At 34.4% G+C, this 67,959-nt stretch overlaps 1 protein-coding gene and 1 long non-coding RNA gene across 6 annotated transcripts; one reads left to right on the top strand and one right to left on the bottom strand.

Annotated features, from left to right (window-relative positions):
• Positions 1-23,377: 23,377 nt before the first annotated feature.
• LOC143252105 (uncharacterized) lies at positions 23,378-61,294 on the bottom strand. 5 transcript variants are annotated; one of them, XM_076503755.1, is made up of 5 exons: positions 61,151-61,294; positions 57,157-57,242; positions 51,806-52,546; positions 31,874-32,091; positions 23,378-27,573 (listed from the first exon to the last, which is right to left on the bottom strand). In XM_076503755.1, exons 3-5 carry the CDS (start codon positions 52,536-52,538, stop codon positions 27,433-27,435), a joined length of 1,092 nt encoding a protein of 363 aa, XP_076359870.1. In that variant the 5' UTR covers positions 52,539-52,546; positions 57,157-57,242; positions 61,151-61,294; the 3' UTR covers positions 23,378-27,432. The 5 variants fall into 5 exon arrangements, with proteins under 5 accessions (XP_076359870.1, XP_076359880.1, XP_076359859.1 ...); XM_076503765.1 differs by lacking the exon at positions 61,151-61,294 and adding an exon at positions 60,441-61,119; XM_076503744.1 differs by lacking the exon at positions 57,157-57,242.
• Positions 46,356-58,582, top strand: LOC143252119 (uncharacterized). The gene is made up of 2 exons (XR_013028840.1): positions 46,356-46,754; positions 57,758-58,582. It is a non-coding gene; the product is annotated as an uncharacterized LOC143252119 (long non-coding RNA).
• Positions 61,295-67,959: the final 6,665 nt, after the last annotated feature.

Genomic DNA, 67,959 nt, shown 5'->3' with positions numbered 1-67,959 from the left:
TTAGCTCAATTTTTTTTTGTTGAGTCTGAATAGCTAATAAATTTGATTTAATAATTAAATCCGTTTTGGTTATTTTCTTATATCTAATGTTAGATTACGTTGGAGTTCATCGTTTTCAGTCAAGCTCCTGCTCTTATACTTGAATGGTAAAGAAAATCTGAAATGGATACTTAAACATCCATACAATCTGTAAAAATTTAGTTTTATTCAGTGTTTATTATAAAACAAATCAGTCGCGTTAACTAACGTTATTATCCATTGGGATGCCGTCCAACAGGGTTAAACACCAGACATTAAAATCCGTTATCAAGAAAGTTTTGGCACTTCATTTGTGTTAAAGGAACTAATTGTGAAGTTGATTACATATAAAAATGTTATCTCCTCGCATTTAAAATACATCTATTAAATTTTACCAGTTTTCTGTTTATCATGTGGAAGTTGTATATAAACAATAAAAAGTAAAATTTCAGAAAAAATGAATGAATCACCAATGAAAAATGTTTTCATCTTTTATAATATAACAAGTTAATGTTTTAAAATTAATTACTATAAACGAGTTTTGTAAACATTAAACACAGTACTTACTGTTCAACGTATATTAAGTGAAACATAGTTTTCCCTTGGTTATTATATATAGTTTGAGCCATTCTTTGATCCTCAGTTCAAAGAAACCTGGTGAAAACACATATAACGGTTCACCAAGAAAAGAAAGTTGGTTCATTTCATACATGTTTTAAAAGATCATTCAGTAAATATTATTTAGGGGACCAGCTACAAAAAATAAACTAGGTTTACAGCATAATCATTAAAAGAAAATCGCCCTAAGCTTGTTGCAATGAATGGTGTGAGTTAGATTTACCATTTTAAAAACATCTGATGCAGACCGAGGGAGGACTGGCGACACTATTGATATGTAGCTATAGTGACAAAGGTCAACTTTGGATTTAAGGGCAGTCAGCAACGCCATTCCCTTTCACGATCTAGTCGGAAGTTTTAAATTCAGATTGAAGTTCGTCTAACTTATAGAATGTTTGTGTCGGTCTTCATTAAACTGCTGATTCAAGCCTTTATTTTCAGCCACTCGGAGTTTCTTTTCATGGCGACATTCTTGAGGGTGGTTGTTGGCACGTGACAAAGAAACGGATCACAGTAAGCTCCTCCTGTCGGACGTGAGCAGGGGATAGATAAGGAACAACGTACGTGACCAGAAGGATTTGAGATTCTTAGCGAACTACATGGACTGAAGGTCAGTTGAATATCACTCTCACCTTTATGCATAAATAAATGACGCATTGTTATATACATGAGTGAATGAATGGATGTATGGATGTGTGCTTGTACATATATAACATAAGTAGAAATAAGAAAGAACAATGAATTCAGAATGGATTAAAGATAATTCTTTTTTTGAGATATTTTAACATCTTTTTTGCTTTTAAATGATGTAATGTAATAGAACTAACAGTCAGTGTTCTATATGATTCATTCTAGAGCAGCGACAGCTAAATCAGTGGCTATCACGAAAAGTAAAAAGAGCGGGGAAATTTTTCCCTCCACTTTAACCGAAAAAGTAATTATTGGAATCTCACTTGTTATAAAACGCATCATAAAGAGAATCAGAAAACTACAAAGTAGTACAATGTTATATATATATATATATATATATATATATATATATATTAGATAGTCTGGTGTTACATCTGTGCTCTTTCTTACATTTTTTAAAACCAAATACTACTGCGAAAGAATTACATTAGGGTTATTTCTGCTTCAAACGTAGATTATTATGAGCCAAATCTGGATGAACTAGTATAGTAGAATTCGGTTCTGCACTCTATCTTATGCCGTCAGATTTCAAAACAAACTAAAATTTCGTGTATTACAAATAGCAAAAGTTTTGTACAATGGATAACAGCTGGGTCAGAATAAAGACCGTCAACAACAACAAGAAAGTCTTACTCCTAAGAGTAATATATTACAAATATTCTATTTATTCCTTTAAAAGAGTGTTTTGTTTATTTGTTATTTGCGCTGGTAATGTAAGACTAGAGAGAAGACAGCTAGTTATCACCCCCAACCCCAAGTACTGGGCTACCCTTTTACCATCGAATTGTGAGATTGACTGAAGCATTATAACGCCCACACGGATGAAAGGGCGAGCATACTTAGTGTGATAGGGATTAGAATCCGCGGCTCTTAGATTACGAGTCAAGAGCCCTAACCACTTGGTCATGTCGAGCAATGAAAATAGTGTAAAATGTGAACATTGAATTCTCGTGTCATTCGTATCCCAAAAGAAGATATATACTCAAAGTTTCAATGAGCGGCCCGGCATAGCCAGGTGGGTTAAAACGTTTGAGTCGTAATCTTATGGTTGCAGGTTCGAATCCCCGTCGCACTAAATATGTTCGCCCTATCAACTGTGGGAGAGTTATAATGTGACGGTCAATCCCACTATTCGTTGGTAAAAGAGTAGCCCAAGAGTTGGCGGTGGGTGGTGATGACTGGCTGCTTTCCCTCTAGTCTTACACTGCTAAATTAGGGACGGCTAGCGTAGATATCCTTCGAGTAGCTTTGCGCGAAATGAAAAAAAAAAGTTTCAAAGAAAAATAAATATACTATGTATATTCACCCGAACACGTCAACTTATCTGATAATTTACGTGCTATAACTTCGTGAAATTATATCAATTGATATCATAACGTACCAACTGTAACTTCATCAAATTATATCAGTTTATGTAATAACTTACTAACTATAATTCCCTGCAAATTTATAATTTGCTATCTATAACTTTGTTGGCTTACACCCGTTTATATGACACTTACTAACTTTCTTCCAGTGCTACTAGTATTATGAATAATACTGTTTATAATTATAATAGCACTGATCTGTATTCAGTTCTAAACAAAGTTTGTAGACTTCTAACGCTAGAAACCGGGTTTCGATACCCCTGGTAGGTGTAGCACAGATAACCCATTGTGTAGCTTTCTGCTTGACTTCAAACAAATAAATAAACGTACTAACTAACATTATATCTGACTGAATCAATTTTCGTTGTAATTTAGTAACTATACTTCGTTCATCTGTGCAAAGCTACGTGAGTCAGTTTAACATCATGTTAACACAATAATAAGTTAGAAAACACAACTTATAAGTTGTTTACCGAATTATTATTATATAAACTTACGTGATAACGTAATAACGATAATTTTATAAAACTATGTCATCTTGGTAACTTACTAACCATAGTCTGGTCCAATTAGCTCAACTACATGAAAAGAACTAATGATAATCTGGTCCAACTAGATTGAGTAACATGGTGATTTGTAAACTATAACCTTGTTCAAATAATAGATTTACATGGTAACTTACTAATTACAGCCTGTCCAGCAATATTAAATTATATGATAACTAATACACACATAATTACCTACTTGTAACCTCGTTCAACTACTTAAACTTATAGTTATTGATAAGAAGGCGTATGTCTAATTATTTTTTCTCTTTCAATGTGAGTTCTCATTAGGACCCAGTTTTCATTGCTTCAGTATAGAACTAATAATTAGTCAGTGAAGCTAACCGGGTCCTGTTCACCTTAACGTCTTAAAGTTGGCCAATATCCAGTGTTTTTTCTGTAGGCCTAACAATCAATATAAATTATATAATAAGATCCACACACGAAAAACACAAAGGAGTTTCAAACACGTTCATACATTTACTTTAGATTTTTGTGTTTGCAAAGTGACACAAACGCTTCAAGTAATACACCAAGTACACTCGTTCATGTTTCTACGAGCCAAACGTTTAGGCTGAGTTTTTTTATCTTATAGATCTCAGCAATAAAATTATGGCATCATTAAAGACTAAAGTAAAATGCCTAATTAAAATACGTTCGTTATTTCTGCAAATGCAGTCTGTTTGGTTTTTTAATTTCGCGCAAAGCTACACGAGGAATATCTGCACTAGCTGTCCCGAATTTTGCAGTGTAAGACTAAAGGGAAGGCAGCTAGACATCACCAACCACCGCCAACTCTTGGGCTACTCTTTTACCAACGAATAGTGGAATTGACCGCCACATTATAATGTCTCCACGACTTAAAGGACGAGCATGTTTGGTGTGACGGGGATTCAAACCCGCGCCCCTCTGAGTGCGAGTCGAGTGCCTTAACCACCTGGCCATGCCGGGCCCGAATGCTATCACCATCTAAGTTATTATTATTATTTATTATTTTTATTCTACGATATAATTCGAAAAATAAATACAATTAGGCCATTCAAATTAGCATATACATTTATTTTTAAAATTTATATCATAAGTTGTTGGTGTTGTTTGTTATTAAGCACAAAGGATTATTTATATCCTGCCCACCACGGGTATCGAAACCCAGTTTCTAACACTATAAATTTGCAGATATACCGCTCTGTCACTGGGTAACTACATCATGATAGAAGAGAGTAAGTTTCTAAGAGGTCAAAGAGTCAGGGTCACAAGGTTACAGACCTTTCTTGACATGTTTTTGAATGTGGCATCTATTTATGTGAGCATTAAATATGTTAAAGACGTTACGATTAAAAAAAAAAAACACCAAGCACTAAGATATTTCTTCAAGTTCCTGTTAACTTTAGTAAAATTCCCAATTTATTTGATGATCATCAAATGAAAGCTAAAATTTAAATTAATACAACAGTCAAGGCTATGTTTTGAAAAGTTGTCGTATTGCCAATACACCTTTCATATACACGTTGGCAGAATTAATATTAACCTTTATCTTAACGACTAAAGAAGCTAACACTGCAATATATACTATTTCGAAATTAGTTTAATCTTAGAATCTTAAGAGAACATTTAGGCAAAATGCCAAAAAATATTTATGTAGGTTATAACTTAACAACCACAATAATCTTGGATTAAAGCCATATTACATATACATTTATATTCTGTATGTAGTAACTTTAGCAAAATGCTCAGTTTAGTGCTCCAATGTTTTCATACAAAGTTTGTAAACCAAGAAGCAGTGTTTTCTTTAAAAAAATCATATTTATCCAACTGAAACATTACCAAGAGTAAAGTAATTTGCTTAAAAAATGTAACTGATGTTCCAAAAGAGGAAAGGCCCGGCATGGTCAAAGGGGTTAAAGCGTTCGACTCGTAATCTGAGGGTCGCGGGTTCGAAAATCTGTCACATCAAACATGCTCGCCCTTTCAGCTGTGGGGGTGTTATGATGTTACAGTCAATCCCACTATTCATTGGTAAAAGACTAGCTCAAGAGTTTGCAGTGGGTGGTGATGACTAGCTGCCTTCTCTCTAGTCTTACACTGCTAAATTAGAAACGGCTAGCGCAGATAGCCCTCATGTAGCTTTGCGCGAAATTAAAAAAACAAAGAAACAACAAAAAGAGGAAAAATTATATTATATATTACTGATTCTTTTGTAGATTATACGAGTATGAAAAAGAAAACAATATTTGTATTGTACATCGTATTATTATTAAAAATTAAAGATGATTAAAGGTTTCAAAATTTATTTTTAGAAAGTAGTAAAACTGAAAGTTCTATATATTTACAGTACAAATTTTACAACGGGTTGGTTATGAAACCTTTTTCTAATCATATTAATGTTTATACAATAGAGTAATTCTAAATGTTTAGCATATTCATTGTATGGTTTCTACAATGTAGTAGTAACAAATGTTCAACGTATTTACTGTACTGTTTGAACAGTGTAGTAATATTGAATGTTCAGTATGTTATATGACAGAGCAGTGTTTGTAAAAAAAATAACAATGCTATGTGATCAGTATGTTCATAGTATCGTTTTTGAAATATAGCAAAGCTAAAAGTTTAGTATATTCATAGCTCTTTCTATAATATACAATAGTGCTAAATTTACGGTATATTCATAGTAGTGTTTATAATACACAACACTGCTAAATGTTCAGTATATTAAAATACTGTACATGAAAGATAACAGTGTTAAATGTTCAGTATATTTATAGCAGTGTTCACAACATATAGCAGTGCTAAATGCTTAATATATTCACAGTACTATTTATAAGATATTGTTTGTTTGTTTTTTAATTTCGCGAAAAGCTGCACGAGGGCTATCTGTGCTATCCGTCCCTAATTTAGCAGTGTAAGACTAGAGGAAAGGCAGCTAGTCATCAACACCCACCACCAACTCTCTTACCACCAAATAGTGGGATTGACCATCATATTATAACGCTCCCACGGCTGAAAGGGCGAGCATGCTTGATACGGCGGGGATTCGAACCTGTGACACTCAGATTACCAGTGGACCGTTATAAAATATAACAGTGGTAAGTGTTCACTATATATTAATAGTATATCAGTGCTAAATGTTCGCCGTCAGTGGCTCAGCGGTATGACTGCGGACTTAAGCGCTAAAAACCGGGTTTCGGTACCCGTGGTGAGCAGAGCACAGATAACCCATTGTGTAGTTTTGTGCTTAAATCAAAACAACAATAACAACAGCTAAATGTTCGGGACATTTATAGTACTGTTTATAATAGATGACGGTGTTAAATGACAGTATAGTCATAGCACTGTTTATAATATATAATGGTGTTAATTATTCACTGTATTATTAGTACATTTTATAAAATATAGTAATGCTAGCTGCTCTATATACAGATCGTGAAGTTTATAAAAATAATGTTTAATACATTCATAGTATTATATATAGAATATAATAGTTCTACATGTTCAGTGTATTCTAAGAACTGTTCACGAAACAAGTACAAAATGTTGAATATGTTCATAGTAGTTTTTATAATATATAGCAGTGCTAAATGTTCGGTGGTATGATCAAAGTGATGTTATTATAATTTAACAATGCAAGATGTTCAGAATACTGTTCATAGACTATAGCAGCGATAAATGTTCAGTTTGTTTGTTTGTTTTTGAATTTCGCACAAAGCTACTCGAGGGCTATCTGTGCCTAATTTTGCAGGGTAAGACTAGAGGGAAGGCAGCTAGGCATCACCACCCACCGCCAACTGTTAGGTCAATCTTTTACCAACGAATAAGGGGATTGACCGTCACATTATAACGCCCCCACGGCTGGGAGGGGTGAGCATGTTTGGCGCGACGCGGGCGCGAACCCGCGACCCTCGGATTACGAGTCGCACGCCTTACGCGCTTGGCCATGCCGGGCCTAAATGTTCAGACTATCTGTTGTACCATTTAAAAAATATAACACTGCTCAAAGTGGAATATATTATAAAACAAAGCAGTATTATCGGGCTATATGCTGTGTTCATCGAAGAGAATCGAACCTCTCATTTTATCAGGGCAAATCCGAAGACCTCTTGCTGTTTCATTGGGGAATGTTATAAAATATAAGAGTGCTAAATATTCAAAATACATGAACAAAATACAAGTTCTACAGTGCTACATGTTCCAAAAATTCGTAGTACTGTTTAAAATATACAACAATGGTAGATATTCAGCATATTCCTAGTACTTAATAGCAATGTTTAATTTTTATTTACATATTACTGATTTAAAATAAAACATTGTCAGTTATGCAGAGTATTTAAACTTATATTCAAATAATATAGTTATGGTAAATATGCAATATATTCATAGCACTGTTTATAAAATATAACAGTGCTAATTCTTCAGTATATTCATAGTAATGTTTATATTACATAGCAGTGCTTAGTGTTTAGTGTGTACATAGTATTGTTTATAAAATATAACAATGCTAAATTTTGCAATGTTGATAGTATTGTTAATACTATATAACAATGATAACTGTTCAGTGTATTGATAGTACTGTTTATGTAGCAGTGATAAATTTCTAGTATTTACATATAACTGTTTCTGAAATATAAGTGTATTCAAACTTGTGTTTAAAGAATATAGCATGGATAATTGTTCAGTGTACTCAAAGCACAATTTTAAAAATATAACAGTATCACATGTGCAATATATTCAAAGATCTATTTAAAACTAGTAGTGCTAAGCATTCATAATCTTCATGTACTGTTTATATTTTATAGCACTTCTAAATGCTCGAAATATTCATAATACCATTTATCAAAGACAGATTTGCTAAATGTTCAGTATGTTCGTAGTGCTGTCTTTAGTACATAATAGTGCCAAATGGTGAGTAGAATGATAGTATTGTTCATAAAATATGTAAGTTCTAAATATTTAGTTTATTCATAGTACTGTTTATAAAGCATGGGACTGGTAAATGTTCAGAACGTATTTAAAGTAGTTTGTTAAATATAGCAGTGCTAGGTGCTCAGACTTTTCATAATACTGTTTACAATACATAAAATCGCTAAAATCGCAAAATTCAGTATTTTGATATCAGTGTTTATAATATACAGCAGTGCTAATTACCCAGTATATTCATCGTACCATTTAATAAGTATAACAGTTCCAAACGTTCACTACATATTCATAGTGCGCTTCATGTAATATAGCAATGCAAAAAGTGAAATATATTCATGGTACTGTTTACAATACGTAACACATTTATATGAGCAGTATATCCCTAGTACTGTTTATAATACATAATAGAGCTCATTGTTGAGTATACTACTAGTATTGTTCATAGCATATAGCAGTGTTAAATGTTTAGTATATTCATAGTACTGTTTAAAAATATATAGTGTTACTAAATGTTCAATATATCATAAAACATATCAACGTTTGTGAAACATAAAGTTAAATTTTCAGTATATTTATAATATAGTACCATTTCTGTTATATATCAGTGCTAAGTGTTCAGTACACTTGTATTACTATTTATCAAATATAAAAGTGCTAAATATTCAGAATATTCGTTGTGCTGTTTATGAAATATAGCAGAGGTAAAAGTGCACTGTTTTCATATTTCTCTATATAAAATATAACAGTGCTAAATCTTTGGAATGTTCATAGTATTTTTGTAATAAATAAGACTGTTAAATGTTCAGTATTTTGATAGCAGTGTTTATTATGTATAGCAGTGCTAAGTGTCCAGTATATTCATCGTACCATTTAATAAGTACAACAGGTGTAAATGTTCACTGTATATTCATAGTAGTGTTTACAAAGTATTACACTGCTAAGTGCTCAGTCTCTTCATAGTAAAGTTTGAACAATATAAGAGGACTAAACGTTCGGTGTATTCAGAGTATGGTTGATAATATACAGAAGTGCTAATTGATCGATATTTTTCACAGTATTGTGGTTCTTAAGTTGAGAATTTTAAAGTTTTCTAGAATATGGATGTTATTGTTACTGTACACTTGGATACAAGATTCGGGTGGAATAGTTAGCTTATATTCACGTTTAACTGAAATGTCTATGTGCTCATGTGCACCTGTTTGTAGGTGAAGTTTAGTTTTACCAGTATTGTGTAGCTTTACAGCTACCACAAGTGTATTTATACACGAACCCCGAGCACACACGAATGGGTAAGGCATCCCTGGTTTTAAGGATATTTTAATTCTTAATGTTGGAGTAAGTACTAAACGGAGCTTATATTATGGGTAGTACACTTTGATTAATTTTTGAATTTGATATTTGAATTTAAAACTTTGTTTGTCAACGAAAGAAGTGATAAGAACTAGTGGATAGTTTGAGACAATTTGTGACTTTTTTTTGATAGGTTCTTTTTAATTTGTTAAAGATTTTTCGTGTGATAAACTGTAAAAAATTAAGCAGTTATTTGTTTGTTTTTGAATCTTGCGCAAAGCTAGCCGTCCCTAATTTAGCAGCGTAAGACTAGAGGGAAGGCAGCTAGTCATCACAACCCACTGGTTGGGCTACTCTTTTACCAACGGATAGTGGGGTTGATCGTCACATTATAATGCTCCCCACGGCTGAAAGGGAGAGCATATTTGATGTGAAGGGTATTCGAACCTGCGACCCTCATTCAGATCACGAGTTGAGCGCCTTAACCACCTGGCCATGCCGGACGTGAAATTAAAGGGAAATCGTTACTTTTGTAATGTTATGAATATTTGAAATTTCTGAGTGAAAACATAAATAGTGTATGTGTGTGTTTTTCTTATAGCAAAGCCACATCGGGCTTTCTGCTGAGTCCACCGAGGGGAAGAGAATCCCTGATTTTAGGGTTGGAAATCCGTAGACTTACCGCTGTACCAGCGGGGGACCGTAAGTAGTCAGAACTAATCTTATACATTCTATACTGAACATTTAACACTGCTATATTTTATAAATAGTTTTATGAATACGCATTAATGTAATGAATTCCTAGTTCTCTATTTTTATATGATATTTACTATTATTTTATATATTTTGTTTCATAGTTATGTTTAAGCTTTTCTCTGTAGTAGTTTGTCTTAACAATATTATTTATCAAGCGTGCGCATGCCGCGCGTAAATTCCGTTATATTGTTGCTGTTTCAATGCGTTCATTCTAAACTTCCGATAGAATTCGAAAAATACACTCTATGATAAATACTGTTTAATGCAGCTTGAATGTTATTAACTAACGTTTTTTTTTAGTTATTAACGCTGATGACGAAATTTAAGGTAAATCAAAAACATTTGTGTTAATGATGTTGTTGATATGGCCATGTTTTTAGTATTTGTTATAAAACTTTTTTGTTTTTCACTTGATGAATCAGTTGTAAATATTTATGTTAGACAGGTGACTAACAGGCAGTGTTTCGTACGTGACCAATGAATCGATATTAGTTCACGGAAGAGTAACTCTCTGAAGATGAAAATCCAAGACTTTGTGTAAGTCAATTATTTAGGTCATTGACAATCACGAGTGTAGAACGAACAAGCTCTGTAAGAACACGAGACAAGTGGCTCCGCACAACGTACCTGTGGGGTGAGCAAGAAAGATTGAAATTCTCAAAAGCGAAGTTGGGCTCTAAAAATAAAGTTAAGAAAAAACATAAGGCTCTGAGAAAGAGAGAGTGAATACTTTTAGCAAATCAAACTACTAGACAGCACCCAAGAGAGAAACAAAGAACATAACTGGTAAAAGAAAAAAGAAACCTCTATTGTTGAAGAGACAACGAGTGGCTAAGGTATATATGTTGTTGTCAGTAGTGTAGCTAGGTTTTTCCACTCGGGGGGGGGGGGCAGAAAATTTTCAGGAGGATGAATAAATTAAAACGCTGAAATTGATCTAAATTTTTAATAAAATGGTGATTTTAAAGAAATTAATAAATGTACATTTATCGGGGGGACAGGCTCCCTTGGCTACGCCTCTGGTTGTTGTCGGTGTTGACTTTCGTGTAACGTTACACGAGAACTATCGGTGTTATCCGTCCATAATTTTGAAGTGTTAGACGAGATTTAAAACAGCTATTCGGCATCATCCACCGACAATCTATGGGCTTCTCGTGTCAGAACGAATATAGATTTGACAGTTATTCTCATAATGAAGCCACAGCTATACAGGTTTGCTAGAACAAATGTACAAATCTCCCTATATATACACGCGAGCACATTTGTGTGTGTATATATATATATACATATATAAAACTTATTGAACAGCTAATGAAATAAATAACATTATTTATGCCCTTCCTTTCTTTCCTTAGTGCGCCTGCATGGCCAGGTGGGTTAAGGAGTTCGACTTGTAATCTTAGGGTCGCGGGTTCGAATTTCCGTTGTACCAAACATGCTCGCCCTTTCAACCGTGGGGGTGTTATAACGTTACAGTCAATCCCACTATTCGTTGGTAAAAGAGTAGCCCAAGCGTTGGCGGTGGGTGGTGATGACTAGCTACCTTTCATCTAGTCTTATACTACTAAATTAGTGACGGCTAGCGCAGATAGCCCTCGAATAGCTTTGTGCGAAATTCAAAACAAACAAACTTTTTCTTAGTAAGCAGGTGATCGGCTTGTTGAGCGAGATTATATTAGTTGAAACAAGGTTTCGTGTAACACACGCTGTTACATCTTTTGCAGATTCTGATCTAACACCACAATATATTGTCATTCAAAATATCACGATTCTTTTAAAGAAGTCAGATCTATTTTTAACTGACGCAGGTTGTTGAATGTCTGACGCTCCTGTTCTGCCTCGTGTTTCGCACGTAATGGTTATTTCTCCAAGTAACTTTTCTGCAGAGGTATCACGATAAAAGCTGAAAACAGCGTTTGTTTATTCCCTTCTATATTCGTTTATCCGTAACTGTGCTTCTGCCATCGGAAGTTTAACTGATATGTCGAATTTTTACTTTCAACATTTTATTACTCATGGTTCCTGATGAATACACTACTTTACTTACATTTGTTTATTCGCAGCTTTATCATTTTTCACGTTATGGAAAACAATAACAACAATCAAACTTGAAGTATAATACGCGAGAAAATTCAACATACAATTTTTATATATTTTTTTTCAGGCATATGAATGTAACGTAACAAACAGTTCGGTGAGATTAAGCTGGGGGAGGGAAGAGAAATTCATCTATTTTATATTTCTCTACTCTTACCCAGGATTTAAGTACCTTTCCCTCTTTCACGTTACAGCCCCATTCATCCTAAGTCCCAGGTGAACGAGCTGAATAGGGTTGCCACTGAAGTACCTTGTCCAGACCCACATCCATTACTCCATGTCATTGGTCTGCGAGGATTTATTCACTACGAGAAAGGGACCGTATCATAAGTTTAAAATATTTCTTACAACTAGCGAAGTACTTAGATTAGTTGAAACTAATCACGTTTCAACCTAAAAATAAAAATGTGAGTTCGTAAGCTCTGCATTGTTATATGAAAGTTGAGTTTTAAAAACATTGTTCAGAGCCACGTTATTATTGTTGTGTCAAGTTCTCGCTCTTAAATTACTTATTTTACTTTTACGTGTCACTGTTGTATACAAAGGTAGAATGTTAGAACATTTAGCTCATATCACTGCTTTCGCATTAGATGAAATGCCAAATGTTTTTCGTTCTCGAGCTTTCTTTTTATCTCCAGATGTCACTAGTGTGTGAAAAGTTATTAAGTTAGTCTAACTAGAAAGTGTCACAAATTTCACTCTTAGCTCACATACCTTCCAGGATTAATAGAGGCAAAACCTAATGGGTAATACACAACACAAAACACACTGAAAGAAAAATGAAACAGATACAAACACAATGAAATGCCCGAGAGCGTCAAAGAACATTAACCTAATTAGTCTAGAACCTAAATAGTGTAATTGCTTAATAAATGCAAAACGTCAGTGATGAAAAGATTACGTTGCGAATATTAATTGTTAGTGATTTCACGCTAGACATAGCTGAACGTTTCTACACAATTACTAAGTATGAAAAATATCATAAATATATAGATAATTCAGAAATGAACAAATGCAGCAACCAAAACGTTTTCGGAAGATATTTTTTCTTTCCCCTAGGGTGATAGAAGAGATGGGTCTTTTCAGTTACCCTTACTTTATATCTCAGTATAATAAGTATGTATCTTCAAGGATATTTTCTTCAATTAAAACAATACATCATTGATACAAACTAAAAATTGTTTGAAACAAGTACTAACCTAGCTTTCTTAGTTTATGTAGGGTAAATAGCCAGGTCAGACGTCCCTGGGATTCGGTTGAACTACTAGCGAAACGGATTATGCTTAACCAGTAATACCTTCTTCCACAGAAAAAAAAACAAAAAACAGGCTCTTTAAAGCGAATAACGAGAATGACTGTCACTTTTACAACGCGCCTATAACTGAAAGTGCAGAGCGTGTTCTGCGGAATAATGTCTCGAACTTTGGACTATTCGACACTTAGCCAGGTAGGCTAACTACTCGGTTTCGTCCAGCCCAGAAATAGAACACATCCTAAACAATGATATTTGTTTTTTAAACAATACATAAATATATCATAACAAACAAGCCAAAATGCACAGTAATATTTATTACACTACGTACATGTTCGTTACATCAGACAAAGTATTATTTTAATATAAAAACTTGAAGGACCAATGCATTGCTGTAGGATATAGCCGTGCAACGTCTTAACACATAAATATTATTATTCGTTAGATTAGTGCAATAAATCGAGGTGTACAACAATGGAAAGCATTGTTACAATACGGTAATATTTGCCACTTCTATCAATGTACTGTATTTATAAGAGAAATTTTACTGTGTTAATAAATTAAAATTAATACAAGTAAATTGTTATATCAAGGTAACGTTTACTACATCGGTCAGTTTATTGTCTTAATAACTAAAGCACTTTTACCACATTACTTGGTAGAATGTGGTAATAAATTATTATTTGCGACAACGAAAAATGCAGTGTATTGTTAAATAGCAAAGATTACTACACCGGCTGGAGTAATACGTAAATAAGACAACGTTCACTGTGTAGTATATGCTTTGTATTTCTTCAAAGAATAGTAAAACGATTCAAACCCTGATGCTGTTTCACTCTTATACGTAAAGTGTATAGATCCATGTTTACCTTTCACACGTCAACGGTTTGAAACCTATTATACAGGTGAGTTAACGCGTCTAATTTTAAATTTAACTCTATTCTGACGTTGAAATATACATCTCTCTCCTTCTTCAACGTTACCTATACTTTTCTGTTGATCTAATTTCTTATGTTCCTTAGTTTAACAAATCTTAGGTTTTCCTTTTTGAAAACACTGACAGTATCTACTTTCATCTAGGTTCCTTTCACCTGCTTTCTTCTTTACATAAGCAGGAGACGTCATTAGACTTAAGTCTTCTGTAAACTTACCGCTGTCACTTAAGGATTAGAAAGTAGAATTAAATCGTGCATAATAACTTTTCCTAGCTTTGAATCTTTTCGTTATCGTATACGACAACCGAGCTTGTTAAGGTGAACTTGGTAGTTTCTTTTATGAACAAAGTCAACATTTACCTCTGGAGTTTAGTTACAGGTACGTTAGGTGGGAACCAACAGTTTAAAACATTCCCTGTCTAACCTGTAATACAAGCATTTTTCAAAGCTTTGTTTAGTGTCTTTCAGGACTTTTACAGAAAATAATGACAATGAATAGATGACTTACTGACTAAACAGTGAACTTTTATCGTGCCTTTATCTCGTCCTCTGTCAACTTCTTTATCCAAAAATTAAATATAATATCGAACTTATCTTAGTTCTCATAATTTATAATTCAGGCTTACTCAAAATCAGCCACATTTGTCGCTTTGAAACGATGTACGACTTAACACATGAAAAAGTTTGAAATTTACGAAAATCGCAATAACAATGGAACTGATTCGAAATTCATAATTACATCAAAATAGTCGCAAAAGTTTGTTTGTTTTCGAAATTTCGCGCAAAGCTACTCGAGGGCTATCTGCGTTAGCCGTCTATAATTTAGCAGTGTAAAGCTAGGGGGAAGGCAACTAGTCATAACCACCCACCGCCAACTCTTGGGCTACAGTTTTAGCTGATGCGATTACCATGCAAAAACCTTAGAAATGAATCTATATGTTGGAAGTAATATTGTGATATAAATGAATCTATATGTTGGAAGTAATATTGTGATATAAATGCATCTTATCGTATTGTTACGAATAAAACCATAGTTCGGACGAGTCTCTGATTTATTATGTTACGTGCGTTACCAATTACGGTTTCAAATAGCCTGAAATTTTAATTTAAAAGTTAATTAAATGTTGATAGGTATTAAATTTATTATATTCACCAACAAGACTGATAGACGCGATTTTGCCCTCCCCCAGTGGCACAGCGGTATGTCTGCGGACTAACAACGCTTAAAACCAGGTTTTGGTATACCCACGGTGGACAGAGCACAGACAGCCTATTGTGTAACTTTGTGCTTAATTACAAACAAACACACACTCTTCTTTCTTAACATAAATATATTTAATATATAAATAATAATACAGTTTATAATAACTGCTATTACAAATATTGGTTTATATACAAGGGTTTTATAAACTTTCAAAAAATACTGAGTCTTCATTCTGGTCTAGAATTGAATATTTTATTGACAATTCAGGTCCACAATGAGCGAATTAATTCCGAGTTGATATTATTACACCTCGCTTAAGCTAACACTGTCTTTTCTTGGCTGGCCTCACGCCAGTTACAAGCTAACTTTTGTCGTCAAGATATTCTTGCAGAAATAATAACGTCCGAAGTAATTCACTGAAGTTAAACAGTTTGAAATCTACTTACGTTCCTGGTCAATTTTTGTAATTTTCTAATAAATAGGCATTAAGCACAATCATAGCTTCGAAGGCCTATAGTATACTTACTGTAGCTGATGAAAAATATGTCTATCGGCACATCGGTTTTATATACCAGTTACACAAGATTCTTGAACTATCACTAATGTTTTCATAAAACAAATATTATTGATTCTTGCTGTAAACAATTTTCATAGCCAAATGACTGCTGTAAATTATATATTTATGTATAAAAACTTATATAGATATGTAGTAGATGAAGTGTTGATGTTATAATATGTGTATTTTACTTTTTTACCGATATTAGTCGTTAATATCTATGTTTAAATAAACGCCATTTTATTTTTACTGCAGTAGCATATTACGCTATAGAAATATAACTCATAATTAACGCAGTTGTTTCTTGCAATTATTTGGTTTATGATATAATCTCACACGGTTTTCATACAGGTTTTTCATGAACAGTGAGAGCATGCTGACTGGACTGAAGGAATCTGGATCAAAGTTATCTCAGATGAATGAACTTCAACTTATATAGAAAATACTTTGTACAATGTGTAAGTGAAGAAGAGTTTATTTCAGTATGTTTGAATGTAACTGTGATGCATCCAGAGGGTCAGGTGATGTGGCTTTGCATTTATGATCATGGTGTCGGATGTCTGCGTTTTTCTGAAAGGCACTGTCAGTGCCAACAAATACATTAAGATCCTTGAATCCTCTTGTTTAATTTCATTGAGCCAGGTGAGGGACTGTTTTCGAGGGAAGAGGATCGAGACACTACATTGACCTTGGAACAACCCAGGTCTCAACCCCATCGAAAACTGCTGGAACTTAAAAGGTAACAAAGTGTGAGAGAAGAAACTTGGAACTGCAGAAAGTTCTAACACATGTATCATAAACACACCTCTACCTATATTCAATCCCTTGTGCATTCTATGTTACAACGAAGACAAGCAGTAAACAAAACCAGAGAAAACAGAATCAAATACCAAAACAAGAAACAAGCTTTATGATCACTTTTTATGAATTATGTTGGAGACGTTGTATTAAACCCAGATTTTATTTCTCCAATATTTGTGTATTTACCAGTTATTTGTTGATTATCTGTTGCAATACATTTATCGCGGTTTGCTTGATGATAAAGATGTGTGTATTTGGATGACTAAAACATAAGTCATCTTGCACCAAACATATTGTTTTACACCAGTTCTGACACATCCAAACAATGTTCATATTGTTTTACACCAGTTTTGACACATCCAAACAATGTTCATATTGTTTTACACCAGTTCTGACACATCCACACTCTCCTTAAAAACTACAGGAACAAAAAAGTATGGAAAAATGTGTGATGCAATATTTTTTTCACCATTAAAGACCTTTAGTTACATCGCTCTAAAGGTACTGTTAAAAAGATAACTGAGACATCAAAAGTCGAATTTCGTATAATTTGTCCAGTTTGTTAATATGTCTTCTTCAGACTGGCATGTTTTAAACCTAGCTCTCCTCTCCGTAGAACACGTAAAATTTGTTTAGTATAATTGCAGTAGTGTCGAAAAGCAAGTAGCACTTTGATGGATGAACTATTTACGAACTACGGATGTAGTGACCAGGTCAAAGAAGAACTGAAAACCATATGAACTGAATATACACTATTTACAAACTCTGAGAGTAGTGTCTAGACTAAAGCAGCATTGAAAACCGGATGACGTTTACCGAATATACACTATTTACAAACTCTGATAGTAGTGTCTAGACTAAAGCAGCATTGAAAACCGGATGACGTTTACCGAATATACACTATTTACAAACTCTGATAGTAGTGTTTAGACTAAAGCAGTATTTCAGTAAGCAGGACTAAAATACAAGTAACACATACTATTTACTGAATGTACAATATACAAACTATGACATCAAATAACACTTGCTATAAACTACTAACAGCAAGATTGAAAGGTAAATAATATACTATTTACTGGTTTTATTATCGATAAGCTGTGGGAGTACAACCCGAACTAAAAGTAAGACCGAAAAGCAACTGATACTTTTTGTTTACTAGATAAAATGTTTCTGGTGTAATGACGCTACCAGCATTGCTAATATGTGTATGAAGGAGCACAGTGGAAAAGCTTAAGAAAAAATAACCTATAAGTCTGCTAATAGAAAGTATAATAGTTAACTTTCCATACGGTTACAGTATGCATCGCTTTTCAAAAAGCTTTGCACGCGAACGTTACAAAATTGAATGACGTATTTATCACAATAAAACCGTCAATACTGCGTCACGATATAAACTTTTTCATTTTGTATGTTTACTGTAATACTTAGAAATTGGTTGTTTTTTACACACAGGTCTTAATATTTATTGTTTAGCTTACAGTCATTTCAATGAATGTATTAAACAATAAGTTAATTTGTTTTCATTTTAAATTTTATTGGTAGAGATAAGATGAAGCTAAAGGCTAGATTGAAACAATGTCAGGCTACCATTCAGGGAAAGGAATAGTATATAAAAAACAAAACACGAACGAACCATTAACCACAGTTTACTTACTGTCATGGAAGTTAACATAAAGTGTGTAGAAAAACAAATTAGGTTTTATGTTATTTCGATATTCTATTCCAGATTTAAATGGGAATTCAGTAGAATAAGATATTTACGCAATTTTATCCAACACGTGGAAACAACTTGCGTTAGCTGAAGCTAAGGGTTTATGTTCTGCACGTCTAAAATGTTATTTCTTATTGTGACTTACAATAATAATACGATATACGACTAAATTTATGATTCAATTGAATATTTCGAGCACGTTTGAATTCAAAGAAGTATTTTAGAAAATGTCCAGTTAAGGAGTTGATGGGATTGTATGTCGTCACTTTGACCTTTAACCTATCAACATGTCCGTGAAAAATAAATACTTTGACTTTTGAAGTTTCAGAAAGAAACCTAAAAGAAAGAGAGAAAAGAATTGCACCGACAGACTATAATATATTCTTATAAACGTAAGAAGTTGAGACGTTTCGGTTCTCGATAACTTTGTTTTATATCGTTGAAATTTTAAAGATATATATGCTAAAAAATTTATAAATATGTTCACTGAAAAGCATGATTTTAGAACATTTCTACAAGAAAGTTCATTTTGTTTAAGAACGAAAAAGACCAATAGAAACTGTATCAGAATCGAACTCATCTCTTAGTCTTAGTGTGTGTTTTATTACAGTAAAGCCACACCAGGCTATCTGCTGAGTCCGCCGAGGGGAATCGAACTGCTGCTTTTAGCGTTGTAAATCTGTAGACTGACTGCTGTACTAGCGGAGGGCTTTCAGTCTGAGAATATAAGTTTAAGTAGAGAATTTATCATCCCACTAAGAGTGAATGTCCACATTTATAAATGAAGTACATTTCTAATCTCTCTGTCTCTGTCTAGTGTCTTCACCTTTCACCTGGTTTACTAAAGTGTGAATGGTGAATTCGATGCTGAATAATTTCACTAAAACTGATTTACTTTCATGAAATACATTTTGTAAATATTTCAGTCCACAGAAATGAAATATACCCTTTAACGTTTCTACGAATAATGTATATAAATTATTACTTTTGAGGAATTAGTATTCAATTAAAAAGCGTTTTAGTGAGTTCGAATTATTGAATAGACTTTTATTTTCTTACTAGAAAATGATAGATTATTCTCGCCAACTGTTGGATATTTGTTTCACTTGTCAGATATGAATAGATAAGATTTGACAAAAAGAAGTAGATTAATTGCAAATAAAGGATCATCTGACTTCTATTAATAGTGTTTATATTAAGTTAATTTATTTTAGTGAGATAATGCGGTTGGAAAAGATTTGATCAAATTTAAAATGAAGTGGAAATTTATATAGGTAACCTTACACTTAGCAACGTACCTGAAAAGTCTTGCAAAGCGTTCTTGTCACCTCAATACAAAAAAATTATAGTAAAACCACTTCAAACATTACGTAGAAATATGTTACATGATATGTTGCTTATAAATGGATGGTGGTTTGATTAATTTAATGCTTTCCAATTCACCTTTGCATAGATCATATGGATTCAAATGTCTTCCTGTCTTTACCTCTCTAAGCGTTAAAACACACGATTTAAATGTGTTAACTTCACAAGATACACTGCTGGCCAAAATCTTAAGGCAAATGAATTTAAAAAAAATGAATTTTGCGTTGTTAGACTCAACCACTTATTTGAGTAGAGCTTCGGAATATGAAAATAAAAAAGGGAAAATAAAAATAAACTTTTTAGCATTTAATAGGGAAAATGTGAACACTATGAAATTAGCATAAATACTAGCTGGTCAAATGTTTAAGACTATACTGAAACGAAGCGTTAATCGGTAAACACGTAACGAAATTCAGTCACTTGTGTTCAAGCACTAGCGTTGTCAACATCTCCCACTGACATCTCCTGTGTTATATTAGGTAAAAACATGGCAAAGGCTAAAAAGTTGACGGAGGTTGAACGTGGCAGAATTGTCGAGCTGCAAAAGCAAGGTCCCTCTCAACGTGCCATCACTGGTGAGATTGGGCGTAGTAAAACTGCTGTTGCAAATTTCTTAAAAGACCCTGAGGGATACGGAACGAGAATTTCAAGTGGTCGGTCCAAGAAAATTTCACCGGCGTTAAACAGGAGGATTCCATGGGTTGTCCAACATCACACCAGCTGATCGTCGAACCAGATTAAGGCCCTTACGGACGCAGAATGCAGCTCAAGAACAATAAGACGCCATCTATGAGAGAAAGGCTTTAAAAACCGTAAACGTTTTCAAAGGCCACGCCTCCTTTCACATCACTAAACACCTCGGTTTAACTTTGCTGAGAAGCAACAAACATGGAACGTAGGAAAGTGGACGAAAGTTTTGTTCACTGATGTGAAAAAATTTAACCTGGATGGTCTAAATGGCATCTAACGTTACTGGCACGATAAGGATATTCCACCGGAGACATTTTCTACAAGACACAGTGGAGGAGGTTTCATCATGATCTGGGGTGCTTTCTCCTTCCATGGAACAATGGAGCTTCAGGTTATACAGGGGTGTCAAACAGCAGCTGGCTACATTGGCATGTTGGAGAGAACATCCTTATTGACTGAAGGCCCTCGCTTGTGTGGAAATGACTGGATCTTTCAGCAGGACAACGCTGCAATCCACAATGCCCGCAGGACAAAGGACTTTTTCATGGCGAATACTGTGATTCTTTTGGACCATCCAGCGTGTTCGCCCGAACGGATCCCCATTGAAAATGTTTGGGGGTGGATGGCAATGGATGTCTAGAGAAATGTACGTCAATTCCAAACAGTGCATGATCTTCGTGAAGCCATCTTCACCACTTGGAATAACATTCCAGCCAGCCTTCTGCAAACGCTTATATCGACCATGCCAAAGCGAATGTTTGAAGTTATTCGCAATGACGGCCGTGCAACTCACTACTGAGACCTCTTTTTGGGCATTTCCTACCCTGTTTAGGACTTCTTTTTGGTGTGGTCTTAAACTTTTGACCAGCTGGTATTTAGGCTAATTTCATAGTGTTCACATTTTCCCTATTAAATGCTAAAAAAGTTTTTTATTTCTATTTTCCCTTTTCTTATTGTCATCTTTCGAAGCTCTACTCAAATAAGTGGTTGAGTCTAACAACGCAAAATGCATATTTTTTATGTTCATTGACCTTAAGATTTTGACCAGCAGTGTATGTACACAAGGTGTATTCATTAGTTCAATATATTACCACAGGTTTTTAAAAATCTAGTATTCAGTAAAAAGATAGAAGGTGCTGTGATATCAGCCCGGTAAGCAACTTAGTAAACGGATTTATTCAGGATCACAAAGATAATCCACTCTATCTTAGCATTAAAATTTATTATTATATCCGACTAAATTTCTATGTAAAACAGGAAATGAATTCAACAAGAAAACAAATGCCTGTTAGTGTTAAGTTTTCATTTCCTTCGCTTTTTGCATTTAAGTGCACTTAAACTAATCAGTAACGAATTTAAGTTTATCTATATAATATTATATACAGATACTTGGTGTTTGTTAAAATACTGCTAACACACAATTCTTAATTTTATTTTCCTATCAGTTTTTAAAGGCACTATTTAATTCAATACTTCTGATATTACAGTTAAGAATATAGAGATTGGTTAGATTCATTTAATTAGGATATTGCAAATAGTCTCGTCAGGCTGTTAATATGTGCCAGACCTTTATATATAAAAAACTAAAGGTTCTATAGGATCGAACAAAATTTGTCACGGAATAATATTTTCCCACAACGATATAGTAAATAAAACTGGATTTTTCATACGAGTTTAACTTTTTTTGCGAAAGCTGTCTAACCCAGTTTTAACTGAGAAGTTAATCTCTAAAGTTTTATAAGATTATTATTCCTTTAGTTCTTAAAAAAAACGGGATTTTCAAATTGATTAATGCAAAAGGTATGTAACACTAATCAGTGTTTCAAACTTTGAACAATTTATCTATGGAAACCTTGGTAGTCAAGAGTTAATATTTAGTCGTTTTTGTTTTTTTAATATTCTGAGAATTAGACACATGTTCAAATACTCATTTCTTAAGTTTCAACCAATGTCATATGGTAACATTTTTGGCTGAAATAAAAAAAACAACAACAAATAATAGCTAGATAAAATAACATTGCTACAGATTTAAAAAAACATTTTTGCATAAGTTATAAGAAACTAATGCAGTTATGTTAATTAACCACGAGCTGATTTTGCTGTTTGTACAGTCAGAATATAAAACCTGAATCTGTATAAATATAACATCAGTAACATTTTATAAAGACTTTGGCCATGCCCAGTCCTTATAGTATGGTGACTAGTTCTTGTTTGTTGAAAGAAAGCTGTAACTAAAAGTTATAAACCATTTAGAAAGGTAAGTAATTTGTGGAACATAAAAAATTACAGGTTGATAAAAAAGAAATACAGAATTAGTATTAAATTCTGATAGAATTAACTCGGAGTGGTTATTTCTCATTACCAAATTGTAATATCGGTTGTGGTAGAAAATTATATCAGTCTCTTGTTATCTCATAAAAGCTTATCGAACAAATGCTGTTCGCGAAATCAGAGTTGTATTACTGATATAGTTGCTGGCTTACTCGAAGATATAACGTAATTATCATAAACTTACACCAAAGAAACAAAAACAATAAAATATCACAAGTAAGAGAAAACACGGAGAAAACTGAAAATTTGAGGCAATTTTATTACAAAATCAATTATAAAATGCAGGAAACAATGTTTCACGTTTACAAAATGTTTGCAAAATTCATTTCTGAATAACAAATACTGCTTTTAACACTCACAAGTAAACTGTAACTTGAACTAAACACTACAGGTGATCGTAAAAAAATAATAACTATATGTTAAAAACTACTTACCTAGGGAAACTAAGTTTCAGCAGAAGCACATTAAAAATCATTGAGTTTTGTTCAGAAAAGTTTAGACACGAGAACAAGTGTTTCAAAAACTGTTACCAAAAGGTATTCAAATATATTTTCCGCCATTTTGAGTCAGGATATCAAATCCGACTCAAAATGAAATAATTGGCAAACATAATCTGCTCTGGACAGTAATTATGTTCGCAGTATTCTGCACTCTAACAAAGATCATATTCAAATTATTACTACTGTTGAAAGAAAATGTTCATGTTTATTTGTTAACGTTATTTGCACTAGCCGTTCCTGATTTTGAACTAATACAATAAAGGGAAAACGTGTCGTCAACAGCACCAATCATCATTTCTTGGGCTAATCTAATCAAATAGTGGGAATTGATCGTTCTGGTAACGTACCCGCCGCTCCGACGTGAGGAGCGCTGTTTTATTTTGTGGCAGCGAAACACAAATCAGGGACCTACGAATCCACAGGCCGGCACGTTAATCACTACTTCACAAAGATAAAAGAATAAAAATTCTTTGGTTTGTAAGAAAAACGATTTAGGTAAACAGTACAACATGTTTTTTAAACGTCCTACGTCCCCTTCAAAATTTTCTGAATAGCACCAATGATTCTTGGGTGTGCTTCTGGTGAAATTAGCCAAGTAATTTTTAAGATGTAATCATTTAAAATAAGTGGTTTTCTTTAAAATCACCCTATATTAGAATCTACCTTTATTCGTCTCTCTTCTAAATTCACACATCTGTAATTTTCTTCTCTAATTTTCATACAAAACACAATTAAAGAAAAAACTTAAAAATTAACATTAATTTATAAACCCTAAAGATCATACCATAAAGTAACCATGAAGAACGTGTTCTATATTCTGTAATACTGATAAATCGCAGCTTTACCTGCTGTGTACCAACAAAGGAATTGATCGTTTTTTTGTAATTAGTAATGTATCAGAAATCGATAACTGATTTTTGGCACATCATGTTCTGGACGTTTAAGTATATACTATGATGTTAGTTGTACTATTTGGCAAAGAATTTTACGGTTTTTGTCTTATAGTTGTAAGTCATTCTTTTTAATACAACTGCCAAGAACAGAGTCTTACTTGTTAAAAATGAGATAGTTATGAAATAACTCAAACATTGCTCTGTTCAGAAATATTCCCGTGAACTAAAACTTTGAACATTTATTTTTCAAACTTACATTCAAATTATATTTTTCAAGTTTTCATTCGAAATAAGTTTTATAACTGGAACACTAGTAACAGTGCCTCAACTTGTAAACTAGCCTTAACACCGAAATATTTTCCGTATTTATACGTATACATTAATACAAGCGGTTGAAACTAGGTAATCATATGAACTAACCGAATCGTTATTTGTTTTTTAGTATGTTCCTAATTTCAATGAGACGCAACTTTTGAAAATTTTCCATATTTACTTTGATGGTATTAGCCCGAAAATTCAATGCCAGTTCTAGCACTTTCACAGAAATGACTGACGTTGGTAAGCTGTGCAATAAACATTAAACCAATTTAAATTCCTCTCTCATTATTTTATAGATTTATATAACCTTCTATAGAAAACATATGAAACTGAAAATATACACTATGTTAAAGTTTGATATCAGTACAAATAATTTACAATATTTCGAGAACTTTTAATTTTTATTTTATTTTTTTTACCTGAATCAAGATGTGATTTCCCATAGAAAGAGCTCTACAAGCATAATATTCAATTTAACGATAGTACGCGTGCTTTGACTATTTGTTCCCATATCACACAACACATGAGATCAACTCAGTACCTCCTGACTAGCAGGCAAATCTAACAACAAAACATACACATATTGGTTTAAAATAGTGCCAGAACTGAAAGAGGTATATTGAAGGAAGGTATACATTACAAAGTTTGCCTTAAAATAACAAATCATAACTTGAAAACTGTTAATTAAGGAAGGCAACAAAATAGAACAAGAAATATCGAACTGCAGTTTCAACTGAAACAGGTGCATCATTATTACACCTTCACGAGTTTCAACAAAATACTCAGCCTAAACATGACATTCATATTAGATCCAAACAAATGTTGGATACTATACTGCTGCTATATGAATACCTAAAATAGTAATGTTTTTTTGAATACTTGCGATTATTAATAAGTATAAAAATCCTATTTTGAAAAAAAAAATTAACATTACATTGTTACTAAATCCCCACTATACATTTAAAAGTAATTTATTGTAAACACCACTAATGTTTTCGCTCTTGGGACAACTAAATACTACGGTTGGTTTTATGTATTACCATATTAACTCACCAGAAGTTTGGATAAATGTTGAAAAGTTCAATAAGCTTAACTTCTGGTAAGCTAAAATATGTTTTAACAATTTTGTGAATTTTTCTTTATTTCTTTGGCTTCTTAAATAAGTTTTTGAAACACATAATCGTTATTTAGATTTTAAATTCTATTTTGCCAAATTTCAGATAGCTCTCCTGACCTTATAAAAGTCAAGCCTCTTGAACAATTACACAATATTCAAGTTTTTTTTTTAAGTTACCAGTTTAACTCGAACAAATTCTACTTAAACTTTCTTTAATCAACACAGATCATGTGTTTCTCCTGTGATTTATAGTTTAAGTTTGAAGACGTACTTTTTTGTCTGCACAAAATATCTTTATTATTCAGTTAAATTTATCTAAATGTTCCTAAAAACTCATCTGAAGTCGTTAAAACATACGATTTGGTGTTTTCTATTAGGAAAACAACCTTTGTTTTGTTACATTATTTAATTAAGTACTTCATAAAAAGTCAAAAATACCATTTCCAAACTAAACAATTGATCCCTAAATAAGAAAACAAAAAAGACTAGATATAAGTAGGTTGTATGCAGGATAAGGCATAATGCAGTTTGTTTTAATACTGAAAAACAAATATGCAGTATTCCTGAAAAACAAAGAAACAGATGTTTCACTTCTTCAATAGCTTTCACTTTTAAGAAACTATGTCTATGTACATAGAAATTTCAGGCTTCAAATATGTATATTTATTGTGCATATATTTATTAGTAAAAACAAAGTGTAATAGATGTTGAAATTAATAATTGTTTTTTTAATAATCAATGAAAGATTGTTATTAGTGAGAAATAAAATTTTAATTTTTATGGTCCACTTGGATCTCACTCATCACCTGCGAGATTCTTATCAAGAAATTGTTAGAATATTTTTATCAATAAAAGCCGAGTTTAAGAAAGGTGTTAGTTATACACTATATACATTAGTTACAGTACTTTGGCTTAATTTGAAAAACAAACAAAACGTTTTTCCAAAATACATCTATCTAAATGATTTTAATCGTAATAGTCGCTGCCAGTCAAGTTCCTACAGATCTGTTTCAGGTTTTTCTGAATCACATTTGTTTTTTGTTAAGAGTAAAGCAATTTCCAATCACGCACGTTACTAAAGTCTCACAACTCCTCTGATGTCTAATATCACACATTGTTACTCAAGAAAACAATGCGCTTGTCAGACGAATAATGAACAATATATCTTTGGCAAAACTGAATGAATTACAAACGGATGATTGCTCGTATGAAACGCGTCACAGCTTCTACATGATAAACAGCACCAACCGAGTGTGTTTCAAAAACTACTTTGATATCTCAAGTTTTCACTTGTGGTCACACTGTTTTCTATGAAACGTCTGGTTTGCAGGAAAATCGTATAATCTAACAGAACTTGAGCAACGAATCTTTGAGCTGTCAACAAAACTTTAATAAGGAGCTAACGATGTCTCTCATGGTTTGTCTCTCTGTCCGACGGTGCGATATTAATTTAGAAGAAGTCAAAGGTCACATGCCAAGATGAAACTCATCACCAGTGGAATAATATCGACGTCGACGTCTGACTGCTTGTGATCCTTGGTTGTTTAGTAACCAAGATAGGATACGGTTTAACCAATAGCGAATTACTCCACTTCTCTCAGACAGTTCCTGGTAATACAAAAAAAGAAAAGAAAAAAAGAAATACAAATTAAATATTCGTAAAAAATATATGATATAGAGAAAGGTGTACATCCTACAGTAAGATATCTTTAAGATAGATACAAATACAGTCAGTGTTCATAGTGTGAAGATAACTTGAACTATGTATATTACAAAGAGATATTCACGATCCGGTAGAAAATTAGAACGAATGCCTTACCTCTCCTTTTCCCGCCGCCGATGTTGTTCTGTGTGATTGCTCTGATCATAAGCTACGGTTCTGCAGCGCAATGTCTACTTTAGAAGGCTTTAGCGCAATGTATTGAAGGCCGATAGAACAAAGGAAATTCATTCTTTGGCTTCAAAGGCTGCTTTGTTCTCAGAATATTTTGTGATAAGCTGTTTAACTTTATTAACGACCTCTAGTGTGTCACTGATAATAGGTCGTGGAGCAGGTTTGTTTTTTTTTCTCTGCTATAATCAAATCCTTTCCACGTTTCAGTGATATGATTCAACTAAAGATATATCATTCTTCTGATCGCTAAATCATCGTGTTTTGTGTGCTTTTTAAATAACAAAATAGGCTTATTTTGGCGTCGATAGGTTCTGTAATGTAACTTTCAGAATAGGTCAGCTTTATGCTTTTGCAAATGATCACACTTCCAGTGAATTTTAACAAAAAGGTTTAGGTTTTGAATCCATGTGGTAAAAGGATGAACATGGGCAGGTGATTAGACATGCAAATTACTACAACACTGTGTAATACCTGTTTTACTTGGACCTTAATTTTCAAGTGATCTTTATAAACATAATACGTATGTAAAACATTGATGAAAATAAATATAAATATATATTTATATCCCTTTTGAAACACTTTAGACATTTGGTAATGAAAATTAAATGTGTTTATATAAACATATATATCTATATAAAATCCCAGTATCCTGTTTACATCCAGTGTTACTTAAATAACCTTATATAACTGAGTAAAAGCATAATAGAAGGAACTGCCTAAAATTCTAATTTTATAAAGAATAGGCAGAAATAAAAGCGTGTTAGATCTAATTCACGTGATACCTTCAAATCTCGAGTTTTCTCGTCCACGATTTGAACCAGGAACCGTTTATGTTACTAGATGGTGTTCTATGCTTCACGAACTAATAACAATTGGTAGTAAAGTACATTTTAATATTTTAATTTTTTCCATCTCACAAACAAGGCCCTAACTGTTTGATCTTATCACACGGTTTTGAGGCAAGGGGTAGAGCCAGTGGCAACCACTGTTTTCTTGGTATTTCTTTTGTTTTATCGGCTCAGTATTGAATTTGAGACATAACGAGCGAGCACTCTACCAACTAAATTAAGGGGTTAATTTACTAGAAAATGATATTAAAATACTTTGTTAAAAAGCGAAACTACTGCAGTTTTTCTTATATTGCAAACAAGAGCTCACTCATGCTTACAGTTTTTGTTTTAATTATACTTCTGCATTTCTAGCGAACAGGATTCAAACCTAGAACCGTTCGGAGTACAAGAGAGGGACCTGTTGACCGAGATAGAGGATTAAACCTCAAACAATTCCTAGTAAAACATATTTTCACGCCTCATATCTGTACATATACTTTTTAGTTAGTATTCCACATTTAGAAATGTGCTAGTTTTCAGGAATGTAGCATTATAATTTGTTAACTGACTCATGTATTGAACAACTGTTTTTTTCTCGTCTTGATCCACGTTTAAAAAGATGTTTTTCAAATAAAATAAATACAGCGTTAATTTGAAGTATATTTGTGTAATGGTAGCTAAAAATCTTTATATAGAAAATTGATAATTTCAAATTACGATTGAGTGTACTATAACTAAATTTAACTGCCATCTAACTCAAATAATACAATAAATATATCTTGACTTTCAGAGGCGTGGGCTAGACATTGATTTTTGACTGGTCTACGTTGTGTTTAATTAACGGGCGTTCTTTTAAGAGTAATGTCTTCTAAGAATTTCGCTTAATATCATTGTCTAGATGAGCGTAGAATCGATTGTTAGAACCATGTTTACCCCCCGTGTTTAGTGTTATTAACTTTGCCTAACAGATGAAAATTCCTACCTGTATAGATCGGTGTGCTACACTAATGTATAAAAACTTGCACACATACACTTACAAATACGTGGTCGTATATGAAACTTAAATTCGGTCGCTTGTTAGACCCTTATAATATGTTACCTACATAACTGAAATGAAGTATACAGAAACCATACACCGGAAATGGTGGTTTGGTAAAATTCATGCACCGGAAATGACGAATCAATCAACTAATTCTTTTATAACCACAAGTTTAAGTCTTTAACCTTTCATTTTGCAGGTGCAGAAAAGGAAAGTTGTCTATATAAAAACAGTGGCACCACAGGAAGACGTTAGATATACAAAACACTATAAACGTATTGACATATTTGTTTACAAAGATTGTTGCAAGAAGACGAAATAGTGACAAAAAACAACAGCAGTTGATGTCAAAATTTTGAGTTCTACAAAATCCAAACGCCAAATCTAATCGTAACTCTGAGTACTGATTAAATAATTTAATACTCTACTATCAAATAGCGGAGAAGAAAGGCATCTATTGTATGATTATCTAACTTATAATAAATAGTTCTGTTTATGTACCATGAGAAACATCCGACCCAGGAAATGAATCACAATCAGTATCATTGTACTTTAAATTATGAAAGTTAAGAGTTAACAACTAATACAATGCTAATAGCAATAAAGAGTTTTGGTGTAAAAGTTAGGAACTTTAATAACTAAACATTCCAGAAATAATATGAAATTAGCGGACTTTATGAAGGTCAAAATGGACTGCATAATGATATCTTGATCACTCCAAAATTAAATACCCCCCTAGAAAAACGAACGAACTAGGCGCAAAGGTTAAATTATGATATGTCATAATGTCAAATTAAAGAGCAGTTTTCTGGAATAATTCTTCCGTTGTGACTCTGAACGAGGCATATCCGTCAGCAACTTTGCTAGAGACAGGTTTATCTATTTGTTTGTTGCGCGCAAAGCTATCTAATTTTGAAATGATAGACTAGAGGGAAGGAGCTAGTCAACACAACTAACTGCCAACTCTTGGGCTAATCTTTTATCAACAAAAAGTGGGATTGACTGTGACATTATAACTCCCCTATGACTAGAATGGCGAGCGTGTTCATGGACGGGATTTAAACTCACAATAAACAGATTGCGAGTTGAGTGCTCTAGATCATATCCTTGCTTAACTTGCCAATATTCACATGGTTAAATCTTTGAGAAAAACAAAGGAAACTGATAACGGCTTTTTACACAAGACTTTAGGAACCATTTCTTTAAAAAAGTAACTTTTTATAAACTGAGACTTTTAAGGTTAAGCTATGAACCCTACGAGTAGAAAAAATCCTCATATTAGAGAAGTTTAATTAGTATCATAATCAATGAGGATGAAACTGGTGAGATATGACAAGCAGAACTGTTAGTATGCAAAATGAAAGAGTTGATGTTAGGCTCAAATAAGCTAAAATATATTACTGGAATATTACAAAAAGAAGAACTGTTATTCAGAAAACAAAGAAATAGAACACGCTATTAGTGTCAGAACTAATTTGCAACCAGAGAAATTTATGGTTGGAAAAACGGATCATTAACAAACCGTATGATATTAGCGGTTATCTCATATCTGAATTTCTTGTACCTATAGAAGTTTAATAAGCCAAAACCTTCAGACGTAGAAGTCACATTGTAGAAGGTGATGGTTTTATCTCGCTGCAGCAGAAGAAATCGGTCTAAAAAACACTAATAGTGTTTTACCTGATTGAAAGTTATGAACTTACGACACAAATGTCTCCTCAATTATATTAGAGAGCAAGTTATTTACGCTATACAATATTATCTAAAATTAAACCAGAATATATATTGTACTGGGTATTAAGTTTTCTATTATTTAAAATACTAACTTAATGTTTTTACTTAAGTTGATTCTAATTTTCGTGTCAAAAAGTTAAGAGAAAAACCAAATATGAATATATATATATTTGTAAAACTGGTGTAGAATTAAAAACAATGCTTTAACAAAAAATAAAAACTTTAAATACAAGGTGAGGAAAAAATTACTATACGGTTATTTCGTTTAGAACAATACTTAATTTCAAACTACTACTTTGAAATAAGCGATACACTGGCTTCAATTATTTTCGCGACAGTGTATTCAAAACCAACCGCATAACAGAACTAAGTTTTCCTCACCCTGTATATTGTTTACTAGAGTTCTCTCACCTGGTGCAAATGTCGTTCAAAATCTGTGCTAAGTTCCCGCAGCACTAATCCCGTTTCCTGTATCCACTGATTTAAAGGTAAGTTTACAGATTGGGCCCGGTAACGTACTCCAAAACGAGATGACGGAGTCTGAACTACATCTGGGAGAGGTCGGTTGGAGGAGGTACTGTGAGGCAATAGTGACAAATGACTATCTTGATTCTGAGACACTGGATCATCTGTAACACCATTCAAGAGTTAATAAATCTATATTTTATGTTTAATAGCAAAACCATCTCAAACTATTGACTATAAATTTCTTAAATAAACTAGCTCATAGTCTACAGTTTTAAAAGAAGTCAAAACTCATGAGATACTAACGAATCCTTAACTGCGTTGTATTTACCTCTCCATACAGTATCAATATATCATGACTTTATATTATAACAAAACATGACCAGAATAAATAATTCGTTTTTATTCTGATTTATATATATGGTTTACAGATTGACAACTGACACACGAAGAAGTTCGTGATCAGTTAACAGTCAGTCACACAGGCTGATAAAAGAAAGGCTTCTGTCGGTGCATATCAGATGTTATACACAGAAGAAAGATTTCAATTAATTTTTAGACCACCCTGTAGATTACCGTTATCTAGGTAGAATGTTGTGGAAGAGTCGTAATTGAACACAGTTAGTACAGACTATTATACACAGCTTAGAATGACATGTATTATAGTAAACAAAAATCGCTAGTCCCAAAGTTTCAACTTTAAAGTTGGTCTTGTGCCAATTTTGCTAGGCTTATCCTATTCTGAAACTACAAATTTCATCTTTTTATCTTTGTTAAATCTACGAATTATTTATTTTAATCGTTTTAAAGCTAGACTCTTTAATCAATACAAAATTATTCTAAGAGAAAATGCAGTATTGTTGCTTTTTTGTTGTTTATAATGAAAGTTATTGAACCATTCGAATAAAAACGGCCATTAAAGTTATCGACAAATAAAGCAAACGTGTTCAGAAATTGCCTCAATTCTGAAATCAGAAGAAGATAATTGGTGAGTTGATGTGTCATCAGTGACAAACATATTATTTTATTCCCATTACTACAATACACATGAATTTCTACACCCTAATTTTATCACTAAAATTTTCAGATATTAACTGTTATGACTGGTGAAACATCAGGTTGTCGTTTAATAAGTGTTATACAAACATTCGCACGCACACCTTTCAACCACCTTTTTACACTCGGAAGTGTGTTTAAGTGTTAGTTGTGTTGAAAACAAACAAGATAAAACCCTTGCTACACATGTGTAGTTAAGGAACTGATCGTTACTCAGATGTTTATCTTGGGCAAAGAATGAGAGCAAATGTGGAAGGAAAAGACTGATTATGAGGAAAGAAACGTATCTTACAGATGTGACATTGTGTTTTTATGTGTGTCGTGAAACATCTTACTTTACTGCTGGTTTTAAATATACGGAAAATGCATTTTTTTCTGTAACTGATTATCATATTTATAGAATATTGGAATTACAAACATTTTTATTTGGTGTTAATTTCAATTTTACCCCAATTGCTTCAAAAGTTATTATTATTCAATTTATCACATTGCATTGACACGATATACATTGTTCGTAATTAAGCGCAAAGCTACACTGTGGGATATCTGTGCTGATCACAGCACAGGTATCAAAATCCGGTTTTTAGCGTTATAATCCTTCAGAATCTATTTGGAAAAGAGAAGAGTTAAGCTCCGTTTTTGTGACAACTGAAAATCTCAGACATTATGCATGAAAGGTCGTTTCGAAAATATATGAAAAACATGATTTAATGGATAACAAATTTCAAAAGATCCCTAAGAACTAAAATTGTTATCAGTAGAGTTACCACTAACATACCGAGAAGTGTTCGTCTTTTAGCCTTAGAACTCAATGTAAATATTACTTTTGGTCTTTTTTTTCTTCTCAAAATTCTGGATCATTATTTGTTTGCTTTTTTGAAATTTGCGCAAAGCTACTCGAGCGCAATTTGCGCTAGCCGTTCCTAATTTAGCAGTGTAAGGCTAGAAGGAAAGCCACCAGTTATCACCACCCACCGCCAACTCTTGGGCTACTCTTTTACCAACGAATAGTGAGATTGACTGTCACATTATAACGCCCCCACGGCTGAAAAGATGAGCATGTTTGGTGTGACGGGGATTCGAACCCGCGATCCTCAGATTAAGAGTCGAGCGCCTTAACCATCTGGTCATGCCAGGCCTCTGGATCATTGTAAATAAATACGTGTCATTTCAAAAGTTAGTTTATAGGATTGGAATTTTTGGACTTAAACAAACGTGTGCAACAATGAGTAAATTTACCCAAAGATCCAGTGTCAATAATTAAAAGTAAAACACCATGATTTCTATAACGTTAATTTAATTTCCCCTCTTCTGTGTTTTATAACCATACATATATATTTTTTCTTTACAAAGGTCTCTGTAATAATATTTTACCTTCGGGATTTAAACTCCATTTTCATCCTCTAAGTGTCAACAACTTCTCCTATAATGATCAAGTAAACAATATAAACACAATAACAATTCAAAATCTATTGTTCGCTCAACCGTAATAGCCTTTAATAAAGAACGAGATTTGAAGCCTTAAAGACATCCATCATTTACGCAAGCAACGATGACGTTCGCGTGAACTAACCAAAGCCGCTGTCATACGTAAACGTATACACGAACTCAGAGAATACTTCACTCAACAAACGGACAAAACTAGGTCTCCCTGTAGCTAACTCACCGTCGAACTACAGTGTGAAAACAGTCGTAATTATGCCCCATAATCTTCCTCTTACAAGGGTCGAACTATCTGTTTCATCCAAAGGACCTTTTTCTGCCTACCCGCAATTGATGGACAAATATTCTTTGAAAATTGGTATAGAAAAATTGTGCAGGCGGTGCCGTTTAGAGGCTCACTTTAGCAAACAAGCCTGTACGAATAAAATAGTAACAGCATTGTCGTTATTGATTCCAGTAGAATCTCAACTCTTAGTACGCCTGATCTTATCTCCAGTGACACTCTTCCAATTGATTCTATATTTATCACACCTTCAACAGTAACACCTATTCCATCCGATCCTTTCAATTGGTTTGAATCCAAACTGGTCACCAACAAAAGAAGATTTCCCAATATCAATACTTTTGTCAACCACTGTCGTACTGAAATCAACACTATTAAATTCAAGACTACTAACACTAGGTCTAACCTCTCCAAAGATGAGCGATTTGCCCTATCCACCTTGAAAACCAGCAAGGGCATCGTCATCGAATCAGACAACAAAGGTGGCGCAGTTGTTGTTTAGCATAAGGATTTGTATGTTCAATAGGTTAACAAACAACCAAATGTCTCCACCATCTACACCCCTCTCTAAGACAATCTCCTTCCCAGTTTTCAGAAACTCATTAAAGACCGTATAGAAAAATTTATCAAATCTAGCCACCTTTTCCCTCCTGGCAAACATCTTGTTCTTCAACAGTCCAGAATTGTCTATTTCTATATGATAACTAAAATTCACAAGCCCAGGTTTCTAGGATGTTCTCATCGTCTTTACCTCTAACTACCCCAGTGAATTAATCTCCACTTGTCTTGACAGTATAGTACTTTAAGACATAAAGGACACGAGAAGTTTGACTCTGCCACGTCCATTGATAACATTTTCACTACGAAAATTCAATTACTAGACGCTGTTATACCATCTAACAACGGAATGATTGCAATTAAACATGTTCTTAACAAAAAAAGGAACTTATATCCCTTCACAGACACCACACTTAGATTGAAGGATTTCATACTGACTTTGAATTGTTTTGATTTTCACGGACAAACATATCAACAATTACAAAGTATTCCCATGGAAACCAAAATGAACCAATCCTATGCAAACACATTTGCTGGTAATGTAGAACGACTTTTCAGTACCTTCACCCACAAACTTCCTACTATTTTATCAGGTACATCGACAATATTCTGGGTTACTGGACACAAAGACAAACTCGACCTTTTCATTCATTGTACTAAAGTTTAATACACATCTCTTAAATTTACTTTTCAAATTTATAGGCAGAAAGCTAACTGTTTTTAGACATCACTATTGACATTTCCACATCTACAGTTACTAACAAAGTACATTACAAACCCAATGACCGTCATTCCTATTTACATTTTAATTTTTTCCATCCCTCTGAGCAAAAACATGTTATTTCTAAAGGACAATTCCTATATTTGAGACGACTATGCTCTGACATCAAGCGTAAAAGAAACGACATAACTCGTTATTCTATACTATACATCAGAACTATCCCGATAACACCTTTGAGAAGGTTAAACTTACCACGTTCACTTTATCAAAGTTGACTGTCTCCACTCTTAAGGACAAACCACATAGTGACAAAGTTCCTTTAGTTCTTACATACCATCATTTATCCGGACAATTTAACAGAATTGTCCAAAGCAACTTTACCTTATTAACAAGAGACAACACATCCAACAACACTTTTACCATCCTACCTTGTCGAATGTAAGAGGGACTTGTTAGACGGTCTAACACATTCCAAACTAGAGACTGAATCATCTTTATTTGCGTAAACTAATGGAACTACTTGTCCCTGTTGACGAATGATTTATCATACATAAGATTATACCTCAAACTTACAGACTCTCTCCAGTTCTACCTTTCATGTAAAAGGCCAATTCACCTGTACATCAGAATGCATTATTTATTGCAGTCACTACAGTAAGTGTAAACAAACCTACGTTGCCAAAACCAAACGCAAATTAGGTGACAGATTCTATGAACATCTCCAACTTGTACCCAATGGTAACCTCGGCCACGCAGTTCCCAAACATTATAGTTTCCTGGATCACAACGAAATTGACAATACGAGTGTACTCGTTTTATTACCACACCCCACCAATAAGTATGATCATGAAAGCCTATATTTAAACTAAATTATCTTGCATTAGAGGAAATTAATGAAGGTTTTTTTCTTTCAAGCGATTTCTCCTATATATCAACATAGAAACATGTTCTGTGATCATTATTAAACTGGTATTTTATCATTCTTCAAATTTATGTTTATTACTTTTACGTGTCCTTTAAACGTCTAAAGTCCAATTTCTATCACTTTAATACTCGTTTTCCATTTTTAAAATTGTTTATAGGGTGTGTATTTTCATATAGCAAAGCCACATCGGGCTATCTGCTAAGCCCACCGAGGGGAATCAAACCCCTGATTTTAGCGTTGTAAATCCGGAGACATACCGCTACACTAGCGGTGGGCTTGTTTATAGGGCCACTTCAAAATGTTGCTTACAACAATATTTTTGTTAACGTGCTCCACGCAGTTCTACGTAATTTAGATTATCTGTATATTCTAACCATTCAAAGATTCATCTAAGCCTTTTTTCTATGTAACATAGTTTCAGCTGCCCAACCAAGGGCTTTTGCCTGAAACGTTGCACGTAAGTAGTTTTTGGTCATAGACAAGTGATTTATCAATTTTGAACACTATTGAATGATTTTAATTTTAATGTAACATGCAGCAATGTAAATACAATTAAACTCCGCCGAATAAATAAATATTATATCATTCTTTTATTAAAATCATTGTAACAGAGCTTAACCAACTCCACGCATATTTTATCTTTGTTGCTTATAAACAAACGTGGACGACGTCACGACTAACATTATTTTGTTTAAAGAATTATTCTATTATTTTATCCCATCCACCTCACTTTCTATATTAAGCGTTTGCAAGCAACCCACAAGAGGGTGAAATTTTTTTGTTTTTTTTCACTCCGGTACTACTAGCGAGGCCGAAGTAAAACCGAACTCGTTGTTACTACTTCACATGACAGAAACAAGACAGACTGAAATACAAGCTGAGTCATCGCAAACTTTAAACTGCAGTGATGAAATTCGCCTCACACTCTTTCCTTTCATGTTCTTTCTTTCTCGTTCTGTCTTTATAAATGATCATACCGTTAATGTGTGTTTATAAACACCATGATATATGAATAAAGTTATTAAAAATTAGTTGGAGTTATGTACATTCACGATTAACGAAAGGTTATATTAGGACATGAAAAATTGCTTCTCTTATATCTGATTGGTTTGTTTTGAATTTCGCGCAAAGCTACATGAGGACTGTCTGCGCTAGCCGTCCTTAATTTAGCAGTGTAAGACTAGAGGGAAGGCAACTAGTCGCCACCACCCACCGCAAACTCTTGAGCTACTCTTTTACCAACGAATAGTGGGATTGACCATCACATTATATTATATTATAACGCTCCCACGGCTGAAAAGGCGAGCATGTTTGGTGTGACGGAGATTCGAACCCGCGACCCTCGGATTACGAGTCGCACGCCTTAACACGCTTGGCCATACTGGGCCTAAATGTGATTGAAAAAAACGCCCATACAAACTGCAAAACGCAAAATGTTAAACAAATTTGCGTGTATCTCCCCCACGGATCCAACAAACCATGTTTAATTTGGTGAAGAAGTGCTCGAAAATGCGAAAATTGCAAAAGTGAAATTTTGATTCTATCTTCCCAGGGATTAAATAAACCTTCCCGCCAAATGTGGTGACGATCTATCCAGGGGAGGGGGGCAGCGAAATATTGGCTGTGAAACTGAAAATGTATATCTTCCCATCGATCCAGCGAAACTTTGAACTGAACTTGGTGAAGAGTCACCCATAGAAGGTGAGATAGAGGTAAACAGAAACGTCCATAAAACCGCAAAACGAAAAAGTGAAAATTCGTTTGTATCCCCGCCTATACCTAACGAACCTCCATACCAATTACGGTAAAGGTCTATCTTCATTCTGCGAAGTAGTTACATGAACATACAAAGACAGTATTAAAACATTTATATAGATACCTTAAAATAGTCACAAGTGCCACTTTCAGTAAGTATTAAATATGTTTCCGTAGGAACATACCCCAGGTAGCTCCAGTGCATTCCCGTTACTCATTTCCTACTAGTAAAGAACCTATTAGACTAAACCAATTAAGATTATGTAAGTGAAACCTTTATTTTTATAACTGAGGTAGTCGTTGATTAACTGAATTTTAAAAACTGCGTGTATTTATGTACAAAGTTGATGATTTCATTACTTGTCCGAATCGCACCAATTTTCTATATTTTTCAGAACATTTTCGTGACGATAGCTGAGGTTTTTGTGTATGATGCATCTAGTTAAATAACCTAAGGAACTGTTCCGAAAAAAACGAAACAAAAACAGCAAAAGTGCTCAACTAACTGTATTTCTGCTAAATCTCACCTGATGAATGTTGCTACACTTTTATTAAAACTAAATACGTACATGAGTTTATAAGTTGTAAGCTTCGTTTCTGTTTTTATTAATTTAGCCTATAAAAATGTGAAATACAACTCGGCCTTACAACATTCATTATATAACGAGATATCATAGTTCCTGTAGGCTTAATTACAACACATTAATACTTTTAATTTTAAAAATTACTTAGCCTTCGACTGAAACCATACACATAATTTATTCATCTATTTCAATTAAATGATTAATTTTTTTTTATCAGAGAGCTCGATACAAAAGTGAATAATAAATCATGATAAATACGCCCCCTGGAAATGCACTTTTTGCTGCGAGTCTTTTGGCTTAGCATTATTTTCTAGAGAGAGTAATTTAAGACAAACCTGAAAACGTCTGAAACAAGAGAAAAAATGTTTTATTGGTGACAATATCAAGACAAGCTAGAAACAAGACAGCAACTAAGTTTATCTGGTTCCTCTAGCCTCAAGGATATTTAATTATCTTGTTTGAAAACAGATTTTCAGGTCCGGCATGGCCAAGCGTGTTAAGGCGTGCGACTCGTAATCTGAAGGTCGCGGGTTCGCATCCCCGTCGCGCCAAATATGCTTGCCCTTTCAGCCGTGGGGGCGTTATAATGTGACGGTCAATCTCACTATTCGTTGGTAAAAGAGTAGCCGAAGAGTTGGCGGTAGGTGGTAATAACCACCTGCCTTCCCTCTAGTCTTACACTACTAAATTAGGGACGGCTAGCACAGATAGCCCTCGAGTAGCTTTGTTCGAAATTTAAAAAACAAACAAACAAAACAGATTTATCTAGTCATGTCGTTAAGGTAGATTAGTGTTTCTCAAACGGTGGATCGCGACCCCAGGTTTCCAGGGGGACGAAATGTCTGTGCTAAGTCAAATTTTTTCTTTCTCTTTTAGCCCCCAAAGTAGGTAAGAAGTAAACATATCATCTTTGATATGAGCTATGACGAACTGTAAAAAGAAACAAAGTTTTTATCATCCTTGTAAAGATAACGGGCATCACGACGACCAAAACCTGGACGATGGGGTCGTTTGGCAAATCTGGCGAAGAAATAGTGAGGTAGTGTAGGTTACTCTTCTGCTTATAAAACAAAAAGGTAACAAACAACAAGGGCTTACTGTTACAAAACTACGTAACTAAAAGCTCAAGTTCACAGCGTCTTCATATAAACACCCGCGGTTGAAAGAGAACAAGTTTCTTTGTACAAAAACGCTAAAATGAGGAAAACAAGTCTCTTTATATCGATACCCAACATGGAAAGAAAATAGTTTCTTTATATAAAACTACAAAGAAAGTTTGTTTGTTTTGAATTTCGCGCAAAGCTACTCGAGGGCTATCTGCGCTAGCCGTCCCTAATTTAGCAATGTAAGACAAGAGGAAAGGCAGCTAGTCATCACCACCCACCACAAACTCTTGGACTACTCTTTTACCAACGAATAGTGGGATTGACCATAACATTATAATGCCCCCATGGCTGAAAGGGCGAGCATGTTTGGTGTGACGGGAATTCGAACCCACGACCCTCGGATTACGAGTCGAACGCTTAACACATTTGCCCATTCCAGGCTCTACAAAGAAATTATTTCACCTTGACAAGAAATCGAGTCACCAATGTCGTTCAAATGACATATAATACAAGCACTTCAGTTTCTTAATCAATTCATCTCTATCCGCTTTCTAAACATTTTATTTCCTGAAATGGGAGCTTTCCTTCTGAAACTGAAGGGCATCTAATAGTCAAGGAGTAGTGAATACGTTGTCATTCTACGCTAAAATAATGAAGCAGCAAACTCGTGACAAAAAGAATCTTAAACGCATTCGAGAATAAATAGAATTATTTAAAAGATACATTTTTTTTTCAGTTATTTCCGTTACTATAAATAAAGACACGTTATTCTGGAATCAAATTTCAACCTCCTACCACTGTTGTAAGCAGAAATTATCACCCAATCCTAAAACTGTTTACGTTGGAAAACTCTCTTGCTTTAGAATAGGGATTTATGGAGGGTAAATACTTTGATGAAAAAACATGTATTTTTTTATAGAAAATGACAAATCAGAACTTACTAACTCTTTAGGATTTAGAACTAAAACTCCGCTAAAAAGAAACTGGCTAGGTGAGTTAAGGCGTTCAACTCATAATCTGAGAGTTGCAGGTTCGAATCCCCGTCGCATCAAACATGCTCGCCCTTTCAGCCGTGGGGGCGTTTTAAAAAATATAATGTGACGGCCAATCCCACTGTTCGTTGGTAAAAGAGTAGCGCAAGAGTTGGCGGTGGGTGGTGATGACTAGCTGCCTTCCCTTTAGTCTTACACTGCTAAATTAGGGATGGCTAACTCTGATAATCCTCATGTAGCTTTGCACGAAATTCAAAAAACAAAACAAACAAAAAGAAACATGACGAAGTGTACCTGGTTAACATAAAATTTAGCCTGTCAATCAACTGTAGCAATGTATTGTAATAATAATCTCTCTGCCAACCAGTTTGTTGGAACAATTTAGAATAATTAACACTTCTGCCAAACAGCTGTCGGAACAAGCTAGAAAAATAACTAGCCTCTCTTTCCATCAATTGTAGGAACATGTTAGAATAATAATTAACCTTCTTTTACATCAGTTGTGAGAAAACGTGAGAATAGTAATTAATCTCTTTTTTACATCAGTTTAGGAACATGTTAAACTAATAATTAACCTCTTTTTTATATCAGTTTAGGAACATGTTAAAATAATAATTAACCTCTTTTTTACATTAGTTTAGGAAAATGTCAGAATAATAATTAACATCTGTGCTGATCAGTTATTGGAACAAGTTAAAATAATAATTAACCTCTCTTTCCATCAGTTGTAGGAACGTGTTAGATTAATAATCAACATCTGCAGCTGTAGCTATGGTCCAAGTGAAGAGAACAGTAAATCGTAATCTACCTACTAATCTACAAGAATTTACAAGTTATCATTCAGAATAGACATAAGTAAAATGGATGTGGGATGGGTTCCTTAATACTATGAGAATGACAACTCATGCATGCAGCGTAGCCTCAAACAGAAAAGATGTAGACACGAACAATAAATGACCAACCTCGGCTAGTGTTAGCACTGCATGATAATTAGACGTCCACATGTTTAGAGATAAATAAACAACCTTGATAAGAATCCTTCTCGTGAATCTCTACTATCTGTGGGTTCAAATATGTGCGAGGAAATACGTACGGTTAGAGCGCTACTAATAGATTTTATAGATAGGGATCTGTGGAATGTATTGTATGATACCAGTTCGTTTATAAGTTTCAAGGTCTATCACAATTGTTTAATTCCATTAGCTTACAGGTGTTACCCGCGGAAGGCGTCTTTTTTGTATAACGTTTATTTTTTTTATACAACGTATTCTCTGTTTCACTACGAAACAGCTGTTTAAGGAGATATAAAATAATTATTTCTTAGCATTTGAACTTAAAGGTAAATTAAAACATCACGTGTAATAGCCACCAGGGCAATTTCGCTCCGTATGCAGTACACATACGTGTTCAGAAAATGCATAATAATTATTAATTAATTAACTTTTGTTATACTAGAACTTCATTGTAAAATAACACAATCTCAAGTATTTTTGTTCACTTGTATACTTGCTATGTCAGTATGCAAGTTTAAACTACATGAATATTTCCAACGGTCTTGTGCTCACAAGTTTCGTGGAATATATATTTATACAAACACATCTATTATGGGGGAGGAAGAAAATATCAGAGCATTTTTTCGATTCATTGAACCATACACGTTGAAAAAAAAACGGTTTATGGGTTTAGGTTTTTCTATACTTTTTGCTGTATAGTCATGACAATGACATCACGCTAAGCAAACTTACAGGTGAATAAATTCGCATTCAATATTGGAACACATAGATGCATAAAGATTTCTTTACATGTCATATTCTTCAAGAAACAGCCGTTGCACATAGCTTTTACATCTGAACAGAAGGCCTTAGCTAACAAGAGCAAATGTTCTTTAGATATACACCCTCTGCCCCTGGTGGTGATCCTTTCAAGCAATAGTGATAGTAGAGTGGCCCCCTACGTCAACTGGAAAGGTAGTTGTGTTCTGTTACCTTGGTCCTGCTTTGCTAGGGGTACCAGTCACAACAGAACGTTGCTTATTAGCTTTCACATCAGAAGCTCACGTAGCCCCGAGGGTACTATATTCTCCGAATCGACAAACTGGTTTAGAACCACTAAATTTCGAGATATCACTGATACTTGTTGTGCCCAATACTAAGGGGGAGTAAAATAAAAGCAAAGTTTAACCCATCAGTTAAGTAGGGAAGTACTGGCTTAAAGAAGTTTGTACTGAACGACGGGTCGTTATAACAACACCTCTTCAAATACAACGTTTAGAATGGTACATTTATTGAAATAAAAACTAATATTTCTGCTTTGCATTCCCTGCTTTATGCGAATGAAGAAAATACGGATCAGCTAATACAAAATTGAGGTCGAATATGAGGTCATATAATGAGTTATTATATGGCACAACTCTTCTATATTGTATAAGATAACAAAATGTGTTGTATTTATTGTTGTTTCTTAAAGAAATTAAGCACAAAGCTACACAATGCCAACCATGGCATTGAAACCATGTTTTTAGCGTTGTAAGTCCGCAAACATACCGCTGTCTTAAAATACGTTCTCATGATGGGAATGGAACCCGGGTCTTCTAGATGGGTATTGTATTAATATAAAAACAACTTTGCTGTGGGGTCTTATTTGAGAAAACTGGTAAAAAAACACGATGCAATGATGCCAAATACAACTTGTGCATCTTATTCGATAAAAGTATCAAACACTGAGGTACATTATAAACGTGACATCCATTAAGATAATATACGGCTGATACAATAAGAAACCTTAAAATAATGTGGACCGGCTCTTAATTAAGTAGACACAAGCTGAACGATTTCTTCTGTTCATTAGAAATGCAACAAGATTTACGATACAGGTGCATGCCTGGACATGCACCCTAATGACCCACGTCTCCCGGGTAAACAAAAGCAGTCGCGGTTAAACCCAGCTGACTATTTACTGCAGGTGCCTCTCGAGACCGAGTTCTTTTTACGATACCATATTTATGCACGGGATCTCGTAGCAATGACAGCAGTGAACAACTGTTGGGTCTGCCATCCCCGGGACGCCTAATTAATGCGACAGTCGACACGATAAATTCCGCTATATCGAGTTTAGCAGTGTCCGGATGTTTTAACAACTGCACAGACAACCAGAGAAACAAACAACTATCTGTATTGCACATCAGTTCAATCGGCAATGAAGTACTTTAATTATTTTTGTATATATTTACAATTTCTAGTTTGAAAGCGAAATCGCTTCTATGTGAACGACACTACATCCAGTAGAGGATATTTCATACCCGTGTGGCGTTGAACTCATACCATGGGCCAAGTGCGCAAAATCTAGTGACGCTGTATTCACTCGCTCGTATATTAGGCCACTTCCCATGTTTGAAACACTGTTGTCAGTTTACCACGTGGTTTAGGATGCTTAACGCTACAACTGATTTACACGTTTATGTTTGTTTTAGAGCTTACGTTGGTTCAACATTGATTTAAAAGTATAATAATAAAAAATGAAAGTTGTGTTTCAAAATATCAGATGTTTAAGAGATTTGTGTTTCATGTTTGGCAAATATAATTTTACCCTTCTTAATAAGGGTTAAGACTAATTTGTCGGATATCTTATCAGTGTGATTCCATTACAGTCTCTACCGTTATTTCTCGAGAACACGATACACCTTCCTTTATAAACATAAATAGCATTATTTCTCCTTATTTTATTCCAAATATCACATATTTAAAAAAACCAAGAATGTCTATTAAAACACTCGCATGTTAATTGTTTTTCTTTATATTTTGTTCACTGTTCGTTTGGGGAAATAGGTTACTTTCCTCTGATTGTGCATGGCTTTGTGTATTTTTTGAATTTCGCGCAAAGCTACTCGAGTACTATCTGCGCTAGCCGTCCCTAATTTAGCAGTGTAAGACTAGAGGGAAGGCAACTAGTCATTACCACCCACCGCCAACTCTTAGGCTACTCTTTTACCAACCAATAATGGGATTGACCGTCACGTTATAACGCCTCCACGGCTGAAAGGTTAAGCATGTTTAGTGCAACGGGGATGCGAACCCGCGACCCTCAGATTACGAGTCGCACGCCTTAACCCACCTGGCTATGCCGGGCCTGTATGGCTTTACGTAAAGCTTAATTTAATGGATTTTTGTTTTTGTTGATGTTGCTAAGCGCAATGCTACACAAAGGGTCATCTGTGCGGTACTCATAATAAATGTTAACGTGTGAGCCTTCAGACTTACCTCTGACCCACGGGATGGAAAGAAGCTTAATTTAATGGTTTTATTCACGAATTATAATTCCAAAATTAAAAACCAAAAAATGGCACATTACCAAAAGTTTTGTTTTTGTTTTTTCTAATTTCGTGTACAGCTACACCAGGGATATTTGCATTAGCCGTCCCTAATTTACCATTGTAAGATTAGAGGGAAGGCAGCTAGTCATCACCACCAACTGCCAACTCTTGGGCTACTCTTCTAACAAGGAATAGCGGAAATGACTGTAACATTGTAACGCCACCACGGCTGAAAGGGCGAGCATGTTTGGTGCAACAGGGATTCGAACCCGCGACCCTCAGATTACGAGTTGAGCACATTAATCACCTTGCCATGTCAGGCACTACCAAAACAATGAAGAGAAGTGTTAACGTTAAAACACTGGAATTACGTATTATTAACAATTAAAGCACCTTTAGCGGCTATTTAACGAGTTGGAAATTTTTCTGTAAGACTAAAGTACTGTTGACAGTTTTAAATCAAAGAAAAATGTGCTAACACAGGAAATCTAAACTTAACGTGAGGGTTGTATTAAACATTATAATAAAAAAGTACAAGTTCTATTGTAAAATTTGTTAAAATATGTACCTTCTTGGAGCACTCAGTTAAAGAAAAAAAGGGTTATATTAGGTTTGTTTTGCAATGCTTATGCAACGCTACCTGAGATTCATCTGTATATAACGTCACTGATTTCGATCTAGAGAGTAGGTGGACAGATACTCGACAGCACCCATCGTCAATCATTTCGCGCACCCGTGGCCTTACAGCACGAAGCGCTTTTTCACAGTAACAAATCGCAAACAATGTGAGCCATCGGGTTTATAGTTCGAGCACGCCACACAGTTGGCCACGCCCAACTGAGTTCTGTTTGGACTTTATTTTGTGTTTTATTATTTTTGACGATAGGGTTAGAACATGTGTGTAAAACCCCTGATTTTATCGTTTTAAATCCGTAGACTTATCGCTGTCCCAGTGAGGGACAGAAAATTATGTGAAAGTGTAAGAAAATTAATATAATCGTAGGGAACTTCGTGAAAAAAGAGAAAGTTCAAAAGTGTAGAAAAATAAATGAACGTGTAAGGAAAGTGACGAAAATGTAGGAAACTTAATGAAAGGTAAGAAACCTAATGACAATATTAAAACTCAATGAAAGTGTACGAAAGTAAATGAAAGTGTAAAACTTAATGATTAAGAAGTTCAATGAAGTGGGAAAAGTAAATAAAAGTGTGAGAAAGTTAATGAAAGCGTAGGAGATTTAATGAACATTTTACTTAGTACAGCGTTTGGTATCAGCATTTATGGTACAAAGAGTAAACGGTATTGACTCTTATGGTAAAACTAGATATACATTGATCATTAGTTTGTTGTTTTTTCACTGGTGGCATGGAGGTATAGCTTTTAAAAAAGTATAGAAAAAATATAACTCAACACCCCATAATGCAGCAGTCAAATTTGTAGTAAGCTCCTGCCAAATTAACAAGATGACGATGTTCCAAAAGTTGGGTGGGATTTCATCCATATATGGGCAATTTATAAAAACACTATTGTTATGTTATGGCTTCTGGATACAACTCTAAGTTGTAACTTCTACATATAATCATTTTAAATAGTTTAAATAGTTTACCACCAGATTTAATGATTATCTGTAAATTCTCCCCCACCTTTCTTGTTTTGGATTAGTTAGTTTCGTCTGTTCTCACGAGTTATTTGGTTTTTATTTATCAGTACAATTTGAGATAAAACCACAAAAAAAGTGCACTTCAAGGTCTACACAGCATCAATGGTAACAGGTCAAAGCTGGTCTTGAATGTGGACCTTTCTTTAATTTTAACAAGAGACAGATAATTATATTATTAATGTTCTTGGTAATACATTAATCTTGGAAAATGTTCTCCCTTTCTTCATTTCCATACAATTAAATTGTTGGAAGTGAAGCCTGATAAAGAAGTTATCTACTTTAGTAAACCAGACAACTTGATTTTGAGTTTTTTTTTTTATTGCTGATAAACGACATCATATACATAGACTAAAAAAAAACAGAAAGAAAAAAAAAGATTTCCTTGATAGCAATCAGACAACAACCGAGTCTTCGAGCGTTCAAAAGTAAAAACTTTACGTGTTACATCACCTTGACTTCAGATAGGCTCTCGAAAGGCCAAAGTCCCCGATTGCCCGGCCAGTGGCGGCGCCAACAGTGGCCTTGGCGTCGCCTGGTGATACCCGTAGGCAACAATGCTCTTAAAATTCAGGTTGCAACTGTGTGTAATCATAAATTGTAGAATCGTATGTGCATAATTACCGTTTTACTAGTTCGAAACGGCTGAGACAGTGCGTATAGTATTCTGTACAAAATCATTAACAACGTTTCCTTTGTTTATTGTGATGAAAAATTATAAATCATCCAATATATTTTATTCCAAAGAATTCGTCATGTCCATGAGCAGTCTGTTTGAAAGATTATAACATAGTTAACATAAACAAACAAGATATGTGGTATAAATGAGGCAATTTAAAATAGGATTATCGATTTGAAACATATATATATCTGATGCTCGAACATGAACTGTGGATCTCGTAGTTAAGGTATTAAAGCTAGTTCTTGGAAAAGCGCAAATTATCTGTTCTCTGACTGTACATGTGCATTGCGCATGAAACTACAAGTTTGTAGTGACGGATATTTGCTACGTGCACAAGTCCATGTGTTCACGGTGAAATGAACATGAAGTTATTTTGTGTATCCATTTTCGATTTGTGCTATCTCCATTCATTTAAACTTCTCTTAGATTTTGCGAGTAAAATAGTTATTTTGTTCTTTAATTGATTCTGAAAAATATATTAAAACGATAATGACAGTTTAACGATGGTATATTTAATTAGAAAAAACACGCCTGAACAAGTCACTTGATTGCCACTCTTGAGTTTTGATAAGGCCGTCGGAAAAATATTTCGTAATATCTATTCTACATTACTTTTACGTGAAATAAAAGACAGTATTACCGCGCAATCCAAAGTAGTTGATGTACAATGCGATTAAGCGTCTCAGTGAAAAACGAACTAAATATGAAAAATAATGGTAATAAAGTAACCATTAATTTAAATGTAGTTTCTGTATAACACAGAAAATTCACATTCGCTGAGTTTGTAACGAACGTTAAACTTTGTTGCTTCTGTATTCGTTACTCGCTGTATTTACAAACAGTAAGACGAGGTCCTGTAGACTAGCGGGATATTCCACCCCTTCTTACCCCCATCAAAGCCCGGGACGCCTGCGGCCATGTTGTGGAGAAAACTTGTACCAAACAGCTGAGCAGGGGGAGGGGCACAACCTCTTTCCTCATGGTGTGTTACTGCTCAGTGCGCGCGCGTATAAATTACATGCGCGTATATTTGCTAGTAGATGAAGAAAAACTTTTAAAAGTTTCTCTTCTACTGCAGTGGGAAACTATCACAAGTACACTTACTCTCAAGTTGTACAGTTTTCTGTATTTCAATCATCTTTTACATTATTTGTGAATGTTCTCTATGCATGTGTATTTCTTAAAAACAGATTTCTGTAACAGTTTCTGAATGTAGAACATTACGTGGAAACGGATACAGATAAACACAGCTAAACTGCTATTGGGCTTTGTGCCAAGGTTCCACATAGGCTGTAAGACAGCTATAATTTTTGACACGGTACGTACTGTGGTAGACATTCATGTTCTGTCAATATTCTTGTGTGCATATACAAATTTATGTTTGAATTTTCGTTTATTAGAAAAAATCTTTATGATAATTTCTTTTTAAATAAATTTAATTAAAAGCACAAAATATGCGTGTGTACTGTTAAACAATAAGGCCTCCCCTCAGTAACTCAACTGTTAAACAATAAGGCCTCCCCTCAGTAACTCAGCGACGAATCTGAAGGTTGATAACGCTAAAAGCTGGGCTTCGATACCTGTGGTTGGCACAACATAGATAGCTCATTGCGTAGTTTTCTGTTCGACGTCAAACTAAGCAAACTCAAACAATGAAAATGGGCCAGAAAATTGATACATTTTTTTTTTGTGGCTTTTCTCATTCATCTTTAATAACGAAGCAGAAACTTTATGAAGCACTTAAATATTTCTGGGAAAATAAATGTTTTGAAAAAAAACACACGTAATATTAAAGAATTCTAGGAATAATAACTTAGGTAACTAGAAAAAGCTAAAACTATTTGTGCAGTGTTTTTTCTTTTTCTACACCAGGAGTTTGGAGGCAGGTAAGTGTATAAAATTACTTCTTAAGTTTGCAGCTATTTTTTGTTCTGCGCATCATCAAACACTGAAAAAGATCTACCTCTAGAAACGAAATAAAACTGCAAAGAAGGAAAGCAATTTTCAAATAGACGACGACAAGACTCGGCGATTATCATTATATTACAATAACATGCAGAAGGTGACGTCAGGTTACCGTGGTTACCAGTGCATTACGGTTTACAGTCTGTAGTAGTCTCAGTTCGACTCACAAAAACTGACCCTGAACACCTGCATGACAACTGTGGTGCTGACTCAAAACATTCTAACCGTGAAAGTGTGAGTAAAGAAGAACAGTTAGGGTCCATAGCCTTATTTCGTATTGGTCATGATGGGTTAGTAGGTTATTGTTACTGCTTTTGCATGACTCAGTTTAGTCCTGCTGGTCTGGTAAAAACACGTGGAAGCCTAGGCTCTACCAAACAATTGTTCCAGCCCGGGCAACTACGCTACAGGTTGGACGTTCAACATAAACCTTAATCGTGGCATACGATGCACGTGAATTTAAAATCTTGGCAGGAAGCCATTTTAACAAATCAGATACCGCTTGATGGTAACACGTATATTGTGATTTGAAGTGGCTAGAAGCCAAGACCGAGATAAAACTACGACTACAGTAATAACCAGTAAGGCCTTCCTGACCATATGATTCATTGTCTTTTTTTAGGTTCATAAAATTACGTGCAAAAACACTTACTCGGAACACACTGTTGACATTCGTTTTATACCAAAACAAAAGGCTTAATATTAACTGGAAACAGAAAACATCTGATTTTTTTTTTTTTTTTTTCGCTTCAGCACTCTCGAGGCTAAACGAAATCTGAGGGCTTATATAACGCTAAAAATCGGGATTTGATACCCGAGGTAAGAAATCATAGATAACTCGTTGTGTAGCTTTGCGCATAAGAACAAACGAACAAAACCCTTTACCTTTTAGTAAATGAAGTACTAATATGTGGAAAAGCGGATTTTACAGCTTTATGTTAAATACTATTTTACATTCGTAATTTAAAAGACTGTTAATTACAATTCACGTAATACTAATTACAATTCACGTAATACTAATCAACCATTCAAGATCTACATTATAATCGAATATAAATGATCCCTTTAAACAATGGATAATTTTTTCTTGCATCAATCGTATTTTATAACCTAAACGCTAACTTAAAATTTGGTATATTGAATCCATAAAAGGGACTGAAAAATGAATTTGAGTCCATTTGTTAATACAACTCAATAATGTATAAAATACATGCATGGAAGATTCAAATAAGTAAATATAATATTTCTAATTTTCATCGATATCAAAGGAATACATAAAAAATCCAAAAATTAACAGAAATAGAAGCATAATTAGAATCATCATAATTATCAGTAAATATTAACTTAAACCCCTTTTCATCAAAGTTTAACTAAAAGTTATCAGTTTTAAGGTAAAAATCCGTTTGACATTCATTAGACGCTTCAGTTTTTTCTTTAGTAACGCATTATGATCCTTACGTTTCCAAAGGTTTGAGTAAGATGTATCTTAGTCTACCTTCTTATTAACAGGTTTTTGTTTTGAATTTCGCGCAATGCTACTCGAGGGCTATCTGCGTTAGCCGCCCCAATTTAGCAGTGTAAGACTAGAGGGAAGGCAGCTAGTTATCACTACCCACCGTTAACTCTTGGAACTACTCTTTTACCAACGCACATTATATCGTAACATTATAACGCCCCCGCGGCTGAAAGGGCGAGCATGTTTGGGGTGACTGGGATTCGAACCCGCGACCTCCGGATTACGAGTGGAACGCCTTAATTGGCCATGCCGGGCCTCTTATTCAAAGGAATAAAACAACATTAAACATTTTCCGTTCTTTACGCAATATAAAGAAACATATTCTTACCATTCGAGGATCCAGCAGATCCAAATAAGTGATCCTCGTAAGGTAGAATCTCAAAGCTTGTCTGAGTTGCAACCGAAATAGTTTGGTTTCCACTTTGAGGATTCGGACCTTCACCAATAGTCCAATCACACTGATGATTACCAGACTGAAGCGGACGAGGAGACGATGCAGGCGGACCAAAATAAGGAAGTAACTGAAGACGTGGACTGCGATCACGTGGATAGGAACCAGGTCGTATGACTATTTCAGATGACCAGAAAATGTCCCTGGTTGGATCACTTCCAGAAGTATTTGGACGCACAACGATCGGAACAGAATGGCTTAAAGAATTAGGAGACTCCTGGTCCTCTCTGCTGATAACATGGGAACTATAGGAAAACAAGGAAAAATTAGTTTGATCTTTCCCATAACCACAAACACAAGTTTGGCTATCTTGTTCACAAAGCCCAAGTCCATGGGAAATAGAGTCGCCATGGTTTCCAATATCTGACCACTGGTCATCTACAACAGTCTGACACGGACGGGTATCAGGAAGATATGACTCTGTAGAATCATCCATTGTGAAATTGAATATTTCCTGACAGCTATTACTGGCCGGTGAAGCCTCGTAGCCACTGTCCATGGATTCCTGAAGACGTGACCGCACTGGCCGATCCTGACTAGCTACCGAAGAGCATTCTTCCTCAAAAACAGGAGGATATTCATCGGATGGCAGAGCTTCTTGATCGTCCATTGATGCATCTGTTGAATACAAGACAACGATATATAAAAATTATTATTTGATCAACGATAGCGAAAATACATACGTACACATACGAACAATAAAAACAAATTTTGAAATAAATATGGACAATGTAGAGATGGCAATGCTAAAAGGTACAGAAACAAGATAGGGATGAATATACAAAACCATATAAAAATACACACAGAAGTAGCCATATCTTTTGTAGAAAAACTTTTATTTACAACTAAATGTTGAATTTATTTCATTTGCATGAATTCAGGTTTGTATAAAAGCATTTACACTGGATAATGCTATGAAGTCTTACAATGGCTAATTCCCATAAGCTTGTAACATTGAACCAGTGGTTACTAATACAGTGAGTTTTGTATGGTTTTCTGCATTCATCTTTACCTTGCTTCTGTAACTTTTGGCGATCCTTACATCATTCTTAATTTTTAAAAATTGTTTTGAATCACTTGTTTCCCCTCATTTTCAAAACAATACCAATGAATATTAATGAATGGCAGCTTCTCTGAAGGCAATAGTTTCAGCCTGGCGTGATGAGTTGTGTTGATAGAAATCACGTGCTGAAGTTAGTAAAACGTCATACTGTTTCTTCATTCCTCATATTAAAATGCGACATTCTGGTTTGCAAGTCTTCACAACGACTTCAATCATTGATGAGTTAACCCTTCTGACGTCAGAATCAGAATAAATAGTAGAACATTTGGCTGTTACACTATTCGCCAGTTCTCTACTTGAAAGATATTTTTGGCTAAACTGGAGGTCTTAATAGCTTTGTAAAACCTCGATAAAAAATCTAAAGTAGGTATTTATAGAAGTCTCTTAGATTGTTATATGAGAAATCTGAGACTATGATGAGCATAATATGCGGCGCCCATTTTGTTCGTGACCAATCACGTTGTTACACGCATTACTGTGTTTGGTGACAAACTGGTTAAAACGAAAATCTACTTTAGTCCTCATAAAATGGATGAAATATGGAACTCTAACCTATACCCTCAGAGCCCAGACGTTACAAATTAATACAATCAGGACAGGAATAACCTATAATAACTTCTATAGTTAAAACTCCATGACATTTAGAAATCATGCGAGATACGATAAAAATGTCATCAAAAATTACTTAACCCACTCACCCTACACACACATCAAATGAAAATACTTCTGATAAAACAAGAAAAGCGAGTGGTTGGTGACATCCAAAAGTATAAATTACAGTTATATTCTTATTCGTCTTATACCGAAGAAAGCAATGTCATTCATTTGCTAACTTTTTCATGGTTCATCATTTTATTATTTTGTTCAATAACTTATCAAGCGAGTCATATTGATTTGCATTATAAGTATCGAACGTTAGTTATCTAAGCCACGTGTTGCAACATTTAGTAGTTTAATTTTAGCCTATATGCTCGGATGACGGAAGCAATTCAAACAGAGAAAGGGGGGTTGTACAATTACAGAACGCATGACGTGTTTGTTCCCTTAGAGATACAAAGAAAAAAACGTGTTATCCTTAAGCAACCAACACAAAATTAAAAAACTAATTATTTCATAAAGTGAAATTTGTGATCATATCTTGTAAAATCATTTTTTTTTTCCCAATGAACTATAAGTTTCACAATTTTCAAAATATCTTATTACATTAGTGAAGTTTTTAGTTTGGTAAACCCTGATAATAGCTTTACAATATTTTAATATACATGCTGTTAGTGATATTCTTTGTCATCATTATTTTTTTTTAATTCATAAAATATTTCAATACTGTAACTTTAATATCTGTCACCAGATGGGGACACTATCATAGGTCGGTTTGCTTCGTTTCAGATATGTGCTAAAAGCTACGTAAGGGATACGTATACACGCCAGACGTCCCTACTTTTGAACTGATAAACTAGAGAGAACGTAACCATACAATAACACCCAGTGTCAACTTTTCAGGTACACTAATAGGAAAGTAGAATTTGACCGTTAATTTTTTTAACACACCAAACACACTTTTTGATTGTTTTTGTTGCAACGGGATGTGAACTACCTACTAAGCCACAGCACCTTTTTGAAACAGGGAATGATCATTATCCAATAGATTGTTAAAACAAAATTAAAAAAAAAACCATTAAATCTATCAGTTACTTCTGAAGGCTATAAAGTTGAGCTGGAATAATATACGTGCAAAACACGTAATTAAAATTTAAATCTGCAATTAAAGTAATCACACATTAACAAAAGAAAATTAAAATACAAAAAATACATAAAAGTGTATGGAGTCTCGTTAAGAACATTATTACACAAGTTGATACGGAAAATTAAACGGTACATCAGATGAAAATGATTTGGTGGCCTCATAATGTCATTATAATTCTTGTTGCCACGTTCGGTTATATTGTATCCAACAATCATACATCTTGACAACAGCCCAAAAGCGTATGTCTCTGAGGTGAGGCTATTATTTCCTAAGCAAACCACTCCTCCCTGTTGCTTTCCATAATCAAACTAATATATATATAGGTGTGTGTATTAAAATTTTTCAGCACGATTTTCAACAGTCCGATCATATAGAAACCCATAAGTTCTATGTACGGAAACTTGACCTGTATGTGTATGAAATAACATGAATACCAGTTTTATTCTCCAGGTGCTTGAGGAGGTATGCTACAGTTAAAGGTGAGATATAACCGGAAGTCTTATTTTGGTGAATCCATACCCCATTGGCCTCATTTACAAACGAAGATTTTCTTAGCTATTTTGGATACAGTTTCCTGGAGCATGCGGGTTTTTGCATCTGACCTTTATTCTTGTAGATTCTCACCTATTATTAAATATTGCACATGGCTGGTATGTGGAGTGTTGCAGGTCTCTTTGTGGGTATTTCTTGTTTCCCAAGCTTATCCATATTTCTTTATTTCCCAGTGCTATTAAGTGCAGGGGATACACCATATCTCCATCTTGGAAATTCTAAATCCCCGATCTGAGCACGTGATTATGGTATGAGTGTATGAATATTTTGTATAGGAATAGGCTGTTACATTCCTTTCCCAAAAACCGATCAAATTTTTATTGCACTAATATAACACCCGTGAATCGCAAAACAACGTCTAAACGTATTGTGATAGATTCCATTATACCTTAATTATCACGTGCTTTACTGATTTGTATGTTCAAATTTATTTTAATATAAGGTACTATCAATCCTATGTAGAAGACAGAGTTATTACTTTTAAGATTGTTTCATTAAATCTATAAAAAGTTCAGACTCAATCATATTTGTTGGTTTTGAGCCATTGTTTGTTTACACAATAAACTGGAATGGGGTCGTATAAATTGACAGGTATTTTTATCTGAAACTGTGTGGGTGTTTTTAATTCGATAAATATTCATAGTAATGTCAAATGACATCAAGAAGTTTTGTTTAATATTATCCACTTATAGTTCCAAAGGAAGTAGTAATATTTACAAATTATAAATAATTAAATGTACTGCACTTTATTTCTTGTTTTCTAAGGCACCAAGACATCAAACTCAACGTGACGAACACGTGTTCATTGGGTAAACCAAGTAGTCAAACGTCACCTAAGTTGTGGGGTGAGTTGTGCATGTGTTATATACATTCTTTGAGGTGACGTTAGCCATAATTAAGTAGAATACGTCATAGAAACTGGATCAGCGAAAGTACCAATACATAACAGGAACGTGATCACAAGCTCGATTCTGGTTGAATAATAATGTAATGCAACATCGTACACTACTTGAATGATGTAAGATCTGTTACACCTATAACTTACAAGTCTATTTTTACATATATATGATACAGTTAGTTATAGGTCAGCAAGCACCGCAGAATTTAAACAGCGTAATAAAAAGAGCATAGACCTATCAGAGAACTGAAAGTACAAAGCAAGTATACACACACACTTAACCAAAGCAAGGTTATAGAGGAGGGGTTAACTTCCTGTACACTTGATACAGACTATTCTGTCCACTTCTGACGGCAGGCTAGGCAAGGTGTAAAACGATGACTCACGACAGCAGAAAGCAACAGTTTTAACTATTCTACAAAAATTCAAATATAGACAGACAATCCTAATTAGGGATGACCTGAAATTCTCCGCGAAACGGTATACGCATAACATGTCAAGCGAAAAACCACTAGACTCCTGTTATATTGTCTACATCACTTCCTTTTAGGCTAACATTTTAACATGGAGGGCTGTGTGCTACCATTTATCGACACTATTCACAGAATTGGAAGCTTATTGTACACTGCACAAATCGCCACATGCTACGTGTGGTTTTATTCTTGCACGGGAAGCTTTAGTTATTTTATAACCAGCTCAAATAGCTTCAAGTTGTGAAAATATTTTAAGTATTTAACTGTCCTCATTAAGAAAAAAAAGACAAAAAAAAATCGGTGAATGAATCCCAAACAAGACATTATTTCGAGTTGAAAATATTTATCAATTATTAAATTTCAAAACAGACTTCTCTATTTTAGTGACATGTAGTGTAAACTATATGACATACTCGAGATTGTTATTTTTACTTTTTTTGGAATGAATCGTTTTCTGGATTTTTAAGTTAACCTTGAAAACTATGTACTTATTCATACCTGTTGGTGCTTCGAAAATAATTAGGCCTCTTTTGTCTGTCTTGCTTCGGAAAAAGACCAGTTGGTCGAATCCAATATTTTCTAACCTTTTATGGAAAGAAAGAAAGAGATACAAACGTATGTGATAAACTATTCCAAAAACCTGCAGTCATTAATTATAGATATATTTATATGTCAATCGGTGTTTAAGTGTTTTTGTCCAAACCCAAACAAGGTCTTACGTTGATTTTGAACAAGGGTGAATCACCACTATTGTACAGAAATTAACAACGTATGACAAAACATTTGCCTGGTAGGAAAATATATTATAAATGTTTTCATAATAATGTAAAGCAAATCGTACACAACTAATTGATTCCTGCTACTGTACTCGTACAGCATCATGTCCACTCCACTAGTAATTATTCTTTTAGACTAAAATGTTCTTTGAACTACATTAGCTGGAATTAACTGTTTATCCTGCCTAAAATGTTATTGACGCAAACTCTGCAAATTAATGGGCTCTCTTTACAAATTATAAAAACTGCACATGCAATGTGTACAATTATATAATGTGTGTTTTTGTAAGCTTACAACAAACTTGTGTTGACTGTCGTGGTAGATTAGGAAAAGCAACGGGAAAAGTGTCAAAGACCCTCATAATCAGAAACCACTGTTTTTCCGTGTGGAGAGTGGTATCCTGCTTTTGACCCCGCCATTTGTTTGCGAAACGCCAAAGGTTCTGGATAATGACATCACCTCCTTAAGAAGAAAGAGCGGTGAACGTGAGACAGTTGATAGAACAGCATAGTGGCACCGCGAGCGATGACTCAACCAGGACGACCAGTTTTAGTGGCACTACCTGACGTACCATACATACACCTGTGTAAAGCAGTTTGGACCTGGCCACGATATCTAGTGGTTTAGAGCTCAAAGTATTACCGTAAAACGACTATATAATTTATTCTATAAAACAATAAAACCCATGGAAACGTATTTAAATACTAATAATAACTGATTGAAAGAGCATACATAACTTTCTAACAAAAAACATTGGTTATATATCGAACGTCCACGTTTAAACCTAACTCTCTCTACTATCAGCCTAATGTTAAATTAATGTCATTTTTAATTATTATATTTTTCTTAATCCCTATACATAGCTTACTACTGAGGTATTACAGTTTCTATAATGACATAAGCCCAGTGTAATATTATTCATCAACTCTACCCTAAAAAGTACGAAGAAAAACAAAAATTTGAGAAGCTCGTGAGAAACTACACAATTTCACATTTTTTATATCACTACATCTAAAAAAAATGTAGCTATACTGAAAGTAATAGTTTAGTTTGGATTTGTTATAGCGAAAATTGTAGTATATTTATAAAAACTCTATACTTAAGTAGTGACCAGATATTGTGGAATTAAAAGAAATCACGTAAGGTGCACTGTTATCTTTAGTTGTTGTTGAACGCCAATCATGTATATCAGTTGTAGAGTGAAAGAATGACAACAAAAGAAAATTTGTGCCACAATACAATGTTCCAGGGTTAGAGTGACGCCATATGGCTGCTGTCAGAGAACCTCATTTTTACAGGCCCGTGTAGCACGAGGAAACTCCCAACAATACGAAACCTATAGAATGTGGTCCTTTAGCAACCATCTATATTTAGACTTAAACACAGAGCAAGCAACAAGCTGAAGTAAAGTTTTGCCAAAACGTAGTGGAGGCGATCGCAATGCATGCCAAGCTAAACCAGAACTGAGTTTGCATACTGATAGGGTTAAGTGCAATGCATTGTATGTGTGCTACACGTGAACGTAGTATGAATGCGTGACATTTTACAGTTGGGTGCACAGTAACAAAACTACTTAAGCATGCATGTGTTTTAGCATAGGTACTTAAGATATGATAAACAGTACTTTGTAAAATAAATCGAAAGTGAAATATGTAATAGAGTTAAGTAGTGAAATAAATGGTGAAGATATATTAATTGGGAAAGACTATGAAAAATTAGGTTAGTGGTATTAAGACGTTCCTTTAGGAGAAACGTAATTCATTGAGATGGCGATGCACATTTACCAGCCACAACAGGTTTGATTCGCTCACGAGTCAACGGTCAACTTATGTACGTGATATCTTAATTTACTGATAAAATGTTGTGATGATATGGTGGTGGAACTTCATTTTATAGGAATACTATTCGCTACGTAAACATTTCCTGCTTAAACGTCGACCTATGCTTGAAACAGACAGGAGCAGGCCATTTAAGTCAAATCTCTATAACCTCACTGTTTGTTTTAGAAGCACACTGCTCTAAGCTATATTACAACGTAGTAAAAACGTGACTAAACGTGCAGTTCCTTAATATATACATACATACACAAACAGCAGAATGTTAAGTGTCAAGTCTTCTGATTAGCGTGTCTGATAATCATACAGGTATTTTCAATTATTTGTTCTAGTATAAATACTTTTTTCCGTATTTAGCAGACACTGATTTTAAATATGGTTATTTATGCTAGGTAGATGTTTCGAGCAATTTTCCAGGTATTTGCAGTCTGTTTTTTGTTAAACTGTTCCCGAAAACCACATGAACTATACCACAAAAGTCACATATTATTTTGAGAGAATTTTTCAAACCACTAATAGTCAAAAGGAAACTGATATAAATGCATTGAAACGTAACAAAATGAGTTTGTCAAAGTACAAACAAAAAACAGAAACAAGAGTAAATGGACAAATTTGCTTCAATTTGAATGTGTGAAAAAGTTAATGATTAACCTTAAACGTATAAGAAAATATTACACCAAATCAATAGCGTAATATTAACAATTTTTTATCACTTAGACAAACTTATTGCATCCTGTAACTGAAAAAAAAATACAAAATTTGGCTCTTACTCAATAACAATAACGGATAACAATTTCACATTTAACAAGTTTTTTTACAACTTCCATGGCCTTGAAACCAATATTTCTAACCATAAGATTGCTTGTAATAGAATTATGACTGTTACACAAATATGTAATTTTTATACTTTCAAAACTACAAAATACATAAAGAAAGAAAGTGAGTTCTGTCGAACTTTTTATTGTTTTTTTTTATGTAAGTGCGATAATATTAGGCAAAGTTAAAAAGAACAACAAAAAACACACTAAATAATGGTTGTTTTTAATTCATTTCTTACCATAGGCGCAACTTTATCCAAATTTTAAGTGAAGTTAAATTTAGAACTTGAATTTATGTCGGAGATTAACCTAACTTGGACCAAGTAAAATCGACTAAAACAAATTTACTTACGTTACCGTAACTGCTGTAAGGTTGTGTCGATGGAATATCAAACGTTATCGTGGTTAGCCTATACGGTCACCTGACTGTAATTGCTAATTACTTACTAATATTAATATATCTTTAATTGATACATACAGATAGCCATATAGGTTGTATCCTACGTTTCGACTACTAATCTGCTAACGTCTTCGGAGAAATTCCAGGAAGAGCTATTTGTGTGGTAGTAGCGACCAGGATTCGATCCTGGGTCTTCGTAACCTTAGAGAAACTGACGAATGATTAGATTCATGTGAGCGTTTAGGCTACTAACCACAACAACATTTGTTTTGGAAATTCCTGATTGTTTCTTGATAGACGCGTTACAGTTAGTTATATGCTAAAAATTATTATTACCGCTTCACCTTTTCATAATTTACTAATTTTGTTACCGATTTTCTTTACTTCTTACAAATACACACACAATACCTTGCTTTTACAGTTATTTTACGTATGAGTAATTTACTCAGTATAGCGTGTTATATTACTCTAATATTTCATAAGAGGTTTATTGCTTTTAAGTGAAAATGACGCAAATATCAAATCATTTTCCAACCAGGGTTGTAGCACTAAAGTGGATAAAAAGCATTCGGTTGACACAATACTCATGTTAAAAATTCCAAACAACCCGTTTTTTATAGCTTTTCACCTTCCTATCGCTAAAGAAACTCAAGTCTTCCTACCTGCCATTTCTTAGTAATAATAAAACAAAAGTTGTCAAACTCTGCCTTTGGCGATGTGTTGCCTTAGTTGTTGTAGGTGATTAGCCTTCCAGTCTATACAACTTTTCGCCCGAAGTTCACGCTACACACGCTTAACGTACTTTGCTCAGCAGTGTACAGAGTAAGTTTGTTTATCTCCGTGACATCACGCCACTAGCATAGCAGGATAGCCAATGAGCGCGTCTCTGAAGCCATCCTGTCTGAGCACGTTGTGTTTTCACCAATATGATGACGTTTACGGGCTAGGGAAGAACGTGTGTGTATTTTCACCAATATGATGATGACGTTTATGAGCTAGGGAAGGACGTGTAACCACGATGAGAAAAATGTTAAAAGTCAATATGATTTAAGTAACCTCTAAAAAAAGTGTGTATGTGTCCATATATATATATATATTTTTTAACTTATAAAATCTAGAAGTGCCACAGTTTTATTCCCAAATGCAAATAGATCCACGTGACAAGATGTAACCAGAAGTTCAAGTTCAAGCTCGAGTTTAGGATGCGGTTTAATCGGCGGGTTTTAATTTCTAGGACGCACTTAAGTATAGAATGTTAGTTTCTTTAATGTACGCCCAGAGCTACATAAGGACTACCTGTGTGTGCCTAAAAGTGATTCTGATCCTCCTGTGTGTCAGCGGTAAGTTTACAGAATTAAAACAGGTACAATTCTCTGTGGTGGACAGAGTGCAAATAGCAGCTCATTGTGTAACTTTGCATTAAGAGACAAAAACAGTGATCTGGCTTTGGAAATGATAGACTAGAAAGAAAATAGTTAGTCAGCAGCACCCTACGCCAACTCTTGAGCTATTCTTGTTGTAACAAAATAGTGGATTCTGACCTTCATTTTTATAGCGCACTCAAAACTTCAATGCCTGTGCGTGTGTTTGCGGCAACCAACAGAACATAAACCATCAACCTTTGAATTAACAGTCCTGGTACGTTAAACGGTAAGCCCGGCATGGCCAGGTGGGTTAAGGCCTTCGACTCGTAATCCCAGTCGCACCAAACATGCTCGCCCTTTCAGCCGTTGGGGAGTTATAATGTGACGATCAATCCCAATATTCGTTGGTAAAAGAGTAGCCCAAGAGTTGGCGGTGAGTAGTGATGACTAGCTGCCTTCCCTCTAGTCTTTCCCGTCGCACCAAACATACTCGCCCTTTCAGCCGTTGGGGAGTTATAATGTGACGGTCAATCCCAATATTCGTTGGTAAAAGAGTAGCCCAAGAGTTGGCGGTGAGTAGTGATGACTAGCTGCCTTCCCTCTAGTCTTACACTACTAAAATAGGGACGGCTAGCGCAGATAGCCCTTGAGTAGCTTTGCGCGAAATTCGAAGAACCAAAAACAAATGTTAAACAGTAGACCACTTCCGGCCGATTGCTTTGATACACTTTGTAATTTACACAATATTCGGTTTCAAGCATAGAATCAGTACGTTTTTAAACAGTGAAACGTTCATGATTTGAAATGGTAACTAATCGCACTTCTACTTGTTAACAAAGTGTTTTTTTTTAATAATAGCTAAAACCTGTTTAACCCTTAAACAGCAGTCATCATCAATTGAAACTGCTACCTACAACATTCCCGTTGTTTAAGGGTTAAGACTCACTTAAAACATATCATATAAGTTTAATGGATATATTGAGCTACTTTAAACTAGAAACTAATTAACATGGTAGTTCCATTTCCTGCGCAATAATACAGCATTTTTAAGGAGTATGTGATATTTCCTTCTAATTTTAGTTCTTCTCAATAACATTTCTGGATACCAGTCAAGACGTAATTTATATTATGGGCCTCCACAAGCCTTAGTTTGAATATCTTTTATCTGACGTTAAAAGTTAACCATTGTTACCATTAGTTATCATTATCCCAGGTTACTAGCCTAGTTTACAATAGGTCACAGAATTATTTTGAGAGAAAAGGCAGTATGAGCTTTATTTCTTACACACTAAACTTTTTATTAGGCAAATAGTAAACTCAAATTATACCGTAGTAGTGTAAGACGTTTAAGGTGGTAAAGAAAATGTGTTTTTAAAGCTACGAAAAGTGACTACAACCATGTTGACCACAGATATATTTTATTACATTCCTTCTAACTAGTGTACATGGACTTAGAATTAGAGGGACGTGAAAATACCATTTCAGACGAATCTTTTGGCTGCCACACATAAAGGACAAGGACGTTTTGCATTCAATGCCTGAAATTTGTATAGTAACCAATGAAGAAGATTGTGAAAAGAGAACAGACAGTTGTTTCGAATGCTCAGTCAGTCATAAGGTGTTTCGTCAGAACAAAACGAGAACAGCTTGGAAAGAGCATCCCAAACAAAAATATTCACATTGGAATAAAATGGAGAACGAATGAAAATCTCACTGAGAAAGAAATATAAGTTTAACTTGAAACTTGAATAACAATATCTTCAGGGTATTGACTCTAATAATCATATGTTACCTGTAGGGTATTGTGCTTTTAAGGCTTAAGTGCTTCCAACAAATACATTTAATATTTGGCGGGGATGAGGATTTGTACGATTATTGGAAGCTTTTGGATTTTTCTAAGGTGGAATTGGAATAATATCGGTTTGGTAACGGACTGGATTGTTTCTTTACAGCATACGCAGCACAAATCTAATAGTAGCAATTTATTGTTATGTTCTTCTGCCTCTTTTCTACCACCTCTCACAATAATAATCCCTAAGTGCTTCTAAGGCATGTAGACAGATGTCTTAGCGACAAAAACAGTTATTTTAGCCTAATTTATAGCTTAGCTCAATAAATTACTTCTTTGTATTCACTAATTGAAGACCCACGGTAGACCAACGGTAAGTTGACGGACTCGCAACGCTAAAATTCAGGGTTCAGTTTTTTGTAGTAGACAGTACGCAGGTAGCTTATTGTATATAGCTTTGGGCTACAAAAGACAAACAAACCACTTATCGAATAACACAGAAAAAAAAATTGTATCTTATATAAACAGAACAATTTTGGTTTATTTGGAATTTCGCGCAAAGTTACTGGAAGGCTATCTGCGCTAGCCGTCCCTAATTTGGCACTGTAAGACTAGAGGGAAGGCAGCTAGTCATCATCACCCACCGCCAACTCTTGGACTACTCTTTTAACAATGAATAATGGGATTGACCGTAACGTTATAACGCTACCACGGCTAAAAGGGCTATCATGTTTGGTGCGACGAGGATTCGAACCCGCGACCCTCATATTACGAGGCTTTGCATTTTTATTGAAACAACAACAAAAACTACCTCGAAGATACAGAAATTCGGTTTTTGGATCGAGAAAACAAAGACTCCAGAACTCGAAAACATAAATTCGCACCAGAAAAATTGAAATCCGAATTTTCAAAGAGACTCAAAAATGCAGATATTCAATTCCCAAAAACACACTTTTAAAATAAAACATTACACCCAGAAAAGAGAGATAGGTCCTATTTTTATATGTTGCTTCACGTTTAATTTACAGACATGGAATTAAGGTTTACCTTCGCTTCACTTGGGTTTTGAGGAGACGCATAGTGATACACTTATCTCACTAGTTAACATAATTCGAGGATATAAAGTTGGCGTCGTATGTTACAAACTACCATTTAATGTACTGGTAAACAATAGACTTTGAGAAATTCATTGTGAGTGTACTACAACTTCCATTCTTTTAAACTGCAATCGTCATTTGATTCTAGCGCCAAATGGGTATCTTGTTCAGTGACGTCACTCTTCAGTTACCGACAACCTACCGTTTCGCAGTCTATTTTTACTGATAACAACCTGGAGAAATGCATGAGGTAGTGCTCTGTACATATAACAGCTGCGTAAGTCTAATATGTTTGAAAAAGCTTTTTTTAAGTTTAGAGCAATTGTAACGTTTGTCGAACAGTAAAATTTAGTTAAACAACTTTTGGGGCAAGGTATTCTATATGACTAAGAAACTTACAGGAACACATCGCCATCAAGAGGGACACATTTGTACATCAGTTCTTTTGAACGATCTGAATGTGTCAAAACATCTTTTATAATGTTAATTTTATCAGTATTGAGACTTCAGCGGTATTAATTACAACACCAGAAACCGGGTTTCGATACCCATTATGGTCAGAGCACAGATAGCCTATTGCACATGCAGTCAACGTTACGAGTGTTATTCACATGATCCGACATAACCCTCACATATAGTCTGACGTAGATTTCGTTTTAAGCTTTAATATTTTTTGCAACGATTTGACAAAAAAATATTTGAAGCACGAAGGAAGTTAAAAAGTTTCTATAAACAAGAAGCTATAGGTTATTGGATATTGTGCATATTTTGCAATAAGCCAAATAAAGTGCAATTGCTTATTAAAGCTATTTTTGTAACAAATTACATAAAATCAGCCCTTCAAACAAAATAAAGTCAAGTACTCATGTTTCATTCTTGTCTCATCATTATTTCATAACAGTGAAACGTGTAACTACTTTACATGTAACTACTTTTTCAAAATATGACATTTCCATCCGTGACGTGTTCCTTTTCACATTCCGTACATCGAGGCTGTTCGTACACACTTTACATTGTCTTGAATTTCATAGATGTTAGGAAAGATGACTAAAAAAGAAATTACCGCGGTACTACAATACGATATATAATAAATGTCGACAAAAATATTCATGTTCGTTTAGACCAGACAAAATATTTATTTAAAATAATGCGCCATGATAATTTCAGGGAGTTTTCTGGGATAAGTAAACTGCCCGATAAAATAACTGATAACTCGTGCACTCGACTAATCCTGTGTCCTTGCCTGATACCGCATTTTGTTTAGTTATCTGAAACAAGCAATAACGCGATTATATGAGTGACTTGGTTTGTCTGTTATTACATCTGTTTTTGTGCGTGTTTGTGTGTTTTTCTTATAGCAAAGTCACATTGGGCTATTTGCTGAGTCCATCGAGAGGAATCGAACCCCTGTTGTCTGTTTATCGTGGCATAATCAGATCACATATTTTAAAAATAAAAAAAATCAGATCTTAAACTACTTTTAAGGTTTCAGGATGAAAGCAGTTTTACAACAAAAAGACATAGGTGGGTAAGGCTAGAGATTATCTCTATATCACACGAAATTATAAACACAAATATATATATATATATATACACATAAATATTTTGACTGCGGAAGATAATATAATGTTACCTGTTTAAAATAATCTCATATATAGATGCATTATACAATAAATTACAAATCAAAGTTTGCACTAAATTTATTACCTGAGTACTTACAAATGCCTCACAAATTAACAACAAACACAAAGGTTGCTGTGTGACGTTCTGCTTCAAGAAATAGAAAAGCTCCAGGTTTGCAGCTCGTATGTGAAGTCGTGTGTGTGAGGATAAATAGATGTAACTTGTGACATTGGAAAAATTAAAAATATCAAGTTGGTTAACTAAAAAGACAGCTCGAACCGAGCAAACACGAGAAAACATGTTGTTTAAAAAATAAAACATGTGAGATCTAGATTTGAACAAATCAAAATAAACAGAAGTATTACCACGTTCAATTAGGTGACAAAAGTTAGTGTTCGTTTGTTTTGAATTTCGCGCAAAGCTACATGAGGGCTATCTGCGCAAGCCGTCCTGAAATAAGCAATGTAACACTAGAGAGAAGGCAACTAGTGATCGCCACCTACTGCCAGTTCTTGGATAGTGGGATTGACCGCCACCTTATAACGTCCTCACGGCCGAAGGAGTGAACAAGTTTGGCGTGACAGTGATTCGAACCCTCGACTCTCAGGTTACGAGTCGAGCGCTCTATCCACCTGGCCATGCCGGGCTCCGGGCGTTAGTGCCTTTGAAATAATCTTGTATAGAGTTAACTAAGATAATCGGATACCATATTTCGAGAGTGAATACTTAAACAAATCTTTTTTGTTTTTTCTTATAAATACTCTCGCTACCATATAGCTGGAGCTAACTGGCGTATCAGGATTGAAGTTAGTACAAGTTTTTTAGCTGAAAGAAGTAGCAACATGTACTAATTATAAGGATAACTAAATAAAAAAGAACAAGAGAAAAAAACAATAACAGAAGTAACCTTATTTCCAGGATATAAAAAGTGAAGTATTTCAAAGAGCCATTTTGTTCACTTTTCAATGTAAAGCATTTAACTCGTTGAAAGAAAAACAGTAAACAAAAAAGTCACGGGTTGCGTGATGAAATGGAATTCTATAAAGTTATTAGATCATTAATTTCTGGTTAATATTTGAACTAGAATTTAACGTCCACGCTCTTTGGAAACGTCTATGTCAAACGGATACCCATTATAACGATTATTTGTGTCTTCTAAATAAATAAACTCTAGTGGAGTGATTGAGAGGCGCTTTGAGGCCTGTCAGATTACGTTTGTTGATTAATAGATAAAATTGAAAATCAGAATAAATGAAGATTTCTGCCTCTGATGTTATGGGAAGAGTTAGGTTTTCGGGTTACAGTAGGTAAAAGGCATGGTCTTAAAAGTCAATCTTTTTATTTTGTTAACAAACCGTTAATTGGTTATGTTAAAGATTCCAGTCAGTCCTCTTTGGTACCATTAATGTTATTTTATATTGTATAATCTTATATTTACTACTTACTTTGAATGTGAAACTGGTGAAATGTTTATTTGTGGATGATATAAATGATGTTTTTTTAATATCATGTTTCAGTTCTTTTTTGCAATATATGCCTATGACAAAAATAACCATAAAAATAACAATTCAGAATTTTAGAATAACAAAACAAATTAC

This window comes from Tachypleus tridentatus, chromosome 1 (assembly GCF_004210375.1).
Source record: "Tachypleus tridentatus isolate NWPU-2018 chromosome 1, ASM421037v1, whole genome shotgun sequence".
Lineage (NCBI taxonomy): Eukaryota > Metazoa > Arthropoda > Merostomata > Xiphosura > Limulidae > Tachypleus > Tachypleus tridentatus.
Note: the sequence above shows the minus strand (reverse complement) of the source record. Positions and strands in the feature narration are given on the sequence as shown.

Excerpts from the sequence above, each read along its gene's own strand:
- LOC143252105 (XM_076503744.1), bottom strand. Across the intron at positions 32,092-51,805 it reads ATCTGCTGGATCCTCGAATG|ATGATCCAGTGTCTCAGAAT; the intron begins GTAAGAATATGT and ends ATGGTGTTACAG. Across the intron at positions 27,574-31,873 it reads TTGAACGACATTTGCACCAG|GAACTGTCTGAGAGAAGTGG; the intron begins GTGAGAGAACTC and ends TTGTATTACCAG.